At 51.4% G+C, this 71,084-nt stretch overlaps 2 protein-coding genes across 2 annotated transcripts in view; both read right to left on the bottom strand.

Annotated features, from left to right (window-relative positions):
• Window positions 1-9,887, bottom strand: part of Igsf5 (immunoglobulin superfamily member 5) — a 21,569-nt gene extending 11,682 nt beyond the window's left edge. Inside the window, exons 1-4 of the mRNA XM_090349481.1 lie at window positions 9,840-9,887; window positions 7,058-7,134; window positions 5,490-5,807; window positions 2,028-2,318 (exon numbers count right to left, since the gene is read on the bottom strand). Coding sequence (XP_090205607.1) covers window positions 2,028-2,318; window positions 5,490-5,807; window positions 7,058-7,115 — 667 coding nt within the window. The 5' untranslated portion in view covers window positions 7,116-7,134; window positions 9,840-9,887. The remainder of the gene's footprint in view (window positions 1-2,027; window positions 2,319-5,489; window positions 5,808-7,057; window positions 7,135-9,839) is intronic.
• A 31,204-nt stretch (window positions 9,888-41,091) lies between these two features.
• Window positions 41,092-68,363, bottom strand: B3galt5 (beta-1,3-galactosyltransferase 5). Its single transcript, XM_090349453.1, has 3 exons — window positions 68,287-68,363; window positions 42,988-43,160; window positions 41,092-42,080 (listed from the first exon to the last, which is right to left on the bottom strand). The coding sequence occupies exon 3, from the start codon at window positions 42,078-42,080 to the stop codon at window positions 41,151-41,153; it is 930 nt and encodes a 309-aa protein (XP_090205579.1). The 5' UTR covers window positions 42,988-43,160; window positions 68,287-68,363; the 3' UTR covers window positions 41,092-41,150.
• Window positions 68,364-71,084: the final 2,721 nt, after the last annotated feature.

Raw genomic sequence — 71,084 nt, 5'->3', positions numbered from 1 at the left:
GCTGCCCTGTCAGCTTGTTAAAATGTGGGCTTTCTATAGTTGGTTTTAGTTCATTTAGTGTGAATGGAATTTTTTTTTCAATCTTCCCTTTCAAAGCCTGTGCCCAACTTCTATCATATTTAAGAGCTTAAAGGCAAGAGGGGTTGATGTCGTGGAGGATGAGCTGAAGCCAGGATGGCATAGGGGTGGGTAAAATGAAGCTGGAACATTCTTGTAGGCCCAGTGTTTAAGGACTAATAGGGGAATGTCAAAGGGGACTCCTGAATCAGCTGGCAGGGCACCCACGGACAAACTCCATCAGGCGGAGCATGGAACGGAGTCACAAGAGGAAGGGTTAAACACATGGAACCAAAGGAGGCCATAGGAAAAGCAAGAGACAGACAGAGGGTGGGAGAAGAGGAGGGAGAGAGAAGAGGGCAGGAGGAAGAGGAGGGAGAAAAGAAAGAGGAGGAGGTGGGGGGAAGAGAAAGAGGAAGGGATGGGAGGGAAGAGATGCCCCCAAATAAGCAGGAGAAGAAGCAGCAAGGCTCTTGCTTCATCTTTGTGTGCAGTCATGGCAAGATTAGGCTAAATTCCCTTACATTTAATATGTTAGCGTGAATTACCCCTGACCCACAGAGGCGCAGACCTGTGGGCCTCTATCTGGAATGGGCTGACATTCACCACAGCCACACCTGAGTGACTGGAAGCTGAGCACCCCAGGAAGCCTCGGGCGCCCACAAAGACACAGGGTGTGTGCAGGGAAATCAGCAGAGGAATGGAGCCCTGCCCACACCCAGAACACTGCTCTGCCAGGAATCAGGGGAGGACAGGGAACGGCCCTCCCTCGACCCCGGGGAGCGGGGCCCCTGCCACCCCCAGCCCCAGCTCCAGAACACCATGGGTCAGCCAGAGGAGCCTGTGGTGTTTTGTCACAGCAGCCACAGGAGACTCATACACCCCAGGTCACTGCTCACACACAGTGGGTGGAGGGGATGGGGCACAGGTCCTGGTGACAGGCTGTCTGTGCTGGCCCTGCTGTGGGTGGGGTCCTGGGCAGATCTCAGAGTGCGCCCTCCCTCCGCGGGACTCACAACAGAAGCCCCCAGCATGCATACTAGGGCTGCGGTGCATTTGGTGAATATTCAAGGAGGATTTAGCACAGCATTTTGTAAAGGCTACAGAGTACTGTTCCTTGTTATTATTTGTTGTTAGTGGTAATATTCATCTTTACTTTGGCCATAACTTTGTCCTGAACTTTGGAAGATTTCAAGTCATGGTATTTTCAGAGTGGACCAAGAGAAAAGCTATTCTTGGCGTGTAGGCCCTGCTCTGCTGGTCCAGCTACACAACCTTGATTCAAACATGACTATGTGCAGACTTCCTTTCCTTCCTCTCTCCTAAGATGGAAAAATAAAGGTACATTTCTAGCCAGGTGCCAGAGACTCGTGCCTATAATCCTAGCTACTCTGGAGGCTGAGACCTGAGGAACAAGGTTCAAAGCCAGCCCCGAGCTCTACTGGGTTGAGGCTCCACAGAAAATTCCTCTGAAGTGTTGGAACTTTACAGTGCTAGCACTTGATCAGGCACACAACACACCCATGCTTGGCACTTCCAAATGCCATAGGGATTTGCTGGGTAGAAACAGAGAACACGGGTGTCTTCCATGACTGGGGAAAGCTAAGGGACCTGAACATTGCTCCACCATTTTAGGCCTTGCTTCTTCACGGCTGGAAAAGAGAAGCTTCAATGGTCCACCTCTCGGTCTCTGAGCTCACTGCTGCCCATTGGTCCCTAAGGGGTGGGCCTTCAGGGGTCGCCATGGTGTAATTGGAGAGAGGCAGGCTCTCCAGGACAGCAGGGCAGGCGTGGGGAAGGGCAAGTTCTTCTGGGTGGCAGGGTTGGTGCAGGCCAGAACCCAGGACCGTCATGCGCCTTCCTCCCACACCCCCGCCCCCGTGAAGTCCAGGCCAGCAGGATTTCCTCAAGAGCCTCTGAGCATCCCAAGCTCGAGACCCACGTGCAGCTAGCAGCAGGCACTCACTTACCGGGCGGTGGCGGGACCACTGTCAGGTTCACGGTGACAGCTACTTGGGCCTCTGGGCCCCTCAGTGTAGCCACACAGGTCAGCGTCCCGTTTCCCTGTGGCTGGAGCATCAGGACACTGACCAGGCCACCGGGCTCCACAAAGGAGGAGTAGCTGGAATGGCTGACGGGGACACCAAGCCTCCAGGTAATGTCCGGGAGTGGGGTCCAGCCCTGGGCGCGGCAAGTGACATTACAGGGCTCGTCCTCAATGACCTCAAGGCCCTCACTGGGGATGCTCAAGGTTCCCAGGACTGAGGGGAAAGAGAGAGACAAGCAGGGAGTGACAGCACCTCTCCAAGGCCAGATTTTCTGGGTTGTTTTTGCTTCAAATCACAATCTTCCCAAGTCCCCCCAAAGGCTGTGTCTGTCCTGGGAAACCTCAACTCAGGTTTAATCTGTGTTCTTTTCTTTCCTTTTTTCTTTTCTTTGTACCTGCCAGGTTCTTGGGAAAAGGTGAAGTTGTTCACAAAAAAATAGAAAATTCCACAGAAAATGAGGATATACCAAGACACGTAGGGACATAATTATATGGGAAAAAGATCATGGATGCATATGCCCTCAGATGCTGCACCGTCACCAAGGCGGAGTGACAAAATTGTCTTGGATTGTCCTGGCAGCAAAAGTGTAAAGGGAAAGAATCAATGTTCTTTTCAAGGAGAGGAGGAGATACCCCAGGGCTTCATGGGAAACAAATCCCTACAGTAGTTTCCAGCAGTCTGATTCATTTTCTTTATTGGGGAGATTATCACAAACTATTAAACATAACTCTTTGAAATTCCTTTGAACACATTTCTAATTACAAGTTAAATCAAAATTTAAAATAATGAAAGGGCAAAATTAAACCTAACATTGTTAGAAAAATTACTAACCCAAATTAGGTATTCAAGTTGTTGACTGAGATGAAGTACTTCAAATTGTTTTTGTTAATCCCCTTGGGGTCAGAAGTGTGGCCTAGTGGTAGAGCGCTTGCCTAACATGCATGAACCCCTGAGTTTGATATCACATACACAGAAAAAACCAGAAGTGGTGCTGTAGCTCAAGTGGTAGAGCTCTAGCCATGAGAAAGCCCAAAGACAGTGCCCATGGCTCATGCTACTCAGGAGGCTGAGATGTGAGGATCATAGTTTGAAGACAGCCCAGACAGGGAAGTCCATAAGACCCTTGCTCTTGCCTCCAATAAACAACTCAAAAATGACAGAATTGGTGCTGTGGCTCAAATGGTAGAGGAACAGTGCTCAGGCCCTGAGTTCAAGGCCCAGGACTGACAAGAAAAAAAATCCCCATGCTTGATGGGGCGGGGAGGGGTGGAGGGAGGGAGGGAGGAGAATGATTAAAGGGGTGACATTATTCAAGATGTACTGTGCATAGAAAGGGAGCTCCACAACTACTTAAAGATACTAAAAAAAAGGATTTTTAAATCCCTTTGAATTCATACATCAGAATATAATATTACCTTTTGTTAATAGTACTAAAATCACCTGAAAGTCAGTCCCAGCAAAGACACAGCCTTCGTGAAATACATATACATTGACACACTGGAATTCCAACAAACCCCTGCGGCACGCTACAAAGGAAAGAACACTGGACAAAGAACTGAAGACTCTGGCCTCCCACGCACTGAAGCTACCGCAGACAAATGGCCTGAACTCAGGTCTCAATCAGAGACAAGACTCTACTTCCCATCTTTCAGCTGTTGCAGCTGTTCTGGTTTCAGCCCTGTTTGCTTTCTTCAGAACAACTGAGGACTGTGGAGACCTTTGATTATTTTTCTATAGACAACTGGGATCCAGCCCTTCCCCCAGTGGCTTTCATCAGTGTGACGGCATGCTGCAAATATGACTGCTGCGATGGTCACATGCATTCCAGGTGACTCACGCTGGAGTTTGTCACCTGTATTTGATTTCCTGATTGCTCCAGGGGGAGGAAAAAGCACTCATCGTGGGGAAACAAAACACAGGATTTCCTCCTTTGTAAGGAATCTACTGTCCAGAGAAGGCCTGCTGCTCTAATGACAGCGGAGCTTAGTGGAATTAGAGCAAATGACCGAGTTCTGTCCAGCTCTGAGATCCTTCGCCTGGCCAGAGAGGACGCCTTAACACCCCTAGAGGCTAGCTCCTCCCATATCAGGATTCATGAACTTGAAAAGTGATGATTATGGTGCCCTTGGCTCTTGAGTCCCTCGTCCAAGAGTTCCCTGCTTGCTCGCACACTCGCTCTCTCTCTCTCTTCCTCTCTCCTGCCTTGGACCTGCCATCAATAGCCTTCCAGGAGTCCTGAGCATCTACCCTTGCCAGCCTCCACCAGCATCTGGATCATATTATTCAGAACTTGCCATGTCCACCCTTCCTGTTGGCTCCTGAGGACAAGATCTGAGTGACCCACTAAATGCCTCTCTCACAGTTGCGTGCTTAGGCTGGGAAGGAAGGTAAGAATCCATGCAGGTGCTGGGAGCCATGCAAGTCTAACGACTCCACGGACTTACTGACGGCGGGGCACCTGGACCCAGGTGCTGTGTCTGAGGCCTTACTGCACAAGCAATCAGGCTGGAACTGACCCCAAGCGGCCAGTTCCGAAACCTGTGCCCTCATCCTCACGCCCCTCTGGCTTCAACCTCATGGACCACGAACTGAAGGAATGGACCTGAGTCTTCAAAACATCCTCAGTCATGTCCTCCCCTAAGCTACGAAAGGGGCGACGAATCCTCATCCTCTTTTGTTTCTTTTCTTCTCTTGGTCCGAGATCAAGACTCAAACTCAGTACCTGATGCTTTCACTTATTGGATAGTTCTCTGTCAACAGAGCCTTATCTTCACTTGTGAAGACAAGGAAATGGAGCCCTCTTAGGGGAGGGGGGTCTCCCTGTTTGAGAAGGTTGACTGATGAAGGCAAAGCCAGAATTCATGTCTTTGATTCTTTATCCATGTTCTTTCCAATACTAATGATAAATAATAATAATAATAAACAGTTGAGCATACAAACTAGCCAATCGTTCTGGAAGACGTTAAAGGCTATTTCTAAATCATCACTGTACCCATCATTAAACCACACAAAATTAAACCCACAAAAACCAAAGAACCACCCATTAAGCTACATTTTTTAAGTTTAAAAACAATTTTAAATGCAAATGGAAATGGACAGGTGTGTCCTTCCACCAACAGGTATCCGATTTGATTAGATAGCAATACAAGTGCAGCCTGAATTCGGATGGAATCTTTGGAGATTTTGCTGAGGCAAGTAAATTAGTTCCGAATAACTGGAGGACAGGAGGGAGGGAGGGGACAGACAAAGGTACAAGGAAGCCTACAGTTGCTGTGGAACAACGACCAGTCTACACCACCTCCAGATAGACGAGACCCAGGCATGGCTTCCGAAGGCCCAGGCTAGCTGGGTCAGGGCCAAGCAGAGGGCCCCCGGCGCCCTCACCTTGGACGGAAAGGAAGGCGGATGCGACCAGGTCACTGCTCTGGAGGCTGCAGCGGATCTGCCCCGAGTCGCTGGGCTGCACGTTGTGGATGACCATCTCGGAGACAAAGTTCCCGTCGAGCTCGTAGCTGGCAGAGGTGAATCGGTCGTTGGTGATGATGGGCTCCCTCGGCGTGATGCTCAGCACCACCACGCTATGCAGAGCCCACATGATGAGCTTCCAGCCCGGCGACACCGTGCAGTTGAAGCGAGCCTCCGAGCCCTGCAGGGCTGTGACGTTCTGGGGACCCTCTATGATTTGATAACCGGACCCCGAAACTGGTAAAGCAATGCATCTCCATAAGTCGACCCAGCCTCTAACCCTGCTGTTTACCACTGTGACCTCCCCAATGCCCCCTCCCGGCTCCAGCTCCACCTCCACTGGTCCTCACGGAGAAGTGGACACAAGGCATAGCCAGGGCCTGCTCTCCACCCCGTCCCCTCCACACAGTCAGGCCTCGCTCTCCCCTCCCCTGCCCTCACACTCCTCCTCAGAACGTGACCTCTGAAAGCAATCTTTGCAGATGGACTGGAGGACTCAGCCTGCATAAAGGAAGGACTGTACACCCAGGCCTTGGTCAGCTGCACAAGGAAGGTGGAGGGGTAACGCTAGGAAGCCATCAGAGAACACCACGTGGGGATGGAGGCAGAGACTGGAATGCTATGCCTGCCAGCCAGGGAAGGGTGAGAACGCCAGCAGCCAGCAGGAGCTACAAAGAGGCCTGGACAATCCCGATTGGGTCTCCAGAGCAGCCCATCCTGCGCCCACCAATACCAGGCTTACAGACACAGGCACAGGACCCAAGCTCTGACCTCCTCATTCTGAATCCTGGCTGATGCCACTCGGAGGACTCCCTGGTGAACTGCACACGGAGAAGGGCTAGGGCTCGGGATAGGGCAGGAGGCCAAGACCTTCACCCAGAGATCTGGGGGCTCAGAACAGGGCAGGAGCCTGAGGCTAAGGAAGGTGGGACACAATTACCTTGTCCCCCGTGGTATGGCTGTGGCTTGGTGGCAGCCCGAGCCCACCCAGGCAGCCCCATAGGCAGGGAAAAGCCAGGTGCCCACACGGCATTAGTGACCAGCACCATGGCCCTCTGGTCCCTTCCTGTTCAACCAAGTCTGACCCAGAGGGAGACACAGGCCGCAGGGCCACTGAGTCACCCACCTGACACCCTTTGTGTACCCACTGGTGACTGTGGGGAGAGGGGGCAGGTCACACACAGCACGGGAGCCCTGCACACATACACAGGGTCAGGAGAGGCCCAGGGGCAGGTGAAGTCCCAAGTGGCAAAGCCAGATAGAAAGGAAAGAGATTGAAGCCAGTGAGAGATGTCCAGCCTGTGGCACCACCCGGGGGGACAGGGCTGGACTTGGAGTGTCGGGGGGGGTCTTCTGGGGGGAGCTGGGAAAGGGAGGAGGTGGGCCTCTGAGGGGCAGCCATGGGAGGGCGGGAGGGAGCCCTCAGAGCCAAGCAGCCCTCACCTCCCCCACCCACTGTGGTCTCCTACCACACACACACACCCTACCTGCCAGTCCAGTCAGGACACCCAGCACAGCCAGGACACCGCTCTGGCGACTCCCCATCTCCTCATGGCCTCCTCTCCTGGAACAGAAGGCAGGCAGCGCACTGAGGAGCCAAGGCTGGCCCCAGGCAGCTCGTGCTGTGCCAGGCAGGCCAGCACTCTCTGCTGGGCTGAGGCCACTTTCCCGCTCCACAACTGCATCCTGGGACCCACCCAGACCCTCTGGCCCAGCAGCTGAGGCGGGCATGGACCACAGCAGACAGACAGGGAGAGCCACGGAATCTGACATGCTACGGGTATCGGCTCACGACAGTGCAGGGAAAACCCTGCCCATGGGGTGCTAACAGCCTTACAGGGGGACAGGCCAGCACAAAGGGATGGCTTCCAGAGAGGAAGGCAGCCAGGGTGAGAACTGGAGGGGCACGTGTGGTTAGGATGGACTGGCCATCATGCCAAGCATGCGTGGTGCCCAGCGTCCTGATGAGGCAATAGCCGTGAGTACATCTGCAGCGAGGAAGCAGTAGGTGCCAGGGCCCTGAGACGGAACCATGCTGGCATGACTGTGGAACTACAGTGCAGCCCTTGGCACGGCAAAGGGGAGTGGATGAGGATGAAGCAGGGAAGAGAGAACAAGGCCTGGCCAGAGCTTGGCCAGACTCAAGATCTCTGTTCTGCACTCCTCCTGGGCCAGTTTTCACTAGCACTGCATCCCCTTGTGCATTTCCTCACTCCCTCCTCCCTCAAGCTCACGCTGGCATGGTGGCGCCCACAGTAGCATTTGGGGATCCTTGCTTCACACCAAATGCACCTCGGCCTGTCCCAAGGCTAGGCTCTGAGCGCCAGGAGAAGATGTGTGTCCAGCTGCGGTGTGTGTCCCTTCCTCCTGCCTCTCAGTACAGCCTGGGTCCACAGACACCCGACCACCAGCTGAGTGAGTCCACCTTGTCCTCCAGAAAGGGCAGTGCCAGGTCCCCTCAGAGCCCCAGTCTGTAATGAGTGGACAGAAACCTCCCAGGCTTTCTGGCCTTTCTCCTCTGATAGGACCGGATGGAGAGCCTTCCGCCAACCCAGAACAGACGCAGTGGGCGGGAGCAAGACTGCCCCACCAGTCTGAGAGCATCTTCAAGCTACTGGACAGCCCTGGGGTGTTGCGAGGGTGTGAGAAGTGCTTTCAGCTGGTGAGAAGACAACCATCCTCTGTAGCTCTGGGGCCTCTGGAGAGAACAAATCAGAACACACCCCCAACTGTAGCTGCTCACATCCACCACTGAAGGTGCTCAATTCCTATGCCGTGCCCCCGGAGCTTCCAGCCCCTCAGGACAGCCCCAAAGAGACTCAGCAAAAGCTGACTGTGGGCATGTCCTACGGTGGGTGTGTCAGGCCAAAACGAAGCACTGCCCTGCTGGGGTCTAGTGGAAGCCAGGATTACGCAGCACCGAGTCAATCATTTCCTAATTTTCAAGCTCAGTTGACACAGCTTAAGGGAAGTTACTTCAGCAGTCCCCTGGAATGCCAGGCTGGGCAAAGAAGGAACCATGCATGCTACCACCAAGTTCCAGAAGTGACATGTTTGATCGACAGCGGCAACTACAGACTGTGGACAGAGTGTGTGAGCCTGCAGGGCGCTACAGACCAAGGCCCCCTGGCGTACATTACAGCCACCAACCACCACGCAGGCCAGTGATGGACCGAGAGCCCTGCTGAGCCCAGGACTCAGGCCACCTGCACACACTCTCCCCCTGCAGCCGTGAGCCACATTCCTGCTGGGCAGCCCAGAAGCAGGTGGCGGCGGAGGTGATGATGCTCTGGTGATGTGGTGCTGCCCACAGACGTGGCCTGTGAGGACACAGTGTTGGAGGGAGGTGTGATTGCCACATTGGCAACCTGAGTAATGAAATCAGACAGGCAGACCACTTTCACTAAGGGCGAGGGAGAGCCAGGCATGGCCCCGGACCCGAGACCTTCATTCACTTCGACATTAAGGCCTTCCAAAAGCCTACGGGAAAACTGAAAAGATCCAGTTTTCTTACAGCCTCAAGTCTTCGCTAGGTCTTATGAAACAGAGGACTGAGGGACCTTCCAGATTGAATCCCAAGGGCAGTCCTTACTGACCTGGCCCGGGCAGAACAAGGCTGACATTTATCTCAATTAAGCCTGTATTTTGTTTGTTAGACACCATCTGACATTGTAACTTCCAAGATTCTTGTGGATGCCCCCTAGCTATAGGCCCAGTCGAAAGCCCTGGTCAACACAGAGCACAAGGGACTGGATAGGGCACAGGGCCCACTCTCCCTCCTCACCAGGCCCCAACCTTCTCTGACAGGACAGGCTGCTGTATGCTGGGCCCTGAGCCCTTCTCAGGACCTGCCGTCCTCAGGGCCCACCCCCTCATCAGGACACACTCCCCCTCTCCTGACAGGACCCTCCTCACAGCCAGCTTTGTCAGATCGCCTACAGGTACCCAAACATTTCCTCCCAGACCAGCCTTCTCCGGAGACTGGAGAAGCCACTTACAAAGGTGCCCAGAGACAGACAGGACTCAGGGAGTGCAGCAGGGGAGTGTGGAGACCCTCCCCACCTGGCCGATGTCCAGAGCAGCTCTGAGAGGGCTGGGGCCCCCTGGAATCATCTGGAACGCCTGAACTCACAGAGCAGGCCTCCCATTTCGTTTTGAACTCTAGAAGCAGAAGACAGACCTCAGGTGTAAGAGGCCCAGGAAAGGCCCACTAGCGGAAAGCCTCCTGTCACCCGCCCCGGAGGGCTGCTCTCCAGAGCTCTTACCTACCTAGGGCAGGTGAACGTTGTCTGGACGCCTGCGGGAATGTCGGCAGCCCCGCTGACGCTGTCCCTTCTCCACAAGCAGGAACGGCTCTGTCTGCCCAGCTAGGGCCCTGGCAGTGAGGCTCTCACCCTGCAACAGGAAGTTCCTCCCGGGGTGGTTCTGCCCTGTCACAGGTCCAGCTATCCACACAGGGGTGCAGGGAGGTGTGAGCACAGCCAGAGGGCAGGGGACAGGCGCCATTAAACATTAGCCAGCCCCAGAGAGCTGCCGGCACCGGAAGTGCAGCCCAGGCTCTGAGGTGGCCGCCTCTTCCAGAGCCTGCCCCGGTCCCTGCTGTCCAGGCCATCCTGCCCCGAGCTCCCCTGGCCTGTTCCAACAGCTGGAGTCTGGCAGGCCCTGTCCTGCCTCCAGTTCAACCTGAATGCCTGGGGACACTGGTCTGCCATCCTCCCTGGATCTCGGCAGCTCCCCCTGTCCCCAGCAGAAGTGGAGGCTGGAGAAACCGGTTCCACTGGCAGGCAGGCCTCCAGTCCACAGAGTGGGCCTTTGGGAAGAACAAGGCCTAGTGGCAGTATGCTCTGGGCCTGAAGCTTGAGGGGGAAAGTGGGGAGAGGGGGGAGGACTGGCCACCCTATGGAGCCTATGCCTGAAGAGTAAGGCCTGCCAGAAGTCTCCACGCCTCACCCCTGCTCAGAGCTCTGAGTGCTTCCCGTGACCTCCACGCCTCGCCCCTGCTCAGGGCTCTGAGTGCTTCCTGTGACCTCCACGCCTCACCCCTGCTCAGAGCTCTGAGTGCTTCCCGTGACCTCCACGCCTCGCCCCTGCTCAGGGCTCTGAGTGCTTCCTGTGACCTCCACGCCTCACCCCTGCTCAGAGCTCTGAGCATAGGTCACATCCACTGCAACGGACCCCACCCCCTCAGAGTGAACAAATATGCTGCCATTTCTAGGAGAGCCTAGGTCATCACTGTAGGGAATTCTGCTGCTTTCCCCTCCTAAGCACCTGGCTTGCCTGGCGCCTGGCCATGAGCTGCTTTTACCCCGCCCTCACCACCAAGAGCATCTCACATATTAGGCATAAGTGTTCAAAAGGAGACTGCCGCCTGGTTCAGGCAGAAAAGAGTTCACTTGGGAAAGCCAAACTGCTGAGCCAGGCTCTACAGTAGGATGCGGGGTGCAATGGCTCAAACTAAAGGCAGAGATGGATTATAGAGGGAAGGGTGAGACGGAGGTGTGGCCACAGAGGAGGCAGAGTGCCCTCAGAGCCTGGGGCCTCCTGGTGTCCCCTGGTACGGGTGACAGCTTACCTGGCTTACAGGTGCTGGGCAGGGCCTTCTAGGGAAGGCCACGTGCAGTCTCGCTCAGAGAGAGACAAAGGGAAAGGCTCTGCGTGTGTTTTGCATGGAGAGGAAACAAAGGGAAGGGGCCATGTTCCCAGGGAGACCTAGCATAGAAAGTCAGATCTACAAGGAGCCCATGAGGAAAAATGTCCTGCCTCCCAGGTGCTGGGGACAGGTGCCTCCGGGTGCTGGGGACAGGTGCCTCCGGGTGCTGGGGACAGGTGCCTCCGGGTGCTGGGACAGGTGCCTCCGGGTGCTGGGGACAGGTGCCTCCGGGTGCTGGGGACAGGTGCCTCCGGGTGCTGGGACAGGTGCCTCCGGGTGCTGGGGACAGGTGCCTCCGGGTGCTGGGGACAGGTGCCTCCGGGTGCTGGGGACAGGTGCCTCCGGGTGCTGGGACAGGTGCCTCCGGGTGCTGGGGACAGCTGCCTCCGGGTGCTGGGACAGGTGCCTCCGGGTGCTGGGGACAGGTGCCTCCCAGGTGCTGGGACAGGTGCCTCCGGGTGCTGGGGACAGGTGCCTCCGGGTGCTGGGACAGGTGCCTCCCAGGTGCTAGGGACAGGTGCCTCCTGGTGCTGGGGACAGGTGCCTCCGGGTGCTGGGACAGGTGCCTCCGGGTGCTGGGGACAGGTGCCTCCGGGTGCTGGGACAGGTGCCTCCGGGTGCTGGGGACAGGTGCCTCCGGGTGCTGGGGACAGGTGCCTCCGGGTGCTGGGACAGGTGCCTCCGGGTGCTGGGACAGGTGCCTCCGGGTGCTGGGGACAGGTGCCTCCGGGTGCTGGGGACAGGTGCCTCCAGGTTCTGGGACAGGTGCCTCCGGGTGCTGGGACAGGTGCCTCCTGCAACACGGGCTTCTGCCTTAAGATTGCCTACACAAAAACATTTGAGCTTCATCGGCCTCAAGGGTAAAAAGGGACAAAAGGGAGAGAAGAAGCAGAGGGAGAGGGAGAGGGAGAGGGAGAGAGAGGGAGAGGGAGAGAGAGAGAGAGAGAGAGAGAGAGAGAGAGAGAGAGAGAGAGAGAGAGAGAGAGAGAGAGAGAGAAAAGGAGGAAAGGAGGGAAAGAAGAGAATAGGAGGGAAAGAATGAATGAATGAAGGCAGAAGGGAGAAAAGGAGGAAGGAAGGAAGGAAGGAAGGAAGGAAGGAAGGAAGGAAGGAAGGAAGGAAGGGAGGGAGGGAGGGAGGGAGGGAGGGAAGAGGGAAGAGGAAGGGAGAAGAGAGGGAAGGAGGGAGAGGAGAGGGAAGGAGGGAGGGAGAGGGGAGGCGGAGGGAGGGAGGGAGGGAGGGAGAGAGGGAGGGAGGTTTGGTCTGTCAAGAGAACAACCCTTCCCCACTTGCTCTTCACCTGCCTGAAACCAGTAATCACCTGACTGTCAATCACCTGTCTAGTCAGTAAGAACCCCAGACATTGAGGTCACTTCCTCACCCACTGAGGTCACATCCTGGACCACCCTGTCACACCTCCCTAGGACAATGAGCTGTTCCCCGGGCTCTGAGATCAGGTCCATGTCCGCTGGGGTCCTACCTCCCACCTTTCTCTATATGACAACGTGAGTCCCTGCCTTTTTTCTCTTCTTCCTACCCCTCTGTCTCCATGTACCTCCATCTTATGAGGGCTAGCCATTTGCTCTCCCCCCAGTAAACTCTTTTCTGCCTGATCCATGTGGCAGGTTTCCTTTCCTTTCTGGTGAACCTTACAGGGAGGGAGGGAGGGAGGGGGGAGGGAGGGAGAGAGGGGGAAGGGAGGGAGGCCTTCTCAGACCTTTCTTTATCTGGGACTAACTGGACAGGGTGGCACAAGGTCTATCATCCCAACTTCTCAGGAAACAAAAGCAGGGGGATTGAGGTTCATGGCTCCCAGGCTAAGGAAATTCTAACCAAAAACAAACTAAAAACAAAAGAACTAGAGACATAGCTCACGTGGTAACACACTTACCTAGTAAGCATAAGGCCTGGAGTTCAATCTCCAGTACTACTGGGGAAAAAATTAATACTTGTTTTAAATTTGAAAAGCTCTTTCCTTATATGACTAGAAGAGGCATAAATACCTGAGAGTTCCGCTGCCATAGACTCCTCTCCATGGCAGTTCTGCTCCCAGAGGGAAAATGGAAAGATTTAGGACCTTGGGGAAGACAGAAAGAAGATTCATACACGTGCAGGCAGAAAAATCCCCAAATCCAACTCCAACCTGCTCTTCTGAAGACTCGTCTGTCTTTCCTAAGACAGCAATTTGCTCTTCCCGGTGGATTTTCCTTTGCTTCCCCTTTCCCAGCTTTACTAGACATGGAACCTTCTAGCTGACTGGTGAGCCAGTTCCTCCCTCTGCCGGCAACCTCGCACACCTGACACAAACTCTGTCCCCTTGCTAGTCGGCCTTGAGCAGATTCATCTGCAGACCCCCAGTGCTGCGTGGAGAGGATAAAGGAAACGCTATTTTGTATCGTCCCGTGGCAACTGGACATGTGTTTTTGAGCCATCCAAAACCATTTCATCAGGCCATAGGCCAATTCCACCACCCACCAGCCACCCGGCCAGTTGGCCAGAATCATCATTAACTGCATGCAGCTGTTGTCTGGTCAGCATCTGCTACTTCCTAGAGTGTCAGCGGGGTCGGAGCAGAGTGTGCCGTTGCAGGCGGTGAGGAGGTGCAGGGTGCCCTTCTCTGAGGAGGACAGGAGCAGCCACGCTCCCTGCTGTCACCGCCTCCTCAGGCAAGGCTGAGCTTACAGGATGGCCAGGGTATGTGAACAGTCCCCTCCAAGGCCACAGCCACAACACCACTGCATCTAGGAACGCTTAACATGCTGAGCCAGCAGGCCAGCAGCTTCACCTCTCCCCCTTGGGGAAGCCTCTAAGACAGAGTGCATTTCCTCAGCAAGCAAATCTAGGCAAGGGCATGGCAACAGAGAATGTCCCCTTCCCCTCCTCCAAATCGATCGCCTGTAATGTTGGGGATGACTCATTGATTCCTTCAAACATCCCTGCAGTCCATGCTCCATCCAAGTCCATTGGTGTAGGCCCGCCGGAAAAGGAAGACCAGTGTGAGCTGAAGGGAAGGACACGCAGCTCTCTGTCTCCCCCTATCCACCACAAGCAGAAGGCACATGCCCGTGTGCCCAGCGCTCTGCCTCCCGGGGAAGATGGTCCCCCAGCTCAGGGAGGGAGGCAGGGCCCAGTAAACTCCTTCACTGCTCCCTGTCCTGAGCAAGCTCAGAAGAACTGCAGATGGGCAGGATTACCAACCAGCTCCCACACTATCCCTTCCAGTGCGCCAGCCTGCATCCGTTGGTCGAGTCCCACTGACTTTCACCGGGTAACCCACGAGCCACTGGCATGCAAGCTGTTTTCCGGTCTTGATGACCCATATGAACTCAGATCACACATTACGCTTCACCATCAAATACCGGGGCTGAAGTGAGCAAGATGGGGTAGAGCAGCTACAGGACTCTCGTCAGCAGCTCCAAGACCGACACTGAAGGTGGTTAGAGAAGACATGGACGCAGTGGCAGGACTGTGCTGGAATGCACAGCAGCTTCCAAGCTTTCCAGTCCAGACAGGCAGGGAATTGGGTGAGGTGAGTCAAGCAGGCAGGTGGAACAGCACTGGTGCCACACTGGAGTTGAGTTCACAGCCTGCCGATCCACGAGGCCTGCGCTGGGTGGCCGGATGGCAGGACCACATGTGCTGCGATGTCACCTGTCCTGCTCATGGAACCCAATGGGGAGCTTGTCTCGTGTGTGTCGTGATGAGAGGCTCGTGAGCGGGTCTTTCCTGACGTGCTCGCTGTCGGTGCATTCACATGGGTGATGACATTGTACTGCATAAATACGGACAGCGACCACTGAGCCACAGGGCCACGTCTGGCTTTTATTTTTAATGTACCAGTCTGTTAGGTGGCTGGACTGAGCGGGTGATGGCTTGCACAAACAACATGCAGGTCATTCTGCCACTAGATGGAGACTCTGCTGTTTATATCATGGAGTCAGTGAGGGCAGAGAACTGCCTGAAGGCTCCCGCTCCCCACAGTGGAGGACTCAGCACAGCACCCCACGGGGGTGGAGGACTCAGCACAGCACCCCATGGGTGGAGGAACGGGAGCCGGGCACGGCCTGCATGCCACCCTTCCACTCACACCTTGTTTCCCTATAATTTATCAGAGCTAGAAGCCCAGTACCTTGTCTTGTCTCTTGTCACTTCTCCACAATCGACCGTCCTTTGTGAAAGCAGTATCTAGCTCCCTTCCATACAGACCTTTGCATACATAAAAATCAAAACATTAACAGCAAATGAAATTTGTCTTTCTCCTAAACTGACTTATCCATATTTTCTCAGTTCCCAGAAGTAGAGGGAAAGATTTTTTCCCCCTCCCCTCCCAGATTCTACCCTAGCAGCCAATGAGACAAAAGCGAACTAAACAGCATCAGCAGTCACTGCATTATCAAATCATGGCAGAAGCACCCAGGGTCGTTTCCTCTCTCTCCTGTGCTGTGTCCCTACACACATTATTCAAAACTCACGTACTTCCAGGACCACATGCCATAGAATGAGAGCCCGAGGCTAGCTCGGTGCCCTGACGTGTCCATCGACATGGACGGGTAAGCAAGGACCTTCACAAAAGCACAGGATGAGGTCTGGTTTTCCATGCCACATCTCCAATGCCAACCTCGGGCCCAACATTGCCTCTAGAAAACATTTCCAGAGCGTCTAGACAACCCTATCACCTGACAATGAGCGTCGTACCCGGATGCACACACACTAGTTAGCAGTCACATTTACAAGGGGCCAGTGCCGGAGTCAGGCCCCATGGGTGACCAGTGGGGCCCAGCTGTTTCTCCTTGGCAGGAAGTGAGGCCACGGAGGTGCTTGGGGCTCTTTGGTTGGGGAAGTTGGTAGATCCGCTTTGTTAGAATGGAGACCCTTGGCCCGGGAAGCCAGGCCTGAGCCTGCGTGTGAAGCGGGCTGCTGGCCGCAAAGGGCCAGGAGCTGCACTGCCGGATGTCCTCCCACCAGCACAGGACACGGAGACAGCAGGGAGAGTGGCAGGGGGCTTGGCAGTTCTGCTGAATGCAGGGCTGGAGCTAGGGCGGTCTGAGCTGTTGTGCAGGCAGGAGCCTGGTTTTCATCACCAGCTAGACAAGGAAATGTGGAGAAAGTAATGAGGTCTTGGCTGAGGAGGCCACGAGGGTGTCTGGCTTTGCTGGGCACACACATCCTTGGGCTAAGGCCACACACAGTGCAGGACAGATTGCTGTAAGGTAACAGGATCCCAAGAAATGGAGAAACCACATTTTAAGAGGTCAAACCAGGATTCTTTCATGAAAAGCCGACAACTGTGGGCAGACTCCTGTCACAAAGACCTACAGCCCCTCAAATCCACTTAACGCCGCTAGAAAACTGAACCGTGACAGAAATAAAGCAAAGAGAGAGCAGAAAAAATAATACCAACAAACCAAGTCATCTCCAATGAACTGCTGAAGTGGGATGCCATGGTGACCAGGACAGAGCCACAAGGCACAGGAGACACCAGGCATGGCAGAAGGACACCTGAGCTGGTCTAGGCCAAAATAGTGTCAAGGTCAGTGAGTAGGATCTCCCAAGTTCAAGGCAGGCAACTGACAGGTCCAGCAAAGTATGGTCCAAGTCTCGCCCCTGCCTCTAGGAATTCAGGCACAGCCATCTCCTGGGGACTTCCTCTTCCTCTAGCATGAAGACAAGATGGCGCCAGTTAACCCCAATTCCCTATCCACCATGTGGCCAAGATGGTGGCTTCCTATAGTGTCAGCAACACTGGGCTTTCAGGCCACAGCCCAGACACCTCCACCAGCTGTGGAGGAGTAGGGTTACAGGGCGGGATGCAGGTGCCTCTTCTTCAGCACCCCCCCTAATATGTGGGCTTCTCTTCTTCCTGAGGCTGGATGGCTTTGCCATGAAGTTCGTCCACAGCCCTGCGAGTTTGCACAGCACTCAGCAGAGGAGGGGTTCAGGCATCTCCCTCTGGAGTCCACATCTGGCCACTGGCCTGGATAGCTGGGCTCCCCAGACACCAAGCGGGAGACTGCCCTGATGGTGGGAACATGGAAGCTGCCCACCGGAGGTGGATCTCCACAAGAGCCTTTTTTAAACTTCATCATCCAACAGTCAAGGGCTGGGGGTTTGAATTCCCAGCACCCAGGTCCGGCCCTGTGCGGTGACATGTAGACAGACAAGGGAAGGGATGCACAATGTCGTCTCCTGACCCAGCCCCCCCCCCCACCGGCCCCGCCTTAGGTGCTTGTTGGCGGAAGGTGTGCCCACATGAACCCTGGGCCGGGCCAGAGGCCCTGTTACTGAACGTGAATCACCTCCACACCCCGCAGAGTCACCACACAGCCGCAGGATCAGGCTCACTGCCCCTCTAGCGTTGAGCTGTGGCCACCACTTCACATTCATTCACAGAGCCACACCACAGGTTAGAACAGTTCTCCCTTCTCTGGAGTGCCGTAAACTGGTGGCCCTTCATACAAAGAAGCCCTGAACAGATGATGCCCTCTACCAGAAGGGGCCTAGCCCGGTGGCTTTCCTTAGAAAGGCCATGGGGGTGATCCAGCTCCCCTTCCCTCCTCTGGTGGGCCTGGCTGGTGTGAGGGTCCCAGGACCTCACCTTATCCAGAAGTGGGTGTGGAGGAATGGTCCGTCTCTCCACTGGGTCCGGGAAGCTCCCACCTCCTCCTGGAACCAAACCACTGTCCCAGGAGGAGAAAGAGGAGCGGGCATGGAGAGCGCTGTGGTGCTCTGGTGAGCATGGAGGCCTGCACAGTGGCTCAAGGGCCCAGAATGGTCTTCTCTTCCCGGCCCGTGCACCACAGTGTTGTAGAAAGCACTCTGGGAAGAAGCAAGCAGCACCGAGAGATGGAGAGATCGGCTCTATTACACCCCCGGGGCCCAGAGGAACACCAACCAACGTCTGAGCACCAACCTTCGGGAGTGCAGTCCTGGGTTCTGGGTCTTTGCTTCAGATAGAGCACAGGTGTCCGGAGTTTTGCTTTACCTCAACTGTTACAATGTCTCAGACACTACTTGCAAGCATTCCCATGGTGTCAGGTTGAACTAGATATGATCAGGGCAGGTTTTCCTCGTCAGACATGGCCGAAAGGTCCCGACCTTCCTGGCTTTGGATTCCGTTTGTTGTTGAGGATCTTTCAGGGTCCTTGAGGTGACACCGCTACCTCACCAGGCCCCAAGAGGGGCCCACACACCCCTCCACTCCGGCCTTCACTTCTCTACCCTCCTGGTGGCCACTACAGAATGACAGAACTCTTTAGTCCCATCCCTGTGAGTCCAGGGGCTCAGTCTCCAAACGTCTGAGCCTGATTCTAAGCAGGATCTGAGGTCAAATCCTGTCACTGCCTTCACCCAACTCTTTGGAGAGTTCTAGTAACTTCCTTAAAGTTTCCAGAGGAGGAGAAAACAAACCCATAGAGCCTCCAATTATATCTGAAGTTCAGGTAAGCTGCAAATAATTGTCAGTTATATTTCCCATGGGCTTCATGGGACATACATTTACTAAATAAAAGGTATCTTTACTTATCTGAATATTTGAGACATGCTAATACTAGATCAAGGAGGACTGTAGATTACCTAAAACTCTGGTGTTTTATCTGACAACCTTACCATTCCCACATTTCGATCATTAAAATAGTTAGTGAACTTAACTTTCACAGAGGTTACTATGAGTATTTTGTTTCGTTTTTGTCAGTAATGGGGCTTGAACTCAGGGCCTGGGTGCTGTTTTAGACCTTTTTGCTCAAGGCTAGTGCTCTTTCACTTTGAGCCACAGCTCCACTTCTGCTTTTTCTGCTGGTTAATTGGATACGAGTCTCTCACAAACTTTCCTGCCTGGGCTGGCTTTGAACTATGATCCTCAGATGTCTGCCACCTGAGCAGCTAGGATTACAGGCATGAGCCACCAGGACCCGGCTACGATGAGCATTTATGAAGTAAAGCATGTCAGACTTTGGAGGGGTGAGTCTGGTCAAAGTACACTGCAGCATTTACAGACAGGTCAAAATGAAATCCAGCTTTGTATCTGATCGATGCTAATAAAGAATGTTTACAAAGACACCATTGCATCATATGCTCAATGCAACCTTTACTCTTCCTTCTAGTACAAGCTTGCTCTGGAGCAGCTTGGCGTGTGCTGGTTACCCTAGGAAGTTATTGATGATTTCCATTTTTTTTTTTTCATTCAAATCACCCATGTGATTTGCAGTCAACAGAGGGACCAGATGTTTCTTGATATAGATTGAAATGCAGTCCTCTGTTATGACCACCAGGTGACACTGCAGGGTAATAAACTGAATTATGTAGCCCTAACCTACTTGGCAAAATCACGTTTTCATACATCTACGCAATACATCCTAATGATACCTTCCTCATCACTCTTTCTAGTCCCCCCAACTTCCTTCCGCCTTCCAAGTTGCCTCCCCACCCCATCCCCCAAATTCATGTCATATTTGCTTATCTGTTCCTTTTTAGGTCTAGATTTTATATTTGAGAGAAAACAGCTCATGTTTATCTTTGAAGGTCTGCTTCTTTTAGCTTAATATCATGATCTGCATTTCATCTATTTCTTGCAAATTATATAATTACATTGTTCTTTTTGGCTGAATGATAATAGTCCCCTGTATATAAAATACGACTTTGTATTTGTCCGTTGATGGGTACCTAGGGTTTTGTATTTTTATCTTAATCATCTTAGTGATATCTCCATGTGATTCTTTTGTCTTATTTTTCCTCATGACTACTAATAATATCTTGTTATGGCTGTATATTAGTATATCTCTATGGTAGAAGCGTCTCTTCAACTCTAGCACATTTTAAACTTGTTATTGGCCTTTTTACTATTGAGCCATTAAAGTCATTTATATATTTTATATAGAAGTTCCTTATCAAATAGATTCTTCACGAACATTTCTCCCATTCTTTCAGTTGTCATTTTTTTTCCCTAGAGCCATCCTTTGAAACCCAAAAGTCACTTTTTTAAGGAGCCAGCTCATGGATTTAAATGATCTCCACATGTGCATCTGCTGTTATTTCATGCCTGAGGCCAGGTTATGCAGATGTGATCTGCTTTGTAAGCTTCCGGCCTCTGACCCCCGCGGAGGCCTTGTGCATCTTGCAAGGCAGGACTCTCATCTTACACAGGCAGACAGGCATGTCTCGGCCCCGTTGCTGAAGGCTGGAGTCTGCCCTGTGAGCTGCCCTGACACTCTGTGGACAATCAGTTGACCATGCAGAGATCATGTTCCAGCTTTCTGTTCTAGTCTAGTGCTCTTTGTGTCCACCCCTATCAGGACACCGCTTTGATTCCTGAAAAGGAGGGAAGAGCGCCTCAACCTACATGACTCACTTTGGAGTCCCGTAAGCTTCAGAAAGTCACTGGACTTTTTGTTAACATCTCATCTAAAATGACACAGTAGTAATCCCCTCTGATTCCGTTGATTCTGATAATAAAATAGTATTTTTGGTGAAAAATTAGATTGGTGCCTGATGCATCTACCCAGAGCTTTTAAAGAGCCTCCAGTGCCACACATGCATGTCCCTTATGTTTATATGCGGACTGTGAATGAACTCAATTTCTTTCTTCCTTCCTTCCTTCCTTCCTTCCTTCCTTCCTTCCTTCCTTCCTTTCTTTTTTTCGTGCCAGTCCTTGGGCTTGAACACTGTCTCTGAGCTTCCTTGGCTCAAGGCTAGCACCCTACCAATTGAGCCACATACTTCCCGCTTTGGGGACGGTGAATTGGAAATAAGTCTCGTGGAATGTCCTGCTTGATCTGGCTTTGAATTGAGATCCTCAGGTCTCATCCTTCTGAGTAGCAAGGATTACAGGGATGGGCCACCAGTGCCCGCTATGAATTTGGTTTTGATCTCAAGCTTTCCCTGGGTCTTCCCAGCTGAAGTGTCAGCATTGATAATTTAAGGCAAATTCCCTGACCCTGGAGGGACCCAGGGGACGGGGATGTGGCCAGCTCCTGGCTCCTCTAGGGACAAGCTCCACCCCCTTCTGTGAGCCTCAGATAGCATGTCAGTGCAGAGTGGAGTCTCAGATGTCACCAGGCTGGCATCTGCTGGGACACTCAACACCTCCTGGCTCTTTGCTGGCAGCTGCCAAGGTGTCTGTGGGCAGAGGCTCTGATGCAGGTGCTGCATGTTAGAGCTGCTCTGAATTCTACTGTGGACTGTAAGATTTTTGAGCATAATTTTTAACTTTCTAGGTTTAAATTCCAGGTCAGGGGAGTTCCTCCACCAAGACCATGTGTGGTGGAAAGGGTGTCCGCCAGGCTCACAGGACAGCTGGTGCAGCAGCGTCTGTTAACCCGCCCAGAGCTGTGACCCAAGGCTTTCGGATCCGCGTACTTTCATAATAGGGTTCATGTGAGTCAAGGGCATGTACCTGTGGGTAAGACCTATCACTTTCCTAAGACCTCCTGGCCACAGGCGCCATGTGAAGTGGGCCCTTCCTATGTCAGAGAGTGAGACTCATAAGGTGGCACACATGTCAGCATTACCTCTGAGGTCGCCTGCTGCCCAGTGACCGGGCCTGAAACTTAAGGGATGGAAATTAGACACTGGAGAGCAAATGACCGTAACAACCACGTGGCTGAGTTCACGCAGCAGTAATGCGTCTGGAAGTCATGGAAGCATGGCCACCGGCTCTTAGTTCAGTGCCACTAAAATGCCTCTGGCTTCCCCATTGCGTCCCTCGTTAGGAGAGTGGTGACCACCTACCGAGTCCTACTGCTGATGACATTCTCTTTTGATGTCCACAGCCATAAACTGCAAGTCGGCCCCTGATCCTGTCTCCCATCCCTCCCGGTCCCTGGTGCCATCCATGGACCTCACCATTAAAGATCCAGAAGGGGCCGAGCATGTGGTTTAGTGGTAGCGTGCTTGCCTACCATGCATGAGGTCCTGGGTTCAATTCCTCAGTGGCACATAACCAAAATAAATAAATGAAGATCTAGAAGCTTCGGTTAGCACTGACATATCCCCTCTGCTCACTGCCCAGCACACCAATGGCTGGCCTTTGTACTTGTGAGCGTTCATTCTGTGAACTCCAGTTTTTGGACGGTGCCTTGAGATGGGATAGGCAGGCAGTAAAACAGAGCCAGAGAATTGTTGCAGGACCACATCTAGGCACATTTTGCCAAACAGCCTGCTTCCCAGCAGTGCTGTGTTAGGGTTGTTCTGCTTCTCAGTGCAGCGGGTAACAGATGTCCTGCACGAAATCTCATCTGGGCCCTGGAAATCTCTCATCAGGTTAAACCCCCACCCTGTTCCCTGCCTCCTGGCAAAGCCTTCCCAGTTCCCAGAAATCTCCAGCCATATGTACACAGAATCAGCTCATCTCCCACTGCCCATAAAATGCCAAGACCCATGGGGCCAGGCATTTGGCCTCGTGGTAGAGTGCTTGCCTGGCATGCATGAAAACCCGGGTTCGATTCCTTGGTACCACATACATAGAAAATAGCCAGAATGGTGCTGAGGCTCAAGTGGTGGAGCTCTAACCTCGAGAAAGTCCAAGGACAGTGCTCAGACCCTGAGCTCAAGCCCAGGACTGGCAAAAAAAAAAAAAGAAGAAGAAGACATCAGCAATGGTGCCCATCTTAAACTTAGCTAGTGAAACACTGAGCCTTTGACTTCGAGACCAGCCCTGGGAACCAGGCCCCTGCCTTCTGGGCCTCATGAGCAACTGAGAGTCGTGTGCACGTGACCACTGGAGCAGGGGATCCCTTCCTGCTGGAAAAATATGGAAGATCCTAGTAATATTCCTGCCAAACTCAGACTCTCAAAGCTAACCTCTCTGCTGAGGTCCCATGAACATCACCAAGTCCAGCTCTCCCCAGCAGAGATGAAATCTCTCCTACCCTTCTGCCTAGCTGGCCTTGAACCACGATTCTCCTGTTAGCCCTCCCAGCAGCGAGAATTACAGACACCACTGCCCAGATTCTCTTATTTTCAAGCTTGAGGAAACAGAACAGACGTGAGTAATTAGCAAGTTCCCCAAATTTAAGTTGGGATCCGATACTAAGATGACAGGCCTTGTTTAAGGCTAAAAAAAAAGAATATAACCCTCATAAACTAGAATGGGTGTTTCTGTGGTTACCCTTTGAAGTAGGCACAGGCTTTCATTCTCAGGATTGAAGGTGACATCGAATGGGTGTCAGTTGTGGGGTGATGCAAAGCGAATCCACGTTTCTTGATTCCTAGGTGTGGAAAATGACAGGTTATTTGCCAAAGAGGTTTCCAGGGAGAAATCGGATGGTATTTACTCCAATTGCCAATTACACTCCTGGCACTTTGCCTTGTGATCTCAGTCCCTCGGCATTTCCCTGAGATCTGGAATACACTGTGATTTGCTTAGTTAACACTTCCTCCACAGTTCAACCCGCGCTGTGAGCAGCACAGAGAGGAATGAGAAGCCGCCGGTGAAGGAGCCACCGTCCATGAAACCCGGCTTTCCCTGCGCAGCCTTCAGCTCTCAGCCACGCTGCCCACATGGACAGAGAAGTTAGTCACATACCGACAAGCAGGCCCTGGAAGCACAGGCCCTCTCAGATGCTTCCAGGACGAGAATTCTCCCAACAGACCTCAGCAGGCTGATAAACACTCATCTTCACCCTGAACAGAGCCAGTCGGCTAGGGGTAGGCACCAAACTTCCTCGCGGAAAGCACGGGTCCACAGAGATAACTCGGAGTGGAGAGCGTGTTTCATTTTCCCACACTGCACACAAGAAGGCGGGTGGAAAGAGGGTGGCGAGCTCACCAAGACGCCACAAGGAAAGCTGCCTGCCAGAGCATCTCCACATCATCCCCTCGCCCGAAACCTTTTCATCCAGGCAAGCTGCCCTCCCCACACCTGCCTTCAGACACGACCTGCTTGCTGGGGCAGAGTCCTGGGGTGTGCTGCTACCCACATTCAAGGCTCCCAGTGTCACTGGGTGCCACCTTCCCTCTGGGCCTGGGGGAAGCTGCAGAGGTGGCCAGGGCTAATCAAGTCCTGTGAGCCCAAGCAGAGCACCAGATGCCTGGCTCGCCAACCGTGAGTTCTCAGAACTCAGTGCACCTAAGGAGGCTTCTAAAATAAAGTACTCATTAATAACTCTCTTGATGCTGAGACTCCGTGTCTGGATAGAAAGTGTGGCCTTACAGCAGGTGAGTTTAAGGTTGTCCCCCAAGTATGTGGAAGAGATACAAAGATGGATTGACTGATTGGTTTTGGCTGAAACAGAAACTTGATGAAGACTCAGACTGACCACGCTACGTCCTTCTCAAGTGACAATCTGAAGTTTACATGAGGAAATCCTTACTCCCAACATGCTGAGCTTCTGTCTACCAACTTTATCATCAATGTTACATGACCAAGAGAAGGCTAGCTGCTGCTCCTCCAGTTACGATGTCTGCATCCCAGGCAGACAACATCTGAGAAGCATGGGAATTCCACAGGAAAGTCCATCTCTGTCTCAACAGCCACTAGCTGCAAAAATCTGAAAGATGGGAAAAGGTGTGGTATGAATATTCCAATAATAATCCCAAATCAGCTGCCTTTGGGATTCAGGCTCAGTTACTCACATAATTTCATTGATGTAGCATTGACAACATACTTATTGAAGATGAGGCTGAACATTAAAAAAGGAAAACAAGTCATAAAACATCAAAGGAAAGTATCAAGGTGTTGATGACCATATTAAAATTAACATAGTATAAGGATGCCCAATTCAGTAGACTAGAATGATATGAGAATTTATAATGAACTTATATATAAGATCTCTGCTCCAAAATATATGAAGTAAGATCTACAATGATGGTAGGAGGATTCTAACATTTCTCTGCAGGAATTGACAGATAAAAAAGTGAAACTGAGTGTCATAGATCAGACATGTTCTAATGAAATGCCTGAGACACGTTTTCAAATTACACCACATACTAAAATGTGTGGAGTGCAACTGCAGCTGTACAGAGGAAGAATCACGTAGCTTAAAGACAAAAGTGAAAAAAAGAAAAAGCTAAAAATTACTGAGCAAAGAATCTAATAACAAGCAAGAAAAGAAACAGCAAGCGCAGCTCAAGACAGATGGCAAGCCACAAGCTGTCAGCAGATGCAATCAAAGTGTCTGCCTCACATTCTTCAGTTTTCTTTTTAATTAATTGAGAAGACTCTTAATTAGGACTTCCGGCGATGCTATCCATATCCGCCATGCTGGTAGAGCAGGAAGAGCTGATGACATTGCAGGCCGTGGGACATCAGAGCCAGCGAGACTCCTCCCAGCTGCTCACTGCACTGCTGCAGCTGAGCTACCCATCTGGGAATGCACCACCAGGTGGGATCGCATGCCACGGGAAGCTGCAGGCACGGACTGTCTCTTGTGCAAGGAGAAAAGAAGTTGCTAGAACAAGATGTGTTTCCTGCATTCAGCTCACAGCTAGACACCAAACTAAACTCTACTGATATATAACCATCCCTTTGTAAATTTTTATTTTTTGTGCTGGTCCTGAGGATTGAATTCTACCCTTTGAGCTCCACTTCCAGTTTTGTTTTAGTGTTTAATTGGAGTTAATCTGATGAACTTTTCTGCCTGGGCAGGCTTCAAACCACAATCCTCAGATCTAAACCTCGTAAGTAGCTAGGATTACGAATATGAGCCACCAGTGCCCAGCTGTATTTTTTAAACTTGAGAGAGAAACATGAAAGACAAAGAGAAAGGCATGCACCAAAAATCCAGCCATAATTCAGCCTAAGGTGCATTTAGTACATACTACAATTGTGAGTACAAATAAAATCCAACATTATTCTAGTTAACGCCCAGCTAATACTACTATCCACCGACTACGGTGGAAGGCTCTTGAGCACAAATGGTTTGGCGAAGCGCCAGGCCTGGCCATGTACTGCTGGTGGGATTGTAGCTCTGAGCCCAGCATCCGAAGGCAATTTATTTGGCAATGGTTTCCAGAAAGAGGCATTCACTTCCCAGACAGTTGATGCAATCGAGCTCTTTGATATTTACCCAAAGGATTTGCAAAGTTCTGTCCACACGAACACCTGTCCACAGAGATGTAGAACGGCTTTGTTCATAATTATAAAACCTTAGAAGTCACCAGATGTCCTTCGAGAGGTAAATGGCTGCACTGTAGTACATCCAAACAGTGAGCTGTGACCAGCTCTGAAACAATGAGCAAACGAGCCCACCTACAGCGCTGCAGTGCGTCCTCTCCGTGAACAAAGCCAGTGTGTAAAGGCTACGTGCGTGCGCTTACTGTAGGATCCAACTCTAGGCCAGGCCACTGTGCCAATACAAAGATGAGAAATTGCCCGACGGTAGGGAAGAGAGGGTGACGGGATGAAGCAGCTGTGCCATGTGGACGTGTGAGATAGTATTTGGACCTACCAGGGGTGCATCCTGACAGGACAGGGATGAAGCAACGTGTCAGTGTGGATCAGGAGCCGTGAGGAGTCGACACAGGTGGAGGAGCCAAGATGAGAGCCACCAGAGACGTGGACACCTCTGTGTCGCCCTGGACTTAAAGCTACTCTCAAGTCAAAGTCTTTCCGATATCAAAATGTCTCACAAGAATCTGTATTGCTGAATAAATAAAACACCAAGACAACAGTCTACAGGAAGGCCCCGGGTGACCCATCTGATAAAGATGCTCTCTTCTACTTCCTGTCTCTAGGAGCTGGGATTCAGGAAGAAATCTCAGGTGTGGGTACTGGAGAGAAATCCCTAGAGATGTTTGTTCCAGAGCCCGGGGAGGGGCGGGGGGAGGACTGATGAATTCCAATCTCTGGGGAGGGACCTGCCACCAGGACTTTCCAAGGGCCTTGCTTGATCTCCATGAGCCTCTGGATTAATAGCCACACTCCAGACTAAGGCAATCACAGAGACATGTCTTCTTTAAGCATGTCTCAACTGTGTGTGTGTGTGTGTGTGTGTGTGTGTGTGTGTGTGTGTGTGCGCACGCGTGCATATGGGAAGAGCAGGAATACTGGTGTGATTTCAAATGTTTTCATGCCTATGAAATGTTATGGTCTTAAAATCAAAAACATCACAGAAATAGGTCTGGCCATTTGTTCCTGGTATTTTGATTTCACTGCTTTGTCTGAGATACTATAGTTGTCGTAGTCAATGAAGAACTCACCATACTGTAGCTTTGTCATCTTTCAAAGCTCAGCATAAGGAGGCATATGTACAGTCCCAGTGTTGTGTGTTCGTAGGAAGCTCTCCATCCAAGGCTAGTTCAATGCTACTTGAATAGAATGGAACAGTAAAGCATAAAGGACTGAGATGTGACTCAAGTGGTAGAGCAGCTGCCTAGCAGGTGAGAGGTCCTGAGTTCAACCCCCAACATTGCCCAACAAATTAAGCAAACACAATACATACAGTTGTGCACAGTCCGTGATGATAATGATCAGAATTGACTGGTACCTGTTGTTTATTACACTCTACATATTATTATTGCTTTACAATCTACTCCTTGTAATTGCTGGTGGAAGGCATGCCAGGGGTTGTAGAAATGGCCTCCAATGCCTGCAGCTAGGAGCCACATCCGGTGACTGGCCCACACGGTCTCAGCTGGGCAGGTGCTCTCCAGGAGGCGTGCATGGCCTCCAGATCCTCTGACATTTCTCAGCCACATCCATGCCGTTAAGTGATGCACAGGACTGCAAGGCCGGGACTGCTGGAAGAAGCCGCAGAGCTGGGCATGCCCAGGAGAGATGCCCTCACCACGCGCTATGGCCCTTTCAGCACCTGTGATATTGTACGCAGAGTCTGGGTCTTTGGATTCTAATCATTCCTACCATACAGGAACATTTGTGAGAACAAAAATTGAATATAAAAACCCATTACATGGGCTGGGAGTTTGGCCTAGTGGTAGAGTGCTTGCCTAGCACGCACGAAGACCCGGGTTCGATTCCTTGGTACCACATACATAGAAAAAGGCCGGAAGTGGTGCTGAGGCTCAACTGGTAGAGCTCTAGCCTTGAGAAAGTCCAAGGACAGTGCTCAGGCCCTGAGCTCAAGCCCAGGACTGGCAAAAAAAAAGAAACCCATTACATGAATTTAGATTTCGTCTGCATTTAAAACTGACACCATGTGGATGTCAGCATCCTTTCCACGACGCCATGGCGGTCCTCACAGAGTGAGCTTGATAATCGGGACAGGACACAGCCATTGCCCACTCCTGCGAGTTCCACCGAAGCCCAGGCCTCCAGCGGAGAGGATAGCCTCCTGTCTGGCACTGACCCCAGAGGACTTGGCTCCAGACAAACTGCAGGAGTCTCTGAGGAGTCAATGGGAGTTCAATGTAAGTGAGCTCCGCCATGCCCCGGGTGGTTGAACGGCTTGCCAAAGAGGATGGGCAAGGAGTCTGTGAGGACAAGCAGACAGTGGTCTCCGCTGCCAAGGGCTCAATGCCATCTGCCCACCTCTCAACCATCTCAGGGCAGGAGAGGAGAACCTGTGCTGCCAAATCATTAATGGACGCCCTCGGCAGAGGGATGAGGGCTCTGCCAGCCCAAGCTGTGTAAACACAGTCTGTCTTACCACTGCCAGGAGAGAATTTCCTTGCCACTTACTTCGTTTCTAAATGTGTTAAGCTAAGCTTGTAAGTGTGATTGATTGATTTACTGAACAGAAGGTCTCTGAGTCACACGGAAGGTTCTGGAAAGCCTTTCTCTTCCCTTGTGCAGATTCCTGACAATCACCGACCTCAGGTAAGCCGTCCTGCAGATGTCAAAATGACGCACCACATGTCGTACTGTCCCCTGCGCTAACCCAGGTCCAGACGCTGTGGATGAGCTGTTCTTTTGTGTGTCGGGGGGAGGGTCATGGGGCTTGAACTCGGCCTGGGCGCTGTGCCTGAGCTCTTCAACTCAAGGCTACCGCCCTACCCTTGAGCCAAGCCCCACTTCCCCTTTTCTAGAGGTTCATTGGAGATAAGAGTCTCGGGTCCTTTTGTGCCCGGGCTGGCTTTGAACCTTGATCCTCAGATCTCAGCCTCCTGAGTAGCTAGGATGACAGGCATGAGCCATGGCACCTAGTGTAGATAAGCTGGTCTCAGAGCCATGTCCTCCTGTGAAGGGACCCACTGTTTCCTTCCAAGGAGCAAAACTCAAGTGTGGCAAGGTATCATGTCAGAGACAGAGTGACAGAGACAGTGACCTGACTCTGGCTTAGGCTCTGTGAGGGTTGAGACTCCCCTTCCCCCACAAAAGACTTGTAACATTTCCCCACTATGTTTGATTTTCGCCAGAAGCTTTCTGTCGGCACTCGTGAAGGTTTACTGTTACAATCAACAGACAGTGACTCGGGCAAGACTCAGGCTCCTAGCAACAGCAACAGAACGATATTGGGTCGCTGACAGGATCAATGAGAAGTCTGGCAAAGCTGGCTCACCAAGTGAACAGGAGCTGGGGGATCACAGAACATGAGAACATTACAAGAACAGCCAGGGAAAGCAGCAAGCAGCCAGTGTTTCTACCCCTGCAGCCAGAGGCAGTCCCAACCAGATTGTCCCCCCCCCAACACCCACCCCTGACCAGGGACCCTGCTGTGGTGAGTGAGTGACAAGGCCAGGGACACTGAACCCTAGGATTTCTGTGGCAAGGAGGACACCAGAAGGCTTCATCTTATACTTGTCAGCCTCCAGAGCTGTGAGAAAGACCTTTCTGTGCTTGGATCACCCAGCCTCAGGTGTTGTGTTACAGCAGCTCCGCACAGCCAAGCCACGCTGTCCCTAAAACCATGTGTCTTACGTAGCCTCTGGAGGGGCTCTGGCTAAGGAGCACTGAGTGCAAGAAGTGTACACACATACATGCTTTGAGACCCCGGAGGCAGAGGCCAGCTGTGCTCTGAGCCCACCACCTCTCGTGTGCTGGGTGGAGCACGGAGGCAGACTGGAGGGCAGACCTGCTTTTCTCGAGGCCTCTCCTAGGATTTTCCCTCTTCTCATCAGAGTCTTAATATCCAAGACCGCTTTTTCATTCCCTAACTGTTCCTGTTTAATACTGTACTTATTTCGTTCCTTCTGTCTCGGCCAAGGCTATTGGCTTTGAGCAGCTCCTCTCCTCACATTCCCTCTAATTACCAGAAGCACCTGGGAAACAAATGTATGTTTTTTTTCCTTCTGTGTGCTGGAGTCCTAGGGCTTGAACTCAGGACATGGGTGCTGTCCCTGAGCAGTTTTTGTGTTTGTTTTCTCAAGGCTAGCACTCTACCACTAGAGCCACAGCTCCACTTCTGACATTTTTGTGTGTGACATTCATTGGAGATAAGGTCATGAACTTTCCAGCTTGCGAGGGCTTTAAACAACTCCATCTTCAAATCTCAGCCTCTTGAGTAGCTAGGATTACCGGCGTGAGACACCCACACCCGCTAGGTGTTAGATTTTTAAGTGATACGATGTAATATAGCATTCAACATTTTAAGATAGCCCAAAGCACAGCGAAAAAGTCAACAGTCTTTGGCTCTGGTAGTCAGTCTCCTTTGCAGCATCAATGAGAACACAGCTCTGCAGGCTATGCAGCAGGGAAGCTGGGCCCCTCACGGCCTTTTATCTGAGATGAGCATGCATTCGTTCACTGCAGTACTGTGGCAAATGCATGAATATACTGTTCTAAGCTGCCTGGCTGCCATCAGGAAAGGGGTAACTGGTGGGTTCCAGTCCTCCTCTGCTGACAAGAGACAGCACCCCCGCAAGGTGGGGCCCCGGTGAAGGAGACAAGCAGTTTCATAAGGTGGCTGTGGCAGGCTGACCCCGCCCTGTGGGGCGTGGCCCTGCATGGTCATGGTCCACAGACTGTTCCGTGTGACCACAGGCAGCCATGAGGCCAACGTAAAAGGGAGTGATGGCACCAATGATTTCCTTCCGAGGGAGGCCACGGTCTGCCCTGGCGTGGGGACAAGTCTACTCATTAGTCAAACAAGACTTGCATGAAATAATGCCTACCACCGCTTGTTAACATGGCAAGTGCTTATGACTGGCTGATGGTCAAGCTTCTCAGGAGTGGTGAGAAGTAGGTTTTAAGAGGTATATTCTAGAATCTTCTATCAAAGACACACACACAGACTCATATACATATCCGTCATTCAGCTGTTGGAGTGTCATCCTCTGTCTTCCGAGCTTTGCTAATAAGCCTCTCTGCAGGGGACTTGGATTGCTAGGCCTGAGTGATTCTTTCTACAGAATGCAGTGTTCCTGCCTCTCAGCCTCGTGGTTTTGCTTAGAAGATATCCAACATGGCTGCTCACCCTGGAGGCAGCAAGGACCGTACTCTGACTCAGGCATGGCCACGCTTAGCCCCTCTGCCCCCTCACAGCTCTGATTGACCTCAATGTGCACCGGTGGCACAGCAGGCCAAAGAACTACCTGTGGACCCATTCATAAAAGCCTGTAAACAAGGGCCTGCCTCCCTGAGGGAGGGGCTCTGGGATGCCCGTCACTGTGGAGACTTGATTTCACAGGATGTAAGGAGGTTACCTGCACACAAAAGCAGAGAGCCGCCATGTCCTGAGGTCAGCTCCACTGACAGCCCAACTCTGCCTTCCATCCCACAGGTCCCCAAGCCAAGGGAGAATGCAAGACACACCCTACAAACCTGACAAGAGGGAGGGCGGGGTGGGGAGGGACGGGTGGGTGAGACTGTTGAACAAGGTGAATTGTATTCATAAGCTGCTTTGTTAAATGGCAGCTCCTGGGTACAACTACTTAAAGATAACGTTTTTTTAAAAATAAGACACTACTAACAAAGAAAAATAAGAATAAGTAAATTGCCTCTGCTTATAGCTTGTTGGCATTAAGTTTCTATTGCTTACCATTTAAAATACCTCAATGTGAACACATTTGTTTTCAAATTCTATTACTCTGGCACAAGATCTACTTCACATCTTTATGACTTATAATATCCTAGAAACAGAGTGTCCTATCGCATAATGGGCCAATGAAATATGGAATGAGGAAGAGGACGGGGTGTGGAAGAGGCTGCGGGTTCACGCCTGTAACCCTAGCTACTCGGGAAGCTAAGACTTAAGGATCAAGGTTTGAAGCCCACCCAGGCAGTTACTTCTGGAAAATTCTTATCTCCAATGAACCACCAAAAGGCTTGAAGTAAGGCTACGGCTGCAGCCGTAGAGTGCTGGGAGCCCTGAGCACAAAAGCTAAGGGACAGCATCCAGGTCCTGAGTTCAAGCCTCGGAACTGGCATTTAAAAAGAGTGGTGGGCATGCTTCCTGATCACCTACACGTCCATTTTCCGAGGCAGACCGGAGCTCAGTCCCTGCCTCCATTTGACAGTAATAGGTTTCCTCAGATCACCACGCTGATTCAGCCTATATGATGCAAACTCGTAGTTGCAGTGTGTTGTTTCCTTTGTGACTCAAGGATGAATTAAAAATGCTGTTAACTGCAAACTTGTATATGATTGACTTGGTGCAATAAAGTTCCTTTCTAACCATTTCTGGTTTAGAAAATACTCAGCCATCCTAGATACTAGCAATATTTATTTTTGCCTCATTTGTTTTACCTTCAGTCCTTCACTTAGGGTACTAAGCAAGGTCCATTCTAGTGTGTAGCTGGAGAAAATGCAGATCTGGCTACACTATTTCTGTTTACTGTGTTTTGCTCCCTATTTTATGTCTCTATGCTGTTGTTTTAAAATCTTAATGCCTCAGTTCCAGTATGTCAGTTTCAAAGTTTTATTTACTCCTTCTGATTGGGACTTCTTTTAAAAAGATATCCCCTTCCCTCCCCATGCGATTTTAGGAAGACCTTTTTGTGGGGTGGGTGCATGTCTTAATGCTTGGAGGCAGCAACTTTGGGGTTGAATTTACTTGAATGGGATTAAAATTGCATTGTTACAGAGCTAGAAAAAATTTATGTATGAAAAATACTAGCCTTACACTGAGTGCAAATAATACAAGCATGTGAAGATGTGATCATTTGTGATGTTACTTGTAAAAAATACATATCTTTGAAGTGTTTAAAGAAATAGTACTTTATATTCTTTATCATATCACTTTTTGTAAGTGTTGAATATATTCCTGTTTATTTTTCTATGTTCTGTTTTGTAGCCTTAAGAAGTGTTTTGAACATATTCTGAATGTATAAAATAAGAGTAAATGCCCTACATGGTGTGATGCTGCATTCTATATAAAACTGTGTATATATTAAAAAATAAAAATAAAAATAAATAAATAAAAAGAGTGGTGGGGGTGTAAAATTGCTGGAAAGGAGAAGTCTGAAAAGCATGGGAGAAGGTAGTGAGAGTGTATTGTATGCTGTGGAATGTTCTAGAAGGGAAGGAGTACCTGGAGCAGCAGGTGGGTGGAGACAGTGGTAGAGAAGCACTCACAGAGGAAGGAGCGGGGAGGCAGGACAGCTGGGGCAGGACACCTTGCCCCAGGAGAAAGAGGGAGTCCAGTGTGTGACAGACCACACAGCCAGTCATCCTGGGAAGTCCCCTCTCCACCCACCGCCAGGCACCCCCAGCTTCCCACACAGCTCTGCTGCCCTCAACCTCTCTGTGGCTTCTGAGGCCAGCCGACCATGCAGCCAGCCCGTCAGTGCACAGACATCTTCCAGAGCTGCTGCAAGAACCCAACGCCAAAGCCAAAACAAGAACAACAACAAAACAGATCAACGTCAAACTTTAATTCCATTGTCAGAAAATCGTGAAAGACCAAAGACCCAAACTGGACCTCAAAGTTATCAGAATCCTCTAAAGATACAATCAAATCAATCCATAGGACTTGAATTCTTAAATGATAGAAAGTTGTACCTGAGAAAGCAATTTATAAGGATGCCCTGACTTACAAGCCCTGGCAAGACTCTCACCGGGCCCCTGACCCCAGGGCTCTACCCACGCCCCAAAGACCCTCCACACTTCAGCGTGCAATTAGTATTCTTCCAAAATTCAAGGGAATCCACAAGTGCCCACTCCTCACAGACAGGCAGGTGTTCTACCTACTGCCATAAGCATATTACAATCGACATCCAATTTTAAAAACACAAAATAAATATAGAAAACATCAGTGACAAATTAGAAAAAGGAATCAGTTTGAACCACGCATTGCTGGCTTTCCAGAGCTGCATCCATGTAAAAGTTAGAACCACCAAGCCCAGCGCATTACACGCTCCTCATAATTTACATTTTAGTAAAGACAAATATTAACACAAGCAAATCATAAATGGATACAGAGATCCAGTGAGATAAGGGGGGGCTGGTCCCCCTAACACAGGGAAAGAAGAGTTCCCAACACCATCCAATGACGGAAGAAAATCTGCTTTAATTTCTTACCATTTTAGGAAAAACAAACATTTGACCAGGAAGCTTTCTTGGGTGCTGTGAGATAATGTCCAGTCATGGAGACTTATCTTTTAATCTTTTAATCTTTTATTTGACCAGATGAAACAAGCCGGCTTTCTGTCACCTGGAATTTCCCAGAATAAAATATGACTCAGCTATCAGCACCTTGGTTCACCTTGCAGGGGACTTCAGGATAGGCTTGTGTCTGTGAGAAGAGGCTCCAGGCCTGGCTGGACCTCACAGATCAATACATTCAGCATGGGCTGGGCACTGGCTTCTTACCAGAGAGTAGAGGTGGTGGAATCAGGAAACTCGGCAGACCCAGGAGCTGAGGTACTGTGTGTGCAGCCGAAGGCCCGCATGCATGGGCCTGAGGCCCATCCCCAGAATCTCAACCCACTCAAGAAGCAAGAAGATACACACACACACACACACACACACACACACACACACACACAGTACATCTGCCTATGGAAAAGATGGCTCTACTTGTCTTAAAAAATGATGGCCGGGCATGGTGGCACACACCTGTAATCCAAGGACATAGGAGAAAGTTGCAGAATGGATCATGAATTCAAGACCAGTCTGGGCAACATAGTAAAACCTTGTCTAAAATTAAAAAAAAAACCTCAACACCATAAAAATATATAAAAATAAATCTATTCTGATATATTGGAAATACAAACTTGTGTATTCACACACGTTCTGCCTTCCCGCCCTGACAGCTGCACACTGTGGGGTTGGCCTCATGCTCAACCTCAGGCCCAGCCCCAGGCACCTTTGAGGCCCCATTCGGGGAGGAGTTCATGACAGGTTCCTCCTCACCAGTCCTCACAGAACTGTCACACATACCTCCCCAGAGACCAGGACAGTTTATCTGTGGCCCACGCCTGGACTCACTACTCAGGAGGCTGAGACCTGAGTGTTGGGGTTCAACGCCAGCCGAGGCAGAAAGTCTGAGAGACTCTTATCTCCAATTAATCACCAGAAAAGTGGAAGTGGGGCTGTGGCTAGCCCTGAACGGAAAAGCTCAGGGACAGCGTTGAGTTCAAGCTCCATCACCAACAAACACACAACAGCAATGAAAGGTAACTGTGGGGCCCCTCTCCAGCGAGCCCTGAGCCGGGACCAGGCAGACTGAAGTCTAAGGGAACCCCCCCAGCCCCACAGGGACATGCACAGCCCCCCGAAAATGGCCAAAATGCCAGGCGCCATAGGACAGATGTTGAAAGTTGATTCTCAATGTGAAAAAAAAAAATGTACGAAAGTGTTTCCGAGGACAGACAACCGGCATTTAATCAGCCTTGTGCATTATTTAATCTGTGGCGGGGTGAGTGTGGGGAGAGTCGGGAGGCCGGGTGCTGGCCCGGCTCTCACCGCCCTGCCACCTGGGTCCAGCACAGCCTCGCCAGTGCCCCTGGCTACCATTCACCCCCTTCCCCCACCACCCTGCCGCACAGGTCTGCCTGGGCCTCACACTTCTCCTCAAGTAGTGTGCAACGCTAAGAACCAGGGATCCCTCACACTCGCCCCGATGGCTGTAACCAGCTAGCTGGAGCCCGTGACTAGAGCCCAGGACCTGGTTCATGAATGTACACACACACACACACACACACACACACACACACACACACACACACACACATACACACACACACACACACAGAATACTGCGTCTGGAGCCCAGGACCTGGTTCACGAGTGCACACACAGGTCTGAAGTTGGGGCTGTACCCATGGGCCATTGGCAAGCTTTGGTAAGGACTGGCAGGATGGCTGGAATGGTGTGGACTCGAGGCTAGGCTGGCAGTGGACCCTTGCTTGGAGAACAAGGGGGAGCCCAGTCAGCTCAGGCCAGGACAGGGCAAGAGGGGACACCGCTGGCCAGGAGAGCCACCGAGGTCCCACGAAGCTCCGAGGAAGCAGAGGGACCTTCAGTGGCACTGAGCCACTAAGAAAGGGGCAGAACCCCAGCCCCTCGGGGCTCTGTCCAGAATGAGAGGCAGCAGTGCTGGATAGAGAAGGGCAGGCCGAGCCTGCAGGCTCCCAGAGGGGTTTCTGCCAAGCTCAGGCCCCAGGCTTTGTCACCAAGTCCTGACACTGTCTGGTATCAGTTACCTCCGTACGCCACTCGATTTCCTCATCTTCTCAGAGTCCCGAACAAGCTGCTGTGTGGCAGTAAGCTGTTGTGGGAGAGAATTTCCCTGGGGAAATGCAGGAGGAAGGGCTGAGAGGACCCCGAAGCCTCACACCCACATGACCACGGAACCCTGCAAGGTGCACTGCAGATGACCCTCTTGTGACATTCACAACCCAAACCCTGGCACTGCCAAGAGCCCCTCCGTTTATTGAACACAGAGTGCGGGGTGAGGGGTGATTTCTCTTCTGACTCATGGAACCCACACAGGAACCCAACAGAGGGGATCCACTCTTGCCCACTTCTTCAGCTGAGATGGCTCGGAGGCAGTAAGTAATTACAGGGCAGTGGGTGACAGCTAGAATCACGGGCAGGCAGCTGAACACCCGACCCCATGCAGAACTGGCCCTCACCTCCCTGGGACCCAGGGGCTAAGACTCTGACCAACACCAACCCAGTGCCATCAGACTGAGTTCTAAGCCCCCAGTCTGGGCACCAGCCCTCTCAGCCCTCACACAGCTCATTCACCCAGCCAGAGAACACAACAGAGTGCAAACAAACACTGGTGGGCAGCGTGTCACTTGTGGCAGTGACTTTGCGTATGTCCCGTGAGGCCACCACTGGCACACAACACTGTCTCAGAGACACCGCCCTCCCCGGCGGTGGAGGGCACACAGAGACGCTGCCACATGCCAGGCACCAAGGGGACAGCCAGAGAAACCCATCACCACCAAGTACCACACACCAAGCACCACCACACGTGCAGTCCACACCCATGCCACATGTGCCGTCAGCCCTCGCCACCCCAGGGCACCGTGTGGCGGCCCCTCACGCCTGGCCTCCCTTAGCACCCATCCACAGCTACGCCGTGGACGTAACTCCGTGCCAGTGGCTGCTCGGGCTCAGGCTGGGAAGGGCAGAGGTGCTCCAGGCACCCCCAGCTGCTTTGTGGGCGCTGTCTCTGCAGCACGAGGAATGGCAGCCCCAGGCCCACATGCCCGCTGCGAGCAGCCACACCACAGCGTCCTGGTTCCGTCTCAGGCTCCTCCTGGATCACACCCCAACCGCCCGGGGGGCACAGGGCATCTCTGTGAAGAGTCAGGGGGGATACGTGGCACTGTGAAGGGTGGAAGCCCGGGCTGGAAGACAGGCCTGTGACCACCGCTCCACTCGGTCTACCTGGCCCTGAGCGTCTTCACATACAAAGGAAAGAAGATGAGACACAGGCCCAGGGCCCTGCTGTGGGCATTTTGCAGGTCACACGGTCAATAAAATCTGGAGTATGTCTGGAGTATGTCTTGGAAACGCTTCCTTTTGCTCACTACTATCATTCTATCTGATTCATCATTTCCCTTCTAAACCACCTTCCATAAAGGATAAGCCAGTGCTAACAACCAATATTTTTAGTGCGCCCCTACCCACTATTGCTGGATCCCTATAAGAATTCAAGGTTTTTCCTTGATACAAAAGGCCATATAGTAGGACGCTAAATGAAAGGACCTCTAGGATATAGAAACGTAAGCCATATAATGAATGATTGTTGTCCTTAAGGTACTATGTTATCTCTCATCTCTTTTGCTGTCCCTTGGTTATCTCATATTGTTACAGTATCTCACTTTGTTACCTGATATATCAGATATATTTGTATTTGGTTATTTGAAATTGGATAGGGAAGGGGGAAAAACAAGATGACGGGTGGGGGTGGGGGGAGGGAAATGGGGACCAAGACATGAGAAAGGGCACCAATGTATGGGAATGAATGCACCATCTATCTGGCAAATATCATGTAACCCTTCTATTAATTACAATAAAAAATATACGAAAAAAAGAAAAAAAATATTGATTCTGAAAAAAAAAAGAATTCAAGGTTTTTCCATGAAGACCACAGAGAAAAAGTACAGAAAGCTTACATCCCAGTCCACTGAAATATAAACAATAAACAAAATTAACAAAAATAGCAAAAGTTATCATATGTAAATCTTTATGCTTTGTTCGACATTGTTGAGTGAAACTAGAAAGTAAGAGGACACGGAGCTGGGGGCGGGAGGGGAGGGCTGAGGTCAGGGCAGTCCCCAACAAGAACTGAACATCTGACTAAAAGGACTGAGGGAGGAAGGGTGAGCCATGGCAAAGGCAGAGGATGGGGAATTCCTGGCCAAAGTACCCGCCAATGCATGGTGACTGCTGTGGCTAGAACAGTATTACGATGCCGGCACCAGCAAGCCCCATGAGGGAGACTAAGGCAGGATGCCACTAAAGCCATGGCTTCTGATGGGAGATAGGAAGTCTAGAAGGCTTGGCGTAGAGACGTAAAATGCTCATCCTGTTCTATTTTATCCCATTCTGGGATCCCATCACATTGGTACCTGAGTCAGGGAAATTTATAAAGGAAAGAACTGGGCTTGTAGTTCTGGAGGCTGGGAATCCTAAGAGCCTCGTGTCTCTGTGCTGCCTGTCCCAGGGTGAGAGTGAGCAGAGTGAGAAGAGTGTGCCAGACTCACTCTTAGAGCTAACCCAATCCTGCTGTAATGCCATTAATCCAGACATGAGGACAGAGCCTCCCACAGCACCTGCCTGCCAACACCAATGCACTCTAACGCCTGGACACTGGGGGACAGCTCAGCCCCTGCCACAGGGGCAGGATGTGGGGGGGAGGGGTGGGTTTGGATTTTGCTGGCAGGTGGGAAACAGCAGCATGCTGTGTGCCCGGCAGGGGTTCCAGCTAGCAGGACCACGGTGGGGCCAGCAGCAAGGTGGGTGAGGAGGCCAAATGACCTAGAAATCAGCGCCAAGGAGCTGGCGGGGAGCTCAAGCTTTCTGCTTTCCTCTCCCCCATCTGGAGAGGCAGGCTCAGAGCCGGGCTCTGAGAAGGTTCTGGAAGAGAGTGCATTCAGAGCCGCAAACCCCGGGCCCACAGTATGGGGAGTCTATGGTCTGAGTTTTGCAACTCTGTGGCTTGCCTCCTACTTCTGCTACTTTCCTACTGGGTAACCTGAAGCCGTTGCTCCTTCTCCTGTCCTGGCTCATTTTCCTAACTGTAAACGGCAGGTGTCTACATGCACGCCTGGGCATACCCACAGAGCTGCTGAGAGCACTTCACTGAGGTAGAATGCAGAGTCCTGCTGGGACTCAGCCCCTTCCAGACACTCCCCCAACCTGGCCAGTGTCACCCACAAGCATCCCCCCACCCAGACTCCCCTCGATTGGGGACCCACACTGCACCCAACCTGTGACTGCTGGCCAGCCTCTGGACTCCATTTCCATCCTACACAAGGGAAGACCGGACTATACACACACCAGGTCCCTTCCAGCCCCAGATCAGGAAAGAACATTTCCCTAAAGAACACAACACTGGTTGTCTAGAGAAATGCCATGGCAGACACAGGGCCCTGCAGGGGAGGAGGGAAAAACCTGTTCTCATCTGTCCCTGGGGCCAAAACCTAGGAGCTGGGGCTAAACTCCCCACCCGAGGCCTCTATACTCCATGGACGCCTGGACAAGGCGGGGCCCGGGTCCAGACCTCCAGCCAGACACGCCACCACCAAGCACGAAGGCAGCCAGCACAGAACGGAGCCAAGCATGGCTGCCTCCAGCTCTGCGCTTCTAGAACCAAGAATCCAAGCCCCACTTCCTCCAGCTGAGCAGGAGAGTCTTCTGAACATGGCACCATACGTGCATGGCCAGGCACACACACGCGCATGCACAACTGCACACACACACACACACAGGAAGTACAGTGCAAAGCAGACAGCAGGCTCCTGCCGCACGATGTGCTCCCCTGCAGGGCTTCCTGAGTTCACACGTGACCAGTCATGGCCAAAAAGCTTCTCAGCTTCACTCAGCTCGGCAAAGCAGCTGTGTGCAGACCCCTGGAGGGAAAACATGGCAGGTTAAGTGCAAAACCACTGCACTTAGATGCTCCTCGGATGGGTCACAAACTGAGCGCTGCTGAGCTGTGTCGGGCTGCAGCTATGGACACAGGGAGAGGCCAGGCCTATGACCATGCTGTGTCCAGAGTCCAAGCCCACACCTGTGCTGGGTGTCCTGGGGTCCTGAGCTAAAGCTGGGTGCCCGTGCTGTGTCCCTGTGTCCTGAGCTAAGGCCATGCTGGTGTCCTGCCTCCACAATGTGTCCTGGGGTGGTGGAGAGCAGCTGGACTCGCATGGACCCCACTGTGCCCCACTGCCCTTGGATGTGAACTTACACACCTGAAGTGCTCCTTTCAGGTCTGCAGCCAGTCCCTACTGATCACAGACACGTCACCTAGCACACCAGGTCCCCTGAGATACAAACTGTTGGGGGGGCGGATGGGAAACAGCCAGAGGAGGAGAGGGGCCCCCACTCTCATCTGCCTAGAGCAGAGGACAGCAGAGCCCCCCTGGCGGGCAGTCCTGCCGGCTGCCTTCCTCCCTCCCACTAGCTCTCAGCAAAGCCTCTCCCAAGCCCCAGGGGCGGGCGGTGTGAAGTTTTGGGGGGGTTGGGGGGGGCGCAGGCTCCCTTATGCCGCCTTCTGGCAGTCGGCCTCCAGGACATCCTCCAGAGCCTGCCAGTAGGCCAGCAGCTTCTGGGGCGTGACAAAGTGGCAGGACACGATGGTGCGGAAGCGGCAGGGCGAGAAGCTCAGGCCCTCGGGGAAGAAGGTCTGCTGCGAGTGCAGCTCCTCGGGCCGGATCCTCAGCTTGGCCAGGCACAGCCCCACGAAGACGTCCTCCAGCTTGATGAAGGGCACGCTCTCCGAGATGTTGTACACCTGACTGGCCACGTCGCTGGACAGCACGTAGCCCGTGCCCGAGCAGAAGGGCGGGTACCTGTCCCACGGGTACTCGTGTTGACTCACAAACCATTTGCTGAACCTGCTCCTAATGGGGAACTCGTTCAGCTTCAAGTAGCCGGTGAAGAGCCGCGTGGTTCTGTTCTTCCTCAGCAGGAGCTCGGTCAGGTAGTGGACGTTGATGAACATGTCCGAGTCTGTTTTCATCACAAAGTCTGTCTGGGGGCAGAAGTGGTGAACCCACTCCAGGCCCATCAGCACCTTCAAGGTCAAGTTGAAGTAGACGTCCTTGAAGTCCTTCTGGATGATGTCCCCGAACTGCTGGCTCTCCTGGGCCACCGCTGCCATCTGCTCGGGGCTGGCTGTGGAACCCAGGAGGAAGAAAGTCCTCACCTGCCTCCCCCTCACCGTCCTCGCCCGCCCCCAGGTCTTCCGGATGGCCGTGCGGGCGGCCACCTGGCCATGGGCCGATGTCACCAGCAGGACGAGGAACGGCGGGCTCTGGCTGCAGTCGACAGCCGGCAGCTGCAGGTACTTCCCGTGCTTTTTCTTGAAGATGAACAGCTCTTCCTGAAAGGGAGCCATGCTGAAATACAGGCAGAACGCCCCCACCACCAAAAGGCACGCATACACCAGCCTCATCCTCAGAAAAGCCATCTGAAAAAGGAAAGGTGGGGCGGTTAGACAAAGAGGGCGGGAAATGGGGAGCAAAATTCAGGGTGGCAGGAGAAGGGGGCCCTGAACTACCACCCCACCACCCACTGGAGGAGAGGAGCAAACTGTCACCCCGAACCTCCAAAGCTTGCACCGTTCCAATACAATCAAGCGGAGGCATGGCTCCGGTGGGAGGGAGGCCTGCCTTGCAAGAGGGAAGCCTGGAGCTCAATCATCAGTACAGCCAAGAAACAGATGATAGGCAGATAGGTACGTACATACATACATACATACATACATGCATACATACTATATAGATAGATAGTACAGAGAGCTAGTGAGAGAGATGCCTGTCAGATGGTAGATGGATAGATACATGATACATAGGTGATTAATAGACAGATATGATGGATAGATGAGAAATAGACAGACAGACACAGAATGGATGATAGATAGTTCCAGGCTCGCTCCTATAATCCTATCTACTCAGAAAGCTAAGATCTGAGAATCTCAGTTTGAAACCAGCCTGGGCAGATGGGAATCCCAGATTCCTTGTCCATAAATAACTGGGACGAAATCTTCCAACAGGTCCTCCATCTCTGCCCTTTAATAAAAAGGTGGTCAGATACCTTACAGGCCTGGGGGCCATTTTTAGCAGAATAAAACCTAGAAAGTCTTTGTAGTCTTCTGCGATCTAATTAAGCACTGCCCAAAGAAGCAAGTCCAGTTCTCTGATCTACAATGCGGCCTGGGGATTCCAGAGGCTGATGCAACTCTTTAGGTTACCTGTTTAAATCTCCTGTCTGATTTTTGTCCATCTTCTGCCCATCCATTGCTAGTATGCCCAGCAAGTAAAGGATTTGTGTCCGATTATATAAGTGTTACAACAATAAAGAAGCCGATAACTCACATTTAGCAGGCAATCTGTGGTTGGACTGCTCGCTCAGCCGCAGGGAAGATTCCAGGAGGAAAAGTGCTTGAAAGAGTTGCTGGCATCGGAGGCTGCAGACTACATCCTGTTACAACATTCTGGCCTGGGACTATTTACCAAGAAACCGTGGCCATTCCGTCTCTCAGGAATCACTAGAAGAATGAACAAGAATGGTGTTCAAGTCACCTGAACCTCACTGTGTGCGCAGCACCACGCTGCCATCTCCCTGTGAAGCCCACAGGCAGCCCTGCAGCCGTCGCCCACCCAGCTCCACTCTCACGAATGCCACGGGCACAAGCAGCGGAGGTCTAACCACAAGTGCGGTGTGCAAACATGCACAAATTTTGGTGGGTGAGGTCAATGCCTCGTAGCTTCCTTTCCAAAGGAGACGAAAACGCTTACAGTTACATTTCTTGTCTAATAATTTACCTAACCTACATCACAGAGCAAGTGGCCAATGCCTCAAGAATTTAACACAAGTTTAGCCGGGCACCCATGGGACATGCCTGGAATCTCAGCTACTTGGGAAGTAAAGATTGGGAGGATCAAGATTGGAGGCCAGCACCGGTCTTAAGTTTACAGGACCTCAGTACACCAGCCTAGCACAGGGGAACACAGCTGTCCTCCCAGCCATCAGGGAGATGGAAGTGGATGGCTGAGGGTCCAGGCCAGCCTGGTGGGGGCAGGAAGGAGGTGTAAGAACCTATCTGAAAAATTACCAAAAGCAAAAAGGGCTGGAGGCATGGCTCAAAGTGGCAGAAGCCTTGGGTTTAAACAAAATACAATAATTCAATGAAAAGAAAAGCGTATGTACCATTGCCCAACTCAAACAGCATTTCTGAGGTGAAAGGACAAAGGGTGCAATAAGAAGAGAATGTGGTGATGCAGGCGTGGTGGCTCACGCCTGTAATTCCTTCTACTCAGGAGGCTGAGATCTGAGGATCTCGGTTCAAAGTCAGCCCAGGCACTAAAGTCCATGAGACACTTATCTCCAATTAATAACTAGAAAACGGGGAGTGGTGCTGTGGCTCAAGGGATAGGGTGGTAGCCCTGAGCTAAAGAGCTCAGGGACTGGGCCCAGGCCCAGAGTTCAAGTCCCACGACCAACAAAAAAAAAAAAAAGAAGAAGAAAACAAAAGAAAATCATGTGGTAGAGTGGAGTGACATAGTTATTGGATGGCTCAATGCTGGGTATGGCAGCAGACTCCTGCAATCTCAGCCTCTGGGAGGCTGATATGAAAGGGTCACTAGTTCCAGCGTAGCCTGGGCTAGGGACAAGGTCCTGTCTTGCACAGCAGCAGCAGTAAACACATTCCACCAAGCCCGTGGCGTTTTGGGCCAGTGGGAGCCCACAATGGCAACAGAGCCCTCACTCTGGGAGGCAAGGACTTGTCTGGCCCAAGAGGCCCTCTTTGGGAAGGAGTCTGCCTGCATGGCTGTGGAGACGATGATGTGGACCACGTCCTCCCACCATCTATTTCCAGGGGACAGAAAAGCCAAAGGCAAGAGACGGAAGTCACTTCCCCACGCCCCTTTCTTTCTTGGATAATCTCACTCTTATTCCACAGGCTGTTGCATCACTTACCGGCATTGATGCGGCTCTTCCCCCTCCCCGCCCCCCCTCCGCTCTTCTCAGGACCTTTGGCATGTGTCAACCTGTCCCAGACAGCAGGTCACCCCACTCTCTGAAGTGCCACCCCTGCCCAATGCCGAAGCTCCCCACAGCCATTCACACACACACAACTGCCCACGGCTGGAACACTTCTGCCTGAAGTTGTAGTTGTCAAAATAAAACACCTTCAAAGCTACCCAGGGCCTGCAATGCCCAGAGCCCTTGCAGGCTTGTGTGAGCATCTTACACTGAATGCAGGAGAATTCGGCAAAGCACTTAGCCAGTGAGGAGGCAGAGAACAGGACAGTGTGATTCTGGAAAGATCACTGTGCACCCCCGGCTGTGGCCCCAGGCTGGACAGAAAACAGGAACCCTTAGCACAAAGCAACTCCACGCACCCAGCAGGAACCACTCCCCACTGCCCACCTGGATCAGGAAGCCCCACTTCTAGACATACTGGGTGCAGGCCCAGTGGCCAGCCAGTCCCAAAGAGCAATCTAGACGTGGCCTGTGTCGTCCAGGCTCTGCTCTGTGGCTCAGGAGCAACACAGGGTCAGAAATGGCACTCAGGAGGCTGCTGGCACTTCCTGAGAATGGCCACAGGAAAAGTAATGGAGGGCGAAAGGGAGTCACGCCCCCTGCCATGAACAGAACGGACGAGGCAGCCAGGGGCCACCAGCAATGCCATTGAGCCAGCAGCCCTAGCCAGGACACCGAGGCCAACGGGAGGCTCCCCTAAGAGGGGAGCCTTTCAAATTGAGCAACCTGACCTTCAAAAGAAATCGGAAGGAGGGCGGGGGAGATTCTTCTGCTCCCTCGCCCACAGAGGAAGAGCAGGAGCAGGGCGAGATGGGCGCCTGCAGCAACGAGGGCGCTGCCCAGGAAGGAAAGGCTGTGGCCACCCCGGAGAGCCAGGAACCCCAGGCCAAGGGGGCAGAGGCCAATGCTGCCTCCAAGGGAGGAGACGCAGAAGAGGAGGCAGGGCCCTGGGCCACAGAGCCGTCTACTCCCCCAGGGCCCGAGAGTGGCCCTGCCTGGGCCGGCACTGAGTAGAGTGAGTGGGTGATCTCTAAGCTGCCCAAACTGTGCTGCCCTGAAGAGCCCACTGCCTGGATCTGGTGCCCTAGCTGCCTTCCTGTGCCCAGAAAGGATGGAGCTTATTGTCCACTCCTAGCCACATTCCCTCTCCTCTCCCTCTTGTGGATTCTCCCATCATCCATCTGGGCTTTCTCTTCTGGCCAGCGGAAGATGGTCCCGTACAGTTTCCCACGGTAGGTGAGTGAAATGCGCCTGTTCCTGGCCCCTCCTTCTTCCTCGTCCCCACTCCAGCAGAAGGCAGTTGCTGCTTTCCTCCCCCAGTTCTTTTCCAAGTAGGTTTGTTTTATCCTACTCCTCAAATCCCTGAGCCAGGAGTGGGGTGCTAATACACCCAAACGTCGTGTCCAGCCTTCCCCCGTTGAGTTTTTTACTCTCTGTGCTGTGGCTAGTGGCACCTGGGCTGGCAGGGCACTGCCCCATCCAGGTTTTTATAAATGTCTTTTTTTCCATATATTTTTATTGTAATTAATAGAAGGGCTACATTATATTCACCAGATAGAAGGTGCATTACTTCACAAACATTGATACCCTTTCTCATGTCTTGGTCCCCATTTCCCTCCCCTCATCTTGTTTTCCCCCCTTCCCTATCTGATTTCAAATAACCAAATACACATATATACAATATATCAGATAACCAGGTGAAATAATGTAACCATATGAGATAACCAAGGGACAGCAAAAGAGATGAGAGATAACATAGTACATTAAGGACAGCAATCATTCGTTATATGGCTTTTGTTTCAATATCCTGGAGGTCCTTTCAATTAGCTTCATACTATATGGCCTTATGTCTCTAGGTTTTGTTCTATTGTAAATCTCTGCTAGGAGAGCCCAAGGTTTCTACTGTTTATAAATGTCTTACTCAAGTTCAGACCTCCAGCTTGTGAATCAACTGTCTCTTTTTTGACTTGGTAAACAAGTACTGGGCTTTAGAGCGGGAGGGCAGCCTGTAATGTGAAACAACTTCTTTTCTCCATTCTCTTTCACCTGATTTTACTGTAACATATGGAAAAATGTTGTTCCTTTAAAATAAAAAAAATCAAAATTTAAATTTAAAAAGGGTACAAGGAATGCTCATGAAGCAAGCGCTGTTGGGAGCAGGAGAGCCTGTATGAAGGGGCGACTCTCTGAAGTTCATCTGAAATCAACCGGCCATTCTAATGCCTGCTCTACTACAGGCAAAGTCCTAGATTCTCCCCTAGATTGGGGGAAGTGGACCACCTATCAAACTCAACAAAACAAAGACAGGATCCCAGGAAAAAAAGCAGTAGAGAGCGCAGGAGGCACAGGAAACAGACCATGCCTTGCAACTTGGTGGCCATGGTGATTCTTCGAAGCTGGCCGGTGCCCTGAAGAAACCAGCCGAGTCTACCTGCCCACCTTCTAGCAGAGGTCAGGGCTCCTTTTACAAGAGGAGTAAGTGGGTGTGTGTTAAGAAAGCTGGCACAGAGACAAAGAGATCCATGGAGCCGAACTGAGAGCCGCACCCGGGCTGCTCCCGAATACCGGTAATGCATACCGGTAATATACGGTGGAGACCGACCTCTCACCAGTGTCCCAGGGCACTGCAGGTCCACTGGGGATGGAGGAAGAGCAAACCACACCCGACAGCTGACTCTACACAGGTGGTTTAGCAGAGGTAAAAGATGCGGTGCCTTTCTGGGAAAGAAGCTGTCTAATCTTCAACTAGGTGGAGGACATCAGCAAACCAGTTTGGCCAGCTTGCCCCCCTACCCCCCTCCCACTGGCGGCCACCACCCAGGGGAGAGTCCTGGGTCATAAAACTCAGGCCAGCCCTCCTACAAACCACCACCCAGGGGAGAGTCCTGGGTCCTGCCATGTCTCAGGCCAAACCACCTTTCTAAGACCACCACCCAGGGAAGAGGCTGGCCTGCTTCAGACATATGATCTGCTAGACTGCCTGAAGGGAGGAGAGAGGAGGGGAGGGTGGCAGCCACAAGAAGCGACAGCTCACAACCACGCTGTGGGATACCCGTGTCCAGGTCTGCTGCTCACTCTTCACGTTCTCTTAACTCTTGACAACAGTGCTCATCTTCCTGGTTTTATTTCTGTGCCACCAGAGAACAAGAACCCACCGCATCGTGTCTCTTCACGTCGTATGTTATCATTTTTTAAAACAGGATATTAAAAAAAATTACGAAAGGAAAGGGTGCTAAATGGGAGTTTAGAAGACACCTACAAAGAGCGCAATTGTGAGGCGGCCACTAGAACACAGCCACGATCCACACACCTGACACCTGACGAGGACCGCTGCCAGCACACGTCCAGAGCTTCCACACGACGTCAAAAACAAAAACACATCCCCAAACACATCCAGGCCATGTGCGTGCATACCAACTCGAGCGTGGCACACACGTGGCCTGATCCTTTGTCTAACGATCTGAAGCTGGAACACGTCTGAGGTGGGAGGAGAAGGGTCTGGAGGGGGAACAGGGGGAAAGGGTGGGCAAATGGAGGGAGGGCTCGTGGGTGGATGCAGTGATAATATTACATGTGCCTATGAGAACATGGAACAGTTTGAAGGGAAAGGTAGGGATGAGTTAGATGGAGGAGAACAATAGAGAAAACGACATGGGTATGAAGCACTGTACATTGAACAGACACTTGAAGTGAAATCTCTTTGTATAATGATTTGAAGAAAATAAGCAAAAGAAAGGAAAAAAGAGAAAAGGCTCAAAATGCCTATAATTTAGAACATGGATTATGAACAGGTAGCTCACGCGCGCGCGCGCACACACATCTCCAAAAATCTGGGGCCAGAAGTTTGGCTGCGTGGTAGACTGCTCATCTCACATGCACAAAGACCCAGGTTCGATTCGTTGGTACCACATACACAGAAAAAGCCGGAAGTTGGGCCAGGGGATTGGCCTAGTGGTAGTGTGCTTGCCTAGATTCACAAAGGCCCGGGTTCCATTCCTTGGTACCACATGCGTAGAAAAAAAAGCTGGAAGTGGTGCTGTGGCTCAAGTAGTAGAGCTCCAGCTTGAGAAAAATCCAAGGACAGTGCTCACGCCCTGAGTTCAAGCCCCATGACTGGCAAAAAAATAAATCTCCAAAAATCTAAATACCCAAGAAGGATCATTACGACTCACCATCAAGAATATAAACCAATTACAACCACAGTGAGCCACCACCACCCTCCATGACTATAACCAAATGGCTGCCAAGAATGTGAACAAGCGAGCACCTGGGAAACCTCACCCACTTTGAGACTGTCCACTCCTGCTGCACATCTGTGCTGGGGTGCAACCAAGCATTCCTGTAACACACCCATCAGAAACGACTGCATATGGGTCCAGCCAGCTCGTGATGTCCAGAAGTGGTTCCATGAATCAGGACCCAAACGGGAGAGAAAAACTGCACAGTAACTCAAAAAACATAGTTTGACACCAAGAATTATTTACTACGACAAATGATTTGAATGGCAAGAGATGAACAGCGAGGAGGTAGGAAAGTGCTAAAGGAGGTAAGAAAGAGCATGCAGACCCCCCCCCCCCCGGGGCCTGAGGGTACACTCCAAAGGAGAGCTCGGAAGCTCCAGGAAGACGCAGACTTGACTGGAAGGGCAGAGCCACACACACACACACACCCCTCCACGCCACGACAGAAGCCCCATGCCAGTTCTCCATCAGTGGGACATGCTCGAAATGCATCCTCTGCAACATGCCAGAAATAAGAGGTGGAGGGATAGGAGCTCAGCTCAGCTCTGTTAAGAAGTCACCAGAGGCTGTCCCGGGGTGGCTGCTTCCTGCTGCCCAGACAGTGACCCTGAACCAGAGAGGAAAAAAAGTCTCTCCCATAGGGCCTCTCCAGACCCTCTCTGACAAGCTCTAAGAGTTGGATTAGAGAGATCAAAGACTTAAAGGGCAGGCCCAGTTATTCACATGGTCATTGAAAAAGGGTGAATTTGAAGCTGCGACAATACATTGACAAACAACACTACTGTTGTCAAGAAATAACCAGCAACGACAGGATTGACAGAGTAAAAGCTTCACAGGCATACAAAATTTACAAATGACTGATACGCTACGTATTAACCCAACAGATGTCGTGCTGAGAAAAGAGAGCTGAGCATGCAGAGGCTTCATTTACAGGACGCAGAACCAGACAAAACTTCATAATGGTAAAGAAAGTTAAAGGGTGGTTACTTCCGGGGAGATGACCAAGTGGGCAGGAGTACAAGAGAGCTGGGTCCATTCTGTTGGTGTGGTGGCTGGTAGTGTGTGTGTGTGTGTACATACATATATAGATATAAATATATGCATATACATATGCATGCATACACATATTCATTAACTCACATGGCTACCACTCATGTGTTGTATACATATATATCATGTGAATATTTTTACCGCGTTTTTATTGTGATGATTAAGTGGTTACATATATTTTACAGTACTGGGACATAGTTATTCTTAGCAATTCTCACATTTACTTATTTTACTATTATAATACCTAAGCATCATCGTTTTAGTCTACAAAATTTATAAATGTGGAAATATACAAAAAAAATCTCAGGGTCGGGAGTTTGGCCCAGTGGTAGAGTGCTTGCCTAGCATGCATGAAGACCCAGGTTTAATTCCTCAGTACCACATACATAGAAAAAAAGCCAGAAGTGGTGCTGAGGCTCAAGTGGTAGAGCTCTAGCCTTGAGAAAGTCCAAGGACAGTGCTCAGGTCCTGAGCTCAAGCCCAGGACTGGCCAAAAAAAAAAAAAAAAAAAGAATCTCTAGACTTACATAGAACAAAAAGTTTAAAACTCTTTGAATACTGGCAATGAAACCATTTCTTCCAGGTCAGCTGTTATGTCTTCCCTTTGCTAGGGTTTCAGTTGTTCCCTCGTTCTCTCTCATCCTCTCTGTTCCATCATCACCCTTGCATTGTTTGATCTATCAGGCAGACCATGCGCCTTTTGTTCCTTTGGTCTTGGTTTGTCTCACTCAACATGATTCGCTCTAGTTCCATCCACTTCGCAGCAAATGCCATTATTTCATCTTGTCTGGTGTCTATGTAGAATTCCATTGTATATATGTACCACATTTTTTGTATCCATTCATCTGTAGTGGGGCATCTGGGCTACAAAACCTCTAAGCAGGTGACACCTTCTATAGAATTTGCCATATTTATTTTACTAAAAGTCTGACATTTTTTCACACTGCATTTCATGGGCCAGCGTGTTGCCAGACAAGGCCAGGGGTAAAGTCTGAGTTCACCTCGCTTCCCCTCGGCCCAAAGCACTGACCTAAGCTCAGAGGAGGAAAGAGGTGGGCCTCAGTAATGGCAGACCAGCCCATGAACAGAGCCTTCTCTGACTGTGTCAAGCAGATGGAGGCACCTCCTTTTTACCTAGCAGGAATGGAAAAAACAGAGAATTTGGAATGGGAGCCTCTGTTCACACCCCAGCTCCTCCCCAGCATGGCACCACCCACACCTGTACCCACACCCTCAAGGCACACAAGGAGGGACAATCACACCTCCAGAGGAATGGCAGCACGACTGGATTTGGGGGTGTCTTGTGGAGGCTGCCTGAGGAAGCAGTGCCCCTGTTTCCAGTGACGCTAATGACATTAGTGTTTTAGGTTTAGATATTGTTTGTTTCATCCTAGCTGTGCAGTATTCAGGGGTCTGTGCTCCATCCAGGCTCTGTTCTCTCGCTCGGCCAGCATTCTCTACTTCACAAAAATCACAGTTGTACTTCAAGATGTCTTTACCTAGAGCTGTCAGCTCAACAGCAACCAAGAGCACAACTGGACATGTTTTAAAGATCAATTCTTTTAAACTGCTAATAATATGTTATTATCTGAACAATAACCCAAATAATACTGAAACTTTTATTGAACAATTTTATCCATGGTGTCAAAAGGAACAAAATCCACAGGTTTAAGGAAGTTGATCTACAATAGTTCCTTCAAATAGAAAGGAAATAAGGGAGAAAGGGAAGGAGGGAGGGAGCAAAGAGAGAGAAGGAAGGAAGGAAGGAGGGAGGGAGGGAGGGAGGGAGGGAGGAAGGAAGGAAGGAAGGAAGGAAGGAAGGAAGGAAGGAAGGAAGGAAGGATTAAATTGCTTCCATAAGCTGAGAATCAAAGCACCAAGGTCTTTCTTCTTGACAAAATACAAATAAATAAATTAACAACCAAAACAAAGATCAATAACATATTGATCTTTGCACAGCAAAGTCAGGCAGGTGTGAAAGTATTGTAAAAGCACTTTAATTGTGGAAGTCTGGTAAGATAGTGCCTTGATACCTACACAAAGTGCCTTGAAACCAGAGACAGGTTTCTCTTGACCAGCATCAAGCCCTTTATCTCAGAAACCAGTGGCCAAATGGAGGAACCAAGGAACACTGGCTGCCCCAGAAAAGTCCTCATGAGGAATCTAAAAGAGATAGGAATTCAGTGTGCACACCACAACCATGAGGAAAAAGAAAAGAGATTTAAAACAAGGGGTGAAAAAAGAGATTTTACTCAACCATCAGGCAGAATATTGTGTCATTTGCAGGGAAACGGATGAATCCAGTAAAATGTTAAGTATGTCAGGCTCAGACAGACAAATAGTGTATGTTTTCTCCCAGGCGTAGAAATTAGATCTGAATTATAAACATACATAAAACACACACCGCCATATGAATGTACACACACGGGAGAGATCCAGTGATATGACTTCCAGCAACTTACAATTTAACAAAATGAGGTTCAGGAAGCTGAAACGTGTTGTCAGGATGAGGAGTCAAGAGGAGGAGCGAGCCAGGCGGCAGGGGCTCACGCCTCTGATCCTAGCTACTCAGGAGGCTGAGATCTGAGGATCGTGGTTCAAAGCCAGCTAGGCACTAAAGTCCATAAGATTCTTATCTCCAATTAACCACTAGAAAACCAGATAATTTTTAATTACATCAATAATTTTAATTATATAACTAGAAAACAAACAGCCAAGGATGGTGAACTTTCTAGAAACCCAGGTCTGTCCAGGTCCACCAGGAGAGGCTTTCCTCACGGGCAGGACCTCAAGTCTGCTGTCTTGAGAAGCCAGTGTGTCAGCCGCATGGCTGCTCCTGCTGGCTCCCCTGGGTCTCTGCCCTCAGGCCACACTTATTCCCTTCTGGTCCCTTGAGCTGACTCCTCCGCCCCCCCCCACCCCGCCACTTCTGCTGGGCTGACTGACCTGGGGCCAGCTACGTCTTCAGCACAGCTCTTCTGCCCCCCACTGCCACGCCCTTTGTATTGGTCCATATGGACGTAATGGGGGGTTGCCTCTTACTAATTCCTTTTCTTTTTATTTTGTCAGTCCTGAGGCTTGACCTCAGGGCCTGAGCACGGTCCCTGAGCTTCTTTTGCTCAAGGCTAGCGCTCCACCATTTGAGCCACAGCACCACTTCCAATTCTTGTGCCACCCCTTTCCCACTAAGTCAGTATAGCAGAGGGTGACGGCAACCGCTGGCTTTGTTCCTCACCCTGGCCAGGGCTGCTCTCCAGAGGGGTCGCTCCGAAGGCTGCAGGTAAGAGCCCGTCCTGTCCTTCATGCACGTCTCTCTGTGAGTTTACGGGACACAGGCAAGTCGTCTGCTCTCTGGAGCAGGTGACACAGTATTTCTGAGCTCGGAGCAGCTTCGTCATGTCATTTTGCATGGTCTAAATTCTAAGTGCCACACTGGAGCTTGAGGAGCAGCTGAGAGGGTCCGATGGTCTTGGCCTTTCAGAACACACCGCCATTTTACAAAAGATGGGCCGCTAAACGCTGGGGCTCTAACACTTGATCCTTGGCTCCATGTGGGGCTTTTTGATGATTAACTGGAGATAAGTCTCATGGACTTTTCCTGCCCAGGCTGGCTTTAAACCTTGATCCTCAGATCTCCATCTCCTGAGCGGCCTCCCCATTTTTTTCAGATGAAAGCTACGTAAATATGTAAAACAGATTCCACCTTTCCTAATTCTGTCATCAAGGAAGTCGTCACTGTTTAGAGGCTGTTAAATGTATCTGAGGGGGCTGGAAAATAGCCACAAACACCCACCAGCCGGCGTGGCGTAGCTGGAGATTGGCTGGGGGTTTTCCTTCCGAGTAGGCTTCGTCAACCCCAAGAAGATCGTTACCTTTCACCCACCACTAATCCAGGGAAGGTCTGAGTGCCGGGAAGGAGGGCGGGAGGATGGCCACAAGCCAGGTGCTGGTTATCAACCCTGATCAGAGGCCCAGCCCTCCCCACCCTCTCCCCACCCCGAGGGCTGCCAGTGATTTGGACTCTGTATGGAGGGGTAAAGAGCAGACCACCAGGGCTTGAACCCCAGTCCCCACTGCACTAACCGCGAGGTCATACACCACCTCCACACCGTCTAACCTCTCACACCCAGGTCTCCTCCATATCACAGGGCAGTGACCCTGAAAAGCCCATCTCAGAGAACCACTCAGGGTGCTCCCCGTGTCCCCGCCACACGGCACACAGTGCTGTCAGGAGCACTGCTGGGGAGCACTGCTGGCTGGTGTCCCGCCGTTCGGAAACATACTCTTCATGAGCATGACGGGGTGATGTAAGAGACACCCTGAGAGATGCTTTGGCTGGACCTATGAATTAACCAGAAGCCGCACATTCAGCCCCTCAGACACCAGACACACACACACACACACACACACGCACGCACACGCACACGCACACGCACACGCACACTTCGCATCTGTGTTCTTTAATAACTGAGCCATTTCCTGATAGGATCACTTTACAACCACGTTAGGTTCCAGGAAGAACAAGATTTACCAATTAGCTTCTTGTGACCAAAAGCAAACTATGCCTCACCCAGGCAATGCCATCTTATCATCTTGAAGGGATTGGTCAAAGCTGCAGCTCACCTGCCTGCCCAACTTCCAGAGACGAAGGCTGAGCTGGCCCAGCCGGCCATGCTTGTGACTCAGGCCTGCTCCTGCCTTTCCCATCACTGCTCCAGTGTGTCCATCTCACCTGTGGCCAGTATCTGCACCCCTAAAGCCAGCACGGGAGGAACTCAAGTACCATCTCCTTTCTCTGCCTTTCACCATGTCTTTTTACTTGGCATGGGGGTGGGGCTGAGGGGGAGTTGTCAGACCCAGCGTGGGACCCCTGAGTTTGGGCCTGGGGTCAACACTGGTTTCCACGGGCCTTCCCTTGAGGGCACATGGAGTTAGTGGCAGGAGGCAAGGGCGCAGGCCTCTTTCCAGCCACTGGACTGGAAAAGGCTGCTGGCCCCAAGTTCCTTTGCAGAATGACAGAGTTACACTTGAACTATCTCTCCTGCCAGCTAAATCAGGCAACCTGCAGAGAGGCAGATGGCACTTCACCTGAGAGCTGGTGGAGTCTGCAGCCAGGGCCCTGCTCAGGCCAGTCTCAGGGTTAGGGATCTGATTAGGGTTAACATTTGGGGTTTGGGTTAGAGATTGCATTTTAGTTAGGGATTGAGATAGGGACTGTGTTAGAGATTGAGTTTAGGTTAGGGACTGAGTTAAGGATTGGGTTAGGGTTAGCGATTGCGTTAGGGTTAGGGATTGAACTAGGTATTGGGTTAGGGCTAGGGTTAGGGTTAGGGTTAGGGATTGGGTTTGAGTTAGGGATTGGGTTAGGGTTTAGGTTTGGGTCAGGGACTATCTTGGGGTTAGCGATTGGGTTAAGGTTAGGGTTAGGGTTTGGGTTGGGGTTAGAGTTAGGGACTGAGCTAGGGATTGGGTTAGGGTTGAAGTTTGGGTTAGGGTTAGAGTTTGGGTTAGGAACTGGTTTGGGGTTAGGGATTGATTGGGTTAGAGCTTGAGTGTAGTTTAGGGATGGGGCTGTGGTTAGGGTTTGGAGTAGGTATTAGTTTAGAGTTAGGGTTAGGGATTGTGTTGGAGTTAGCAACTGGGTTAGGGTTTTGGTTACGGTTAGGGATTGAGCTAGGGATTGGGTTAGGGTTAGAGTTTGGGTTTGGGTTTGGGTAGGCTTAGGGTTAGAATTTGGGTTTGGGTTTGGGTTAGGGTTAGAGTTTGGGTTTGGGTTGGGGTTAGGGTTAGGGATTGAGCTAGGGATTGGGTTAGGGTTGGAGTTTGGGTTAGGGTTGGGGTTAGGGTTAGGGATTGAGCTAGGGATTGGGTTAGGGTTAGAGTTTGGGTTTGGGTTTGGGTAGGCTTAGGGTTAGAATTTGGGTTTGGGTTTGGGTTAGGGTTAGAGTTTGGGTTTGGGTTGGGGTTTGGGTTAGGGATTGAGCTAGGGATTGGGTTAGGGTTGGAGTTTGGGTTTGGGTTGGGGTTAGAGTTTAGGTTTGGATTAGGGTTAGGGTTTGGGTTTGGGTTAGGGTTAGAGTTTGGGTTTGGGTTTGGGTTAGGGTTAGGGTTGGGGTTGGGGTTGGGGCTGGGGTTGGGGTTGGGGTTAGAGCTTGGGTTTGGGTTAGGGTTAGAGTTTGGGTTTGGGTTTGGGTAGGGATAGGGTTAGAATTTGGGTTTGGGTTAGGGTTAGGGTAGGGTTAGGGTTGGGGTTAGAGTTAGGGACTGAGCTAGGGATTGGGTTAGGGTTGGAGTTTGGGATAGGGTTGGGGTTAGGGTTAGGGACTGAGCTAGGGATTGGGTTAGGGTTGGAGTTTGGGATGGGGTTGGGGTTAGGGTTAGGGATTGAGCTAGGGATTGGGTTAGGGTTAGGGTTAGGGTTGGGGTTAGGGTTAGGGACTGAGCTAGGGATTGGGTTAGGGCTTATTTTGTGGAAAGCCTGGAATTTCCACAGGATGTCCTTCTATGTGACCTAGTGTGAAGCTTTAAGATGATTTCCTCTAGACCTATTCTTCACAGCTTCCTTCCCTATCAAAAGAAGAAGAGATTTATCTTCCAAGCCATCTCCGTCTCTCAGCCTCACTTCTCTCCTCACTAGCCTAATCCTTTCTCTGGTCACCTCAGTCACCTTGATCTAAAAGTAGAAAGGCCTTCTGTGGCATCTCATACCCAGGATGGACTATAATGTCCCTTCTGACACTCAATTAATTGCTTCAAGCAATGTCTGGCCACAGAATTCACCCCATGGTGAATAGCCTTTCCTCTTCTGAAACATCCCTAAAGGGTTCATTTGTCCCCTGGCAGACGACCACAGACTGCTACAAATAGAAAACCATCGCACCTGGGCTCCCAGCGGGCAAAGGCATGAATGAGCAGCTTGTTCATTTGTCTGGCTATGGTATGTTTTGACAAAAGCCAAGCATGAGGTTGGTGAGCCCCATGCGGGAAGAGGCAGGCGTGACGTCTGGGCCAGGCTACAGCCACTCAGAGGTGTCCCAGGACCCACAGTAAAAGATGCATCAGGGTGGAAAAGGGTAAGGGCAGGGACCCCCCTTCCTACAGTGTGTTTCTACAGAAATGACCTGACTATATAGTCGTGGCAGGGACGGCTCACCGGGATGCTACCTGGCGCTTCTCCCTCCCTTGCGGGGATTTGGGGATTAGGGCTGGCTGATGCATACCCTCTTCTTTCTGCTGCCCTGGAATGTCCCTAGCCCTCGCAGTGGCCTTCTGGGTGTGAGAGTTTATCCACAGCCATGGCAGGACGTCCTCTGGGTGCCATCATTTGCTAACGAACTTGGGGAAACAGAAAAATCTGATCAGACATGAGCCCGGATTGCACTTTGAATTTTCTAACAATACAACTGGCACAAAAACAAGTGACTTCTGTCGGTTGGGATCAAGATAGCTTAGCCTGGTCTGAAGCAGCAGATTCTATGTCTAGACTCTGGACTTACTGGGTTCAATGTGAACCTCTCAGGCTGGGGTTTGAATTGCCGAGAGCCCATACTTGGGAGGCTGTACCACCTAGAGCTTCATTTCCAGACAGGAGTGGTCAACAGTGAAACCCTGCAGATCTAAAGACCATTATCAAGGAAGAAGGAGCCTGAGTCACACCTCCCCTCCCCGACTTCACTATCCCCTTCCTCATGTGTCTTATTAGATCCGCTTCATCATGCAATAATAATGGCTCATTCCCCATGAAGTGCGGGGAGGGGGGAGGTGAATTGGGAAGAAAGGAGGAATAGAAGGGCTGTGTGCGTTTCTGGGGTGGAATGGGAAGGAGTGCTGGTCATGTGACCCCCCCACCTGTCAGAGAGCAGAAGAAAGCTGAGGAATATCCCGAGGAATGTCCCTTACGTCTCCCACTCCCATGGCTCTGTTGGTCATGTTTGTTGGCGGGGCTGGCACTGTGTGACTCAGGCTCCTTCTTCCTTGATAATGCTCTTTAGACACTTCTTAATTTGATACCATTCCATTCACCTGTTCTTACTCTTAGGCACTGGACTACTGGAATCCTATTCAGAAAATAATTACCCATGCCTATATCTTTCGGCAATTTCCCTACAAGTCCCTGTGGTGGTTTTAAGGAATTAATTATTATCTTAAGTCGTGTGACCCACTGGGAGCTGCTTTGTGCCAGGATGAGATGTAAGGATCTCGTTCTAGTCTTCTGTACGCACACAGCCGCTCTCACAGAACTATTTGTTGAAGACACTATACTTTCTCCAATGTGTTGGCTCCAGTCTCAAACATTAGGTGGTTGAAGTATTGTTTTATTTTTTCCTCTTCTAATATGTTCCACTGGTCTTTTGTCTGCCTTCACCCCAGAACCAAGCTAATTTTGTTGCTATGGCTCTGTAGTATAATTTAAAGCCCAATATTGTGAAACTTCCAGCACTCCTCTTTTGCGCACAATCACATTTGCTACTCGGGACCTTTTCTACTTCCATATGAAGTTTAGGGTTGACTTTTCTATTTCTACAAAGAATGCACTGGGATTTTAATGGACATTACACTGAACGTGTATAATGCTTTCAACAGTATGTCCACTTTCACAAAATTGGATAAAGAAATAATATCCAGCATGCACAACAAGCTCAAAAAAATTAAACAGCAAATGAATAAAGAATCGAATACCAGATGGGGTAAATGAGTTCAACAGTTCTCAGAAGAAGAAATACAAATGGCAAACTACATGAAGAAATGTTCAACGTCCTTTGCCATAAAGGAAATTCGAATCAAAACCACACTAAAATTCCATCTCACCCCAGTAAGAATGAAAAACATCAAGACAACAAACAATAAATGCTGGTGAGGATGTGGGAGTGTTGGAAATCTCATACACTGTTGTTAGGAATGTAAACATCCAGTGTGGAAATCAGAACGGAAGCTTCTCAAAAACAAATAAAACCAGACCTTATCACCCTTATCACCCACCATCCCTCTACTGGGCACACAGCCGTAGGAGACTAAACATACAAGAAAGACCCTGCAGGCCAGGTTCCTGGAGCTCTGTCTCTCACCACAGACAAGTGTAGAATTAGCTAATGACCAATGAGTGGATTAAAAAAATAGTATCTATACAATAGAATATCAGAGATGAGGGTGAGCAAGATAAGCCCAATTCAAAAAGCCCAGTTTTGCATGTTCTCATTCACTACAGATTTAACATGATGATGTTGAAGCCATCAGTGGTAATGGAAAGTGGGGAAAAGAGAACAAAGAAGGAAGACGTGTCTACAGAGCCGTCTACACAGACCAAGAACACCCACCAACTGCTGTTCGGAAAGGGGATAGAAGACAAGAAGGAATTTGGATATGGCAGAGGGGAAATTTTTGCGAAAGTATACCATGTGCATGTACAGAAGGATCATAATGAAACCGCTTTGTATTACAAATGTAGGCTGACTCAAAAATAAGAAAACAATCACAATAATAGTGAGAAAGAATGGACATTTAGGGGGTTGGAATGGGCTTTGTAACACAGAAAAAGAAAAAAAAAAGGGAAAAGGGTTCTTGACAGGCTTAGGGCAAAATCTCTGAGGACATGTAAGAAGCCAACTCTGCTAGCACAGTAGAGGAATAAACCTCACAGCAGTGTACCTGCATGAATGCTGTCCCAAGAAGTCCAGGCAGATCCGATGTCCTATAGCGACGTTCTGCAAACTAACTCAGGTTCCGGGGCAACACAGGCCAGTGTAGCACATGCAACGAGCTTGCCAACTGACCCCAACCTGCTTAATCTCGGGAGTGCCTTGTCACAGGGGCGACAGGTAATATGGCATTGTGTCTACTTTTATGAGTCCCTTATCACCAAGATCAAGAAAATCAGTATGAAATGTAATCTCTATGTATATCATCTTCATAATTAAAAAAAATGAACCAACCAGAAACAAAGAACCGTGTTATGTAGCCAATCGAGAATTTATATTCAGTTTATAGCCACATAGAGATATTGACATTATCAAGGAAAAAAAATTATCATTGTGACCTGCAATGGATGGAGCTAGCCTTCCACACCCTGCCCTTCCCTCCCGCCTCCCCTCCCCTCCCCTCCACCCTCCCCTCCCCTAGAGGAATCAGCACAACCAATCCCCACTCCCATTCCTGCATTATTCAGCCTGAGGATAGAAAAGTATGACAGAGCTGGGCACGGTGGCTTATGCCTACAATCCTAGCTACTCAGGAGGCTGAGATCTGGGGATGGCAATTCAAAGCCAACCCGGGCACTAAATTCCGTGAGACTCCCCAGAAGGGGTGCTGTGGCTCAAGGGGTGGTAGCCTTGAGCTGAAGAGCTCAGGGACAGCGCCCAGGTCCAGAGTTCAAGTCCCACAACTGACCAATAAAAAAAATATGACAGTCATTTCACAACGAAAAAAAACATCATTGGATCAGGAAAAAAAAAAAACTGAACCAAGAAATGACAGGATAATGTATCTACCGTGCCATGGGGCTCCAGGAAGCTGGAAGCCTGTGACTGGATGGGGAGGAAGCAGTACAAAATGCCGGAATATTCGTTGAGTGAGTGATCTGAAATGCATCATCCTCTGGGCAGAGTCTGCAGTCAGGAAGTGAGGGCCATGCTCTCCCCACATCCCGCTCCACACCCTGCCCTCCCCCCCTTCCTCCTTAGGGAGCAGCATCCTTCCTTCCACCCTGCCTTCCTCGGCATGTCCTTGCCAGGCTAGTCATGCTACCACTTTCTGGTACCTGGGATGCTTCTGAATTTCTTTTCATCGGGAATGGTGGATGGCTTCCTCCATGAACGCCTGCTTGCAGCGTTGCCACTGCAAACCAAACCCTGGCTCCCTTGAAATGGTTTACATTCCCCTTTACATCTTTCCTCCAGACTCCGAAGAGATACCTTCTAGCCACCCCATGAAAACTGCCTCACCCTCCCTCAGTCCCCAGCCCTCTGGAATCCTGTCTCGGCTCCACTGTGCATCTAAGAAAAATGGCTTTGCCAGCCGGGAATTTAGCTTAATGGTAGAGTGCTTGCCTAGCATGCACAAAGACCCGGGTTCGATTCCTTCGTACCACAAATATAGAAAAAAAAAGCCAGAAATGGTGCTGAGGCTCAAGTGGTAGAGCTCTAGCCTTGAGAAAGCCCAAGGACAGTGCTCAGGCCTTGAGTTCAAGCCCAGGACTGCCCCCCCCCCAAAAAAAAAGAAAATGGCTTTGCCGAACATCACCGTAGCCTGCTGGGGTGAAGAAACAATGAACTCATCCACAGACCATGTCTGTCACCTCCTCCCAGAGCCCTCACACCTGCCCTCCCCACTCACACCTGCTCTCCCCACTCACACCTGCTCTCCCACCTGCCCCACAGACGCACCTACCTCACAGGACCGCCCAAAACCTCAGGTGCAGCAGGGTCACCCCCCAGTCACCCTGCACTGAAACCTCCGCAATGGCTGCCCTTCCTCCTCCACTGTGCCACGACATTCTGTTTCACCTCTCTCGGTGCAGACCACCCGAGCCCTGCCACAGCACCTCACCCCTCAGTCCAGCGCCAGCTCTCCCTTTCTTGGCTAATAAGCAGATTGCAACCAACATCCCCTCCAGTTCCTAATCAGGCCATACTATAGTTCATTGTTGACAGGTTCTCTTCTTCTATAGTGCAGGTGGCAGAGGGACAGGAAATACTTTGTCACATATATACATATTCAAATCTCAGCACCCCATATAGTACATAATAAGTGCCCTCACATAATAAATGCTCAATAAATATTTACTGAGTGATTTAATGAGTACTTATTGTTTGGAGTTGCATTCCCCTAAAATTCAGACAACATTCATTTATCTGAACATAGGGTCTTCGTTGATGTACTTCACACTGGAGTAGAGTCAGCATTTATTCCAATACATTCAGCATCCTTTTAATTCAAAGACGTTTGAGCACAGACACACACAGAGGGCTACAGGGCAGACCACAAGAGAGAGTGGGTGGCTCTCCCACGAGCTGCAGAACACCAGATACCACCAGCAGCAGGGAGAGACGCCGCCGGCCAGGCTCTTATGGTGCCACCGTGCGTCCGGGCACCCCCAGGCTCCTCTGCAGACACCCTCAGCCCCACACAGGACAGCAGCCTGGAACCCCACATCCCCTTCTATCGAGCCATGCTTGCCCCCTTCTCTGGGGAGATTCTGACAGCAAAATACAAATGAATGAAGTGCTGCTGTATAGTTTCCCACTAGATCCTTACTGGCATCCAGGGCAGCACCTGTACAGAGCCATCACCACCAAACCATCACCAAAGAGAAGGCAGGGGTGGTGGTGAGAGCTGAAGCCAGCATGGGGGAGGGCTGGTCCCTCCCTGTCCTTTGGGTTTCTGCCTTGTCTTACCTCCAGGGCTGGCCTCCTCTCGTCTGCTCAGATCTAGGTGGCAGGAAAATTATACCAACCATCTTCTCAGATGCCAGATGAGCATTTGCAGCTCCAAAAGTGGGAAAGCAGGGGAAATTCAGCCACCAACATGGGCCAGGAGCAAGTATTGCCTTGTCTGTCACTTGACATCATACCCCCAGCACAGATGCCAAGAAGAAATGGAGGAAACCAAGAAGGGAAGAGAAAGAGGGAGGGGGGAAAGAGGGTGAGGGAGCTTCCACTCACCTGAGGCAGGAATTCAGGGGGTGCTGCACGAGACACTGGAATGAGGAGCTTGGCTAGGACAGCAACCACGCCACTGACAGAGCTCAGACTCCGCCATGCAAGCAAAGTCCAAGCCCCACATTCGGGTTTCCTGTGAAACTTGCTTCCAGCTTCCCTGCCCTTCACTTCTCTCCAAGTCTGGCTACAAATACATGGCTTTCACTGAAGATAACTTTGGCAGGAAAACCAAAGACTTTTATGTGAAATGATTCTCACCTAACACATGACCCTTCTGAAAGGCTTGTTAAAAAGTGTTAAAGATTGATAGGCTGGCTAGAGAGAGTCTCTTAATTTTTCACAGGTTATCAAGCTCTGTGAACAGGCTGTGTATGTTTTACCATAAAAACCAAAACTAACAATTGGCTCTAAGAATTTTGTTGAGAATATATATCCCATTTGAATTAGAAAAAATCAGTGGGGGGAAAAAAACAAAAATTCGAGTCTATAACTGTAATGAATGACTTATTGGCACTATCTTAAAACTGTAGTTATTTTCTAGTAGAGATAGAACCCCAACCACTAAGAGAGAAATTTAACTATGTGTTCAAGGGAAAATATAGAATGTACAATAGGAGATTATTTATGAAACACAGAAAATAAGAATATTGGATATAATCTCTTAAATGCATTCAAATTTGCTTTCAGAAGTACAGAATCTTAAATACTTTCATTGATAAAGAAACTAAGTCCTTGAAAAAAAAAAGAAAAAAAACTAAGTCCTCAAAATAATTTTGAAAACAAAAATTATTTTTAATAACACGATTGTGGAAACTGAAGGATTAAATGAACTCAATTACTAAAACAACACATTAGAGATAACTACCCACTCATTCGCTCTCTATATCTGACGTGTATAAAGAGTGAGAGAAAATAAGAAAGAAAAGAAAGAATGAACCCTTGAGGTTGAAGTGGTGGCTCAGTTGGTAGAGTCCTAGCCAATGAGGAAAATCATCAGGTACCAAGTTCAAGACTTAGTCCAGACAAAAGGAAGGAGAGGGAAGGGGAGGGAAAATAGAAGAGAGAAGGAGGGAGGGAGAGAGGGAGGGAGGAAGGGAGGGAGGGAGGGAGGGAGGGAGGGAGGGAGAGAAGAAGAGAGGGAGAGAACACAAGAGAAGATGGGAAACAAAGAGTGGGTGGCACACAGCAAACATAATCAAATTGTCCAGGGTGTTGCCTTTGGACTCTAAAGGGAACTGGGTGGAACCTTGAATGTACCAGGCCATGAACCACTTTAACCGTTTAACCTTGTGAGTCACTTGTTTCTATAAAAGAGAGCTCAAGACCAGCCTGAGAACATAATACTCAAGTGACCTTGTGAAGGTCGAGTGAGCACACGTGAGCACCAACAACTACCCACTATGTGTCTGGGTATTGATTTGAGAGACTCCTGAAGGTCCCCAACCACAGGCTCGGCCCAGAGTCAGCATGCTCGGAAGCACAGACCTTCAGGAGGTGAAGCCGAGGGAGGCCCTTAGGAGGTTGCGGTGTCCTGGAAGGAGCTGTGGGACTCTGCCCATCCTGTCTCTGCCCCAGCTCAAAATATCTGCTCACCCCTAAGTGTCCTCTGCCCACAACATGCCACCTCACAGGAGGCCAAACAAGGTCAGGAACCCCCTGAGCTTGGGCTTGAATCTCCAAAAGAGCAGCCAGGTCAAGTGGTCCCCTCATAACGTCACACCTCTGGTTTTCTGGGGTAGTCAACAGAAGCAAGTCCTCGGGCGATAATTCAGACAGATCCAAAGAACTCTGCATAAAGCCCTGAGCTTCCTGACCTCTGCTCAGATACCATCCGTCCTCTGGGCTCCATGAAGTCCAGGGCACAGGGTGACCCACAGCTCGTAGAAACTGGCACTAAGTCAAATTCTCCAGCTCTGACACAGCACTGAGAAGACTGCAGCAGCCGAGGGGAGACAGTGCGTGATGGCCAAGCCCAAGGGCCTCTGTCCATCATCAACAAACCCCACTGGGGCACAGCCAGTGTCCCACTTTGAATCCGCCTGGTGAAGGGGGTCGCTGACATAAACCCATCAACGGAGCACCAAGGGCAGATTGAGGAGGTAAGAGGCAAGGTCCCTGGGGAGCCGACCCGCTGACACCTCTGGGGGACCAGCCACTGTCAGAGCCTCCCAGAGCCCTGTCTGCACCCATGTGTGTTGCTGAGCTCCCTGCACACCAAGGAGAACCCGCCCCGAGTCACAAGTAAGATCTTGAGTGGAGTGAGAGCCCCCCAGAGTCTGCACTCCCCTCCTGGCCTCCCACAGGCCAGGGTCAGAGAGGCAGTCCAGCATTCTCAGGGCCAACCCTGCAAAAGACGGAGCCAGATGCTCTGATCTCCAACACACAGCCTGGACCAAGACACCACAGTAAATCACAGAGCCACCCCCCCCCCCAACCATGGAGCCACCAGCCCAGAGAGCCCGAGGCCCGGGATGGAGAAGGTGGGGAGGAAGGAAGGCAGAGGTCTAGAAGAGTAGTGATGGTTGCTGGGAAATTCTGAAGGGAGAGGGGAGAGAAGGACAGCAGACAGCCTTCAGTATCTGCCCAGGAGCCGAGCTCAGATGTTGCAAGGATTAGGAAAAGAAAAGAAAGAAAGAAAAGAAATGAAGTCAGGAGCTCAAGCAGCTCTGTGCACTCTCGTGCTCATAGCAACCATATCTGCCACAGAGAAGAAGCCTCAGAAGCACTCACTGCCGAGTGCACGGGTAACAGTGAATGCATTCGCCCTTCCCAAGGAACGGGATTCGGAGGCGTGAATTAAAAAGTGTGCAGCTGGGGAGTGGGGAAGCTGGGGTGGATGGAAGTGATGTGCAAAGGTCTGGTTTTCCTGTGGGATGATGAAAATGTTCTGGAGCCAAATGAGGTACTACTTGCACCACACTGTGTGGAACGAAACGCCCTGGTATTGTGGTTAAAACTGCACATTTAACTTAGGTAAACTTCACCAATGTTAAGTAGAAAAAATAGACTAGGGGTTTGTTTATTAAAGACTCCACAGGTGAAATTTGATTGATACCTTATGTCCCCAGCAAAGCTACTCATTAAGCAAAAGAAAGAGCTGAGTGCCAGTGGCACAAGCCTATAATCCTGGCTACAGAGGGGTGTTTGATCTGGAGGATCAAGATTCAAAGCCAGCCTGGGTAGAAAAAGCCATGAGACTCATATCTCCAAAACAACCAGCAAAAAGCTTGACTGGGGGCCAGGAGTTTGGCCTAGTGGTAGAGTGCTTGCCTAGCATGCACAAAGACCCAGGTTCGATTCCTCGGTACCACATACATAGAAAAAAGCTGGAAGTGGCGCTGAGGCTCAAGTGATAGAGCTCTAGCCTTGAGAAAGTCCAAGGACAGTGCTCAGGCCCTGAGCTCAAGCCCAGGACTGGCAAAAAAAAAAATGCTTGACTGGAGGCACAACCTAAAAGCACCTTCCCCCAGAGGCTCTGAGGTCTGGGTTTGACCAGAACTGGGTTAGAAGAGTGTGCCTGTGTCACCAGCGTCCTCACAGAGCAAAAACAGAAATGCCCAGAACAAGGGTGCCACCTCTTTAATGTGGGGATCGCATCTGTTGTGGCACGGGGAAGTCCTCTACTGCTCTAATGAGATGGCCAGGAGCCCAAGGTCATCCAGGAGCCAGGAGCAGGCAGTGGAGGAACCTGAGGGAATGAGGGACGGCAGGAGGCAGGCTGGTGACCTTATCTCCTGAGCCCAGTTTGAACTAAAGATCCCACGGTCCTCTAAAGTCTGTCTTCCACCTTCCCTGCCCCGACTGTGCATCACCATGCACAGGAGCTCACAGGAATGGACAAAGAAAAGTAGGGTCAAAAGTCTACAGGAAGGGGCCTGGAGTTTAGCCTAGTGGTAGAGTGCTTGCCTAGCATGCACAAGGACCCGGGTTCAATTCCTTGGTACCACATACATACATAAAAGCCAGAAGTAGTGCTGTGGCGCAAGTAGTAGAGCTTTAGCCTTGAGAAAGTTCGACAGTGCTCAGGCCCTGAGTTCATGGCCCAGGACTGGCAAAAAAAAAGTCTGCAGGAAGAAATGGTGCTGTGGCTCAAAGTGGCAGAGCCACATTGAGCAAAAGAGCTCAGGGACAATGCCCAGGCCCTGGGTTCAAATCACACAACCAACAAGACAACTGACGGAAGACTGGACAGAACAAAGGTAGAGTGGGAGGAAGGCCTGCTGTGCCCACTGGAGGCTGTCCACTGGGCTCATCTAACCCAGAGAGGGGAGGCGGGAGGAGAGTCTGCCAGAGTCCAAGAAGGACTCCATCCTCATCGGCATCCCACTAATGGCAAGGTCAGTCCACTTTTCAAGCCAGTGGAACTAGGATTGAGCACCAGGACCTAGTCCAGGCAGAAATCCAATCAGAAGCCCAGTCCGCAGGGACAAATACAGCCTCAGGACCAGGTGAGTATGCAGGAAGGGAGGGCTGGAGACATGGAAGCTCTTCCAGGCTTCTCTGTGCTGGTTTGAACCAGCAGCCTCTCTAAGTAGGCTGAGTTAGAACAGCAATCCCTGGAGTCCCCCTTCCCTCACAAAGGGTGAGGATCATGGGTCACATTGCAAGAACACCTGCCACGGTAGATCTACAGAACCTCATGACATCCGATCTCATACGTACTCTTTGTTTCTTCAAAGGGCCCGCCTAGAAACCACACTCACACAGAGAAAGGATCTCTGTGTCTGGAAAGCCCTTTTTAAGACAGAACAGTCCACCATAAGCTTTTGAGGTTTCAGCACCAGAAAGCATGTGCTTTCCAAGACAAGTTTCCAGAAGCTGATACCCACAGGCCTGCACCGGGCTCCTCCCTCAACACCACATGGGAATTGTTTCTTAATGTGTCTTAGTGGAAAAGATTATATAGGATGGCCTGACTGGAAAAGGGGAGAAATGAAAGGAGAAACCAAACCGGCCTTCCTGGCACCTGTTGTCATCTTCAAACAAAGAGAGTATCTGCTCTGTCTTTGAAACCAAACGTGTGCGCTTCCCTTCATTTTGTTTTTAAGGAAGAAATGCCACAAAAGCCAGAGCATATAGAGGGAGCACAAGACGTGTGTGTGTGTGTGTGAGAGAGACTGGGGATCAATCTCAGGACCTCATGCATATCCTCTGCACGCACTCCACCCCTGAGCAATATCTCCAGTTCACTCCAAGCAAAACTCATTTTGCAGCACGATAATGAACCTTTTCCTACAGCAGCACAACACTGACAGTAGGCGGTGGGCGCAACTCTACCCCAGCTCTACACTGCTCCAGACGCCCCGCGCCCCCACCCACGCGCCCCTGCACCCTTGCACACGCGCACGTGCACACTCGTACAGACACTGCACACAGAATGCATGTGTTATTACATCCTAACCAGCCTCCCCTTATTTCCTTCCGGACACGAACTGCGCACGCGGCCCCCTCCCCCGAAGGCCGACCCGGGGAGGCTCCGCGCGCTCTCCCCGGTGACAAGATGGCTTTCCCCGCTGCCCGGCGCCAGGGCCGCCCGCCGCGGGGCTGGGGACTGGATTTCCGGGGCTGCCGGGCTCCGGGGAGGATGCCGGGTGTCCGCCGCCGCGCAGGTGCTGCGGAGCGGAGCCGCTTCCCGGCCTGCACCGCCCCCCCGCTCCGTCCCCGCCCCGGCACCGGTGCCCACCGGGGTCGACCTCCTCGGGGAGACTTCACGGGTGCCGTGGCGCCAACTTCGATGCTTGCCCGTCTGCAATCGCGATCGCCTTCATCCGAGCGAGCGGAGCGGGGGCGCGGCGGAGCCCGCGGGCGGTGCGCGGAGCCCGTGCGAGCGCGGCGCCCGCGGGCCCGGGGCGCGCCCGGCTCCCTTACCGTGCGCGGGGACGTCGGGGGCGGCTCGGCCGGGCTGGACCCCCCGCCGCACCTCCGAGCCCGGCCGGCGGGGGCGGGGGTGGCGCTGTCCGGGCCGCACCGAGGCGGTGGGCGGAGCGCGCGGGGCGCACGGGAAATCTGATCCGGGCGGGCGCGCGGGCGGGCGGGGACGCGGGCGGGGCTCGGGGTGCGGGGTGCGGCGGGGCGCGGGACGCGGCGAGGGGTCGGATCCCGCCGCGCAGCCCCCCTCACCGCCCCGGGCGGGACCCCGGGGGGCACTGCCCGCGGATGCCGGGCCGCAGGGGCGAGGCCGGCGGGGAGAGCGAGGAATCTGCCCCGATCCCCCCCTTGGACTGGAGCCTGGAGGTTTCAGATCCACCCAGGGGACAGGTCCCAAGTTAACTTTGCCGAGGCTGGGGGGCGCGGGAGCGTGGAAAGGGCCCCCCTAGAAGCCCTCGCCCTGTCTCTTCTGTTAGAGATGCTGTTTGCCTGCAGGAGCTAGCGTAGAAGTCAAGGTCAAGAGGCCTGCCTTGCTCCTGAATGCCTGGATGCTGGGACTAGAAGTTCAGGACCCGGGCCCTAGGTCACACCGACTCCAAATGTGTCTCAGGAATCACTGGAAAGGAGAGAGAGGTAGGCCAGCCAAAAAGCATGAATAGTTTCCACGTTTATTCTCTCACTCTGTGTGTGTGTGTGTGTGTGTGTGTGTGTGTGTGTGTGTGTGTGTGTGTGAACTCGGCTTGGGTGCTGTTCCTGAGATTGTTTTCCTCAAGACTGGCGCGCTACCTCTTGAGCCATCGCGCTATTCTCAGCTTTTTGCTGGTTAATCTCACAGACTTTTCTGGCTGGGCTGGCATTGAACTTTTATCCTCAGATCTCAGCCTCCTGAGTAGCTAGGATGGCAGCCATGCATCTGATCCACGTACCTATTTCTGAAGAATTGAGACCCCAGTGTCTAACGCTCATCCCTCAAAGCCTGGAAGGCCTCCCTCTGTGAGCCAATGTCCTGACACTCCAGTTCCAGGGCTCACGCGCTGGTCCTTCTCCAGGCCAGGAATCTGACCTGCCTCACCTTCAACAGCTTCAGAACAATGTCAGCAAAACGCATGGGGGATGTCACACACAAATCTGGGGAGCTAAGAGTCCTACCTGGGGAGATGTGGGGTGATTGCAGGAAAGGGAGGCAGCAGCTGTGGGCTGTGTCCTGGGCCGGTGGAATAACGGTGCACACATTACCAGCCTGTTATTAAACTCCCACGCTGCAGCGGAAGCTTCCATTTCCTGGGGTAACGTTAGTCTGGTACCAAGCTGCACAACAGCCACCCTGCGGCTTACCAAGGCTGAGCCAGAGGAAAGTCGGGCTGCTGCTTTCCCAGCCCCACCCTCCCCCAGACCACAGGCCTCCTCCCCTGGGCCACTCCTGTCAGGCCTCTGACAAGCACAGGCACCTTGGCTCTGAAGGTCACCCAACCCCACAAGGCTGGGGGCCTGTGACAAGCAGCCAAGGTCAGAGTGAAGAAAGAGCCCTGGGGAAGAGGGGACACAGGGTCCCCTCTGAGGGCAGGGGTGGGAACAGGCCTGGCTTGAGACTCTGATGCTGAGCAGAGCAGCAGAATGAGCAGCTGAGCAGACCCCGAGTGAATAGTGCTCCCTCCAGGCAGAGAGGCCGTGACTCCCTGCCCAGCATTCAGTAGCTCTGGTGGGAAATGGGCTTTTAGGAGAGGATAGGTCCTGCAGCTCCATATAGTGACGTTGCTGAGCTGGGAAAGGATGCAGCCCTGGCACGGGGCCTTGACTGAGACGTGAAGGCATCCTGCCCCAGACCTGTAAGAAGGGATGCCAGTAGCTGATGGTAGAGACTGGTGTGGCACACTCAATGCCTCCGGTTCATCCCCAGCACTGAAAACACAAATCCCATGAAAGGCCTGGCCGGGGGCTGCCCAGTCCCTTCACCAGGCAGGTGGGGCTCATCTGTGAGCCTGACAAATGGCCCCTCTTTCCTTTGTGTCCCCCCCAGTCATCACAGTGCACCCCAGAGCCTGGCGCCAGGAAAGAACACCTTCTGAGGGTCACTGAGACCCCAGCCCTGGCACGGCAGGCCATTGTTTGTGACTCACTCTTCACTGTGCCTTGCATGATGCTTTGCCACATCCCTGATCTCTTCCCAATCTGTGCAGGAGCGTGCACATACACATGTGTGCACATGCAAGAACACACATGTGCATATGCGCATACACTAGCTATATCCACAGATCGGTCAGACATGCTTTGGGGAACAAAATCATCCCTCTGAGCACCACTGTCCCAGACAAAGCAATAGCAGGATTGTTTCTACGGTATCCCAGTTAATTCCTCCAGGAGGGTTGTTACAAAAGAGCAGGCGAGCCGGGTGCCTGTGGCTCACACCTTGTCATCCTAGCTACTCAGGAGGCTGAGATCCGAGGGTCAAGGTTCAAAGCCAGCCAGGACACAAAAGGACCTGAGACTCTTACCTCCAATTAACCACCAGAAAAGTGGAAGTGGCACTGGGGCTCAAAGTGGTAAAGCTAGCCTTGAGCTGAAGAGTTCAGAGACAGCACCCTGGCCCAGAGTTCAAGTCCCATGACTGGGGAG

The sequence above is a fragment of the Megascapheus bottae genome, chromosome 1, assembly GCF_031878675.1.
Source record: "Megascapheus bottae isolate mThoBot1 chromosome 1, mThoBot2.hap1, whole genome shotgun sequence".
Classification (NCBI taxonomy): Eukaryota; Metazoa; Chordata; class Mammalia; order Rodentia; family Geomyidae; genus Megascapheus; species Megascapheus bottae.
The sequence above is the reverse complement of the archived record's forward strand: the minus strand, read 5'-3'. Positions and strand labels throughout refer to the sequence as shown.

Excerpts from the sequence above, each read along its gene's own strand:
- B3galt5 (XM_090349453.1), bottom strand. The coding sequence starts at position 42,080 with ATGGCTTTTCTGAGGATGAGGCTGGTGTATGCGTGCCTTTTGGTGGTG.